This window comes from Nuphar pumila, chromosome 13 (assembly GCF_984573655.1).
Source record: "Nuphar pumila chromosome 13, dmNupPumi1.hap1.1, whole genome shotgun sequence".
In the NCBI taxonomy this organism is placed as follows: domain Eukaryota; kingdom Viridiplantae; phylum Streptophyta; class Magnoliopsida; order Nymphaeales; family Nymphaeaceae; genus Nuphar; species Nuphar pumila.
This window is the reverse complement of record NC_143261.1, coordinates 93,690,879-93,755,305: the sequence shown is the minus strand read 5'-3', so window position 1 is coordinate 93,755,305 and position 64,427 is coordinate 93,690,879. Positions and strand designations below refer to the sequence as shown.

At 36.9% G+C, this 64,427-nt stretch overlaps 2 protein-coding genes, 2 long non-coding RNA genes, 1 other non-coding gene and 1 pseudogene across 5 annotated transcripts; 3 read left to right on the top strand and 3 right to left on the bottom strand.

Annotated features, from left to right (window-relative positions):
* Positions 1 to 3,794: 3,794 nt before the first annotated feature.
* TRNAQ-UUG (transfer RNA glutamine (anticodon UUG)) lies at positions 3,795 to 3,866 on the bottom strand. The gene has a single exon. It is a non-coding gene; the product is annotated as a tRNA-Gln (tRNA).
* Positions 3,867 to 14,414: 10,548 nt separating this feature from the next.
* LOC149819243 (uncharacterized) lies at positions 14,415 to 23,743 on the top strand. Its single transcript, XR_016427161.1, has 5 exons — positions 14,415 to 14,598; positions 15,797 to 15,941; positions 23,015 to 23,087; positions 23,528 to 23,575; positions 23,709 to 23,743. It is a non-coding gene; the product is annotated as an uncharacterized LOC149819243 (long non-coding RNA).
* Positions 23,744 to 24,392: 649 nt separating this feature from the next.
* LOC149819242 (uncharacterized) lies at positions 24,393 to 26,072 on the top strand. The gene is made up of 4 exons (XR_016427160.1): positions 24,393 to 24,463; positions 24,703 to 24,854; positions 25,618 to 25,721; positions 25,826 to 26,072. It is a non-coding gene; the product is annotated as an uncharacterized LOC149819242 (long non-coding RNA).
* A 3,223-nt stretch (positions 26,073 to 29,295) lies between these two features.
* Positions 29,296 to 30,163, bottom strand: LOC149819241 (abscisic acid receptor PYR1 pseudogene; annotated as a pseudogene).
* Positions 30,164 to 40,563: 10,400 nt separating this feature from the next.
* Positions 40,564 to 43,576, bottom strand: LOC149819240 (mitochondrial carnitine/acylcarnitine carrier-like protein). The gene is made up of 2 exons (XM_089984302.1): positions 43,185 to 43,576; positions 40,564 to 41,229 (listed from the first exon to the last, which is right to left on the bottom strand). Exons 1-2 carry the CDS (start codon positions 43,574 to 43,576, stop codon positions 40,731 to 40,733), a joined length of 891 nt encoding a protein of 296 aa, XP_089840428.1. The 3' UTR covers positions 40,564 to 40,730.
* An 8,292-nt stretch (positions 43,577 to 51,868) lies between these two features.
* On the top strand, positions 51,869 to 63,898 carry LOC149819239 (uncharacterized). The gene is made up of 5 exons (XM_089985216.1): positions 51,869 to 52,003; positions 53,012 to 53,156; positions 61,393 to 61,486; positions 63,126 to 63,206; positions 63,656 to 63,898. Exons 1-5 carry the CDS (start codon positions 51,970 to 51,972, stop codon positions 63,791 to 63,793), a joined length of 492 nt encoding a protein of 163 aa, XP_089841342.1. The 5' UTR covers positions 51,869 to 51,969; the 3' UTR covers positions 63,794 to 63,898.
* The last annotated feature ends 529 nt before the right edge of the window (positions 63,899 to 64,427 follow it).

The window sequence follows — 64,427 nt, the reverse complement described above, 5'->3', positions numbered from 1 at the left end:
ACGATATTTTGAAAATATCACAAGAAATTGCCTTTTTTAATTTTCATGTAATTTCTTGCTATATTTTCATAAATCGCGTGATATTTGTCACTAGGGATGGCAGTGGGGTGGGGCGGGGGACAAGGTCTCCACCCCCGCCCCGCCTCAAGATTTTATCCTCCACCCTCGCCTCCATCCTCGGCGGGGAATGGATTTTATCCTCCATCCCCGCCTTCATCCCCGTTTCATGTCCTCCATCCCCGGTTCAAACGGGGATGAGGCGGGGCGGGGCGGGGATATTGCTGGGAAAAGTGGTCGGGGCGGGGACGGGGCGGGGCGGGGAAAAGTGCACGTCCATCCCCGCCTCCACTCCCGGACGGGGATGGATTTTAACCTTCGTCCCCGCCTCCATCCCCGTTTCATACCCTTCATCCCCAGTCCAAGCGGGGCGGGGCCCCGCTTTCCCCCGGTCCACTGCCATCCCTATTTGTCACTATGATCTGGTGTAAAGCAGGGAAAATACCAAACGGCAAAAAATACCTAAAATATTTTCTAGAGACAGAATGACCCATTGTAGTGCTTAGAAAACAAGCCCTCATTGTTGTGCTGATGATGCTTCCACAGCACACAGGGGCGACATTGGTTTGTCACTTAGAAGGTAAATGACCACAGCTCGAAACTGCAGGTGACTGTTTCTTGCTGTAAGGTCGAAACTGGGTGTACTCTCAGATGAATAGAGGAAATGTCGAGTATTTTACCAACTGAAAGCTTGCCAATACGCAGTTGATGATGGGGTTATGCTTCAGTAATCAGAAAGATTGTGATGAAGAACTTTGACATTTTTTTTATTGAAAGAAAGAAGTTTGATATTAGCCAATCTTTCATGTCTCGGATGTTTCAGTAAATTGTGAAGGCTTAACTTCCATATTCACCAACTAAGACATGCGATCATTTACTTCTGGACAAAGCCACATACGTGAAATAACTCAAAGATGCCACTTAGTTTTTCTATTATTTACGTTTAACTGCCTCTGTTTTCATCTTGTTTAAAAAACATTGTCAGTTTTCAAGAAATTATTGACCACAAACAAAATAACTAAAATTCCCTCTCAATATTATTTATTTATTTACCAGTATAAGAAAAAAAAGTGATTGTACACGTCGATGGATATTTGAAATGGAATAAGAAAGGAAGACATTAAGGCCTTGTTTGGAAACTAGGCATCGGAGGCTGAAGTGGGGAATACCTAGCGCCAAAAGTTGTTTGGGATGGATGCAGTTGTTGAAAATAATAGAATTGGAGTGACAAGTTATGACTTCAGTTCCATGTTTCACTTTCCACCTGGATGAGGCAGCAGTTACCAAGTGCTACTCCAGTTCCTACATTGATGATTTCTCCAACAACTTTTCCAATGCTTTTTCAGTTATAATTTCAGCTTTTTCCAAATTACTGTACAAGTGAAAGTGGTAAATTCACAGCTGAACTGTTCCACTTATCCCAAACAGTCATGTGGATTTGCTAAAACTACAAATTTTTGGAGATTCTGTAAATGAATCCTTAGCTATGGCTCTTTGGGAATAACTCATTAGTTGGGTGGTTTTTTGTAAATTACTAAAAACTACTCTCTCTCTCTCATTCAGTATAAGAAAGGTCATTAGATATGGAATTTTAAGTCTTTCCATTACTCTACCATTCGGTCAATTCTCTTCCACTTAGTGTCAGCTGCCATAGATCTTTCCAACCAAGGAATGGGAATCCATTGTGAAGCTTTTATATGTGATTTTTTTCACCCTAGAGGTAGAGAAAATTTTCATATGATTTTTTTTTTTTTGAAAAAAAAGATCATAGGAGAAGCTATCTCTCAATTGAAATGGAAACATTTTGTTTTCTGACAGGATTTTTGTGCCACTTTTAACCCCTCCCCCCCCTTGGAAACTTTGTTTTTGTGTACAAATTGCATATATGATGGATATTGTGGTAAAAGAATAAAAAAATGCATGTAAGCAAATGCATATGATTTATCTACCACTTGCTAACTGCTTTGGCTGTCACTTATTATTTGTGAGTAATTGGTCCATCCTAAAGGTAGGAGTGTGCGGATGGTTTCAAATTTTCATTTTGGATACTTGGTTGAGTCTGACCTTGCACAGATGTGATTGCTTTTAAATAATCCAATTATGACATGTGAGCATGCATTGTAAGGATTAAAAAATCAATAGCTTAGAATTTTTATAAATCTTAAAGCTCATAAAATCATACTTTTTCATCACAAAATTATGATTCAACAATCGACTCATAGCAAATGAATTATATTGAATACATCTATAAGTTCTGATTTATCAAACACAGTTTTAGACATTGAAAATCAATACTGCCCACACCATATGGATGGTTAGTAGGAACCAGTTCCTCTATTACTTGTTTTGTCTTGTGCTTCATGAATGTTTCACACTTCACACATCAATGCATCTTTTAAATATTACTGCTTGCAATGCTTCACACTTCACACATCAATGCATTTTTTAAATATTACTGCTTGCAATGCTTCTCACTTATTCTACTAACCAAGAGAGAGAGAGAGAGAGAGGTCAATACTTTAAACCTGCTTATATAATATTAAAAATCAACAAAATCATTTTCTACTCCCACGTTCGAATAAGAGGGAGACAAAATCGGATCTGGTAAGCTTGAATCTAGTTTTGGGCATATAGGACCTTGTTTTAACTAGAAGAAGTTAAATTTTCTCTGGTTTTAATGATTGTGTTGTTTTGGTTCGATCTGGCTTGGTTAGATATAGACTGAACCCTTGGTCCAACTATAATGGTAACCTAAAGTTAAATTGGTAAATAAATAAATCCTATATAAGGCATCAAATCTAAATGTGCTTATGTTGGGTGCCTTTGCATTTACTCTTAGCAAAATATGACATGATGAGGGACTGTTATTTTGTTTTTCCTCGAGAAAAAACCTGCATATCCCGAATCGATCATAACTTTTAGTGTTTATAAATCAGGATCTTGCTCAACTTTTTTTTTTAACGAATGAAGAAACATTTACTTTCTTTTTTTAATTTTGTTCTTTTTCCTTTCTGCCTGCTCAAACTCATTATGCAAGATAGTATTGACTTGACTACCAATTTATCTAAAATAGAATACAAGGTTGTCATATTATTTTATGACTTTTTGTTCAATAATTTTTTTTATTGAAATAATTATTTTTAAGATTCGGAACCAGGAGATACCTAAGAAGGTAGGCGTTGCACCCATTGAAAATAAGATGAGAGAGAATCATTTACGGTGGTTTGGACATATTCGGCGAAGGCCTAATGATGCTCCAGTTAGAAGGATGAAGAAATGGGAAAATATATTAGTTAAAAGAGGTCAGGGTAGGCCTAAGAAGACATGAATAGAGATGATAAGAAAGGATATGAATGCTTTGAAATAGAACATGTAGAAGACCCAAAATGATTTTTTTTTTATTAGTTAAAATAGGTCACTGAGGACATGGCATTGGATAGAAATGATTGGAGGAGAAGGATTCATGTGGAAGACCCAGAATGATTTTTTTTTTTGTTCATATATATCATCGACCCCAATTGTTTTTGGATGAAGGCGTAGTTGTAGTTGTTGTTGTTTGAAATAATTATTTTTATGACTTCTAAACTGGTAATTGCCATTGTTGATTTTTAGGAATTTCTGGGCTTTTGTGTTGGACTTTGAAAACAATGATGTAGGCGTGAAAAAAAAAAGCCATGAAGAAACTTTGGAGGGAAAAAGAACAAATAGAAATACCAACATAAACTATAATATGACAAAGGTCCCACCGAGAGTCGAACTCGGGCTATTGGATTCAAAGTCCAATGTCCTGACCACTAGACCATGGAACCATTTACATTAATTGGTATCACTTTTAATTATTGAAAGGTAGATAAAATAAGATCCTATAAACGCTACTGTTCCAAAGTGTCGTCTTTTCCAATTTCGTTCTTTTTTGTCAATCTCATGTGGTAACCCTCACAGCTCTTGTTAGGAAATAACATTCATCAGGAGTTCAACTTTTAAATGGTGACCAGTTTTCCAACTTGTGAAATTTAACCAAAAGCGTACATTTATTTGGCTTCCCAGTGTGTTGTCATGTTTATAACCAAGTTTGTCAGATTAGGAAGCTAGAAATAAGGCATTTTAAAATTTATAGGAAGCAAGAAGCCAAATATCAATTTGAAAGGGACATAAATAAAAAAAGTAATATAAGAGCTGAATAGGAATCAAACAAAATAAAATCATTTATTCTTATTTTTCATTATTTTTAATAAAAATTTAGTATTTTGTTAAAATCTAACAATAATGGTTATTAATTTAAAGAAAGCACATGGGAAGTGCGGAAGCACATAAAAAACATGAAAATAAATTTGAGAAAAGAATAAAGAAAACATGTAGAAAAGCATGAACAATGCATGCAGGAAACACAGAAGAAGGGCCAAGGAATCAAGATTCTCATGAAGTTTAGAAAGTGAGAAGTATTGTGCTTCTCAAGCGAGTTTCTGAAAAGTGTGCTTCTCAAGCTTTTGATAACTCTGTGTATAACACATACATATGATGAAAATTTAATTCCTTGGTTTTTTTTTCTTGCACATGGTGGAATCCAATGCATGCCACATTTCAGAACTTTCACAATAAAACGAAAAAAAAGGATAGTTTTTCTTATCATGCTTAGTCCATAGGATTTGCTTGTTCTTCCACAATACCATTCATCTCTTTAGGGAGTGCTAGGACGAAAATGTGACATTTTTTCATGAAACAAATGGTCCTTAGGGGGTGTTTGTGACACTTCCAATCAAGAGAAGCCCCCTTTGTTTGGAAGGAGGGCCACTTTGGAGGAAAAGTGATACATCATGAGGAGAGAGGTATGAGCCCATTTTGACAGAAAAACTAGTTGTTTATTTTATTATATGTCCCACCACTTTTTTATTATGAACACTTTTGTTTCACCCCTTTAGTAAAGAGACTCTATTCCCTATATACCAAAGAGAGTCTTTCATAAGAAAAGGACATGAAAGAGCACATTTGTTGAACGACAAAGGTTGACTGTTGTTTCACACAAGTTTCCCCGACATGGAAGAAAGTTTCCCTAGAGTGGATGTGTCACATGTGACAACTTTCATGGGAAACAAGATGTTTTGTATGGAAGCTAATGGGCGCCATCACTTGTTTCCAACAAGGCCATTGTCTCATTACTCATGGGAAATGGATGTTTCTTACGGGTGTGTGTTACACACTCACCAACCGGAAGTTGTTTTCCTGTGAAAGGATGGTCATGTAGGAAGGAAAGTGTTTTCTCATGGTGAGAGGTGTGATCATGTTTTCATAAAAAAAAGGCAGGTGTTTGCATTTACTTTGCAGGATCCAATACATCTTTCTAATGGGTTGCTCATTTCATCCCTCGTACCTGGAAAATACACTCTTTTCTAATGAAGGGTCTTATGTAGGACTGTCAATCGGTGTCCTTTGACCCCAATTCGACTTGTACAAAGCCACATGGGTCAGAGATTTTTATTTTTAAGGCAAGCTGGGGTTAGGCAGACCCCTACCAGATATCTCTTAAGCCCTATGGGTCAGAGATTGGTGATAAGGAAGGAGGTCCAATCAGAATTCCATTAGGACTAGGGATGTCAACGAGCCTGATTTACCCGGACCTGACCCGAACCAAATCCTACAGGGTCTGGGTACAACAACAACAACAACAACAACAACTACGCCTTCATCCCAAAACAATTGGGGTCAGCGATATGAACCAAAAAAGAAATTCATTTTGGGTCTTCCACATGAATCCTTTTCCTCCAATCATTTCTATCCAACGCCATGTCCTCGGTGAGGTTCAAAGCATTCATATCCTTTCCTATCATCTCCATCCAAGTCTTTCTAGGCCTACCCCGACCTCTTTTAACTAATATATTTTCCCATTTCTCCAACCTTCTAACTGGAGCATCATTAGACCTTCGCCGAATATGTCTAAACCACCGTAAACGATTCTCTCGCATCTTATTTTCAATGGGTGCAACACCTACCTTCTTACGTATCTCTTCGTTCCGAATCTTATCTTTTATTGTATTTCCACACATCCATCTAAGCATCCGCATCTCAGCTACACTCATTTTTTGAATATGATGTCTCTTGGCAGCCCAACATTCCGTACCATATAGTAAAGCGGGTCTAATAGTCGTCCTATAAAACTTTCCCTTCAACCGCAATGGCATTCTACGATCGCACAGCACTCCAGTAGCACTTTTCCATTTCATCCACCCAACCTTTATCCTATGATTTACATCTCCATCAATTTCTCCATACTTTTGAATGATGGATCCCAAATATTTGAAATAATCATTCACCGGTATATCTTGCTCACCAAGCTTCACTACACTCCCATCCCTACTTCGTTGCTTACTAAACCGACATTCCTACAGGGTCTGGTTATGGTGATAAATAAGAAGACCTGATTAAGACCCCGGTTCAGACTCAAAGGTCTGATTAATACATGGACCAGGGTATAGTTTATGAAATTTTATACTAGAACCGGACCTGACCCGAGTTCCGAAATTTTTCAATATGAAAATGATTAAAAGATATGGTTTTACCGGGTATGGACTGTGTTTGGTTCATGTCATTCTTATTGTGTCCGGCTACGTCCTTGCTTACGCGTAGCTGATTTTTTTGGATCTTTGTCATCATATCGATCATCCGCATCATGGGGTCTTCGTTGATGGAACCCGATCCCTCACACTTCTTCCCGCTCGGAGGATTGTCCCTCGCCTCTTGCACCATACTGTCGACTAAGGAGGAAGGGGTTGTGCTCTGATACCACTTTGATGCAGCGTGGGAAAGGGGTTTAACCATGTGTGGGTGCCATCGCGAAAGAGCCTCTCGCAACACACGAACAGTCGTGCAGGAAATCAATGTTGCATAGAAGGAACATGTTGTTCACTGGGGATCTGAACCTTCAATCCACCTTAATGATTTATTGAAAGAAATAACTACACTTGAATGATAATTGAATACTGAGAACAAATTCTAGGAAACTGAAAAGTAACAATTGGAAACAAAATAAAATAAATGTAGATATCCAAAAGGTTGTTGTAGGCTGAACGTGGCAGGAAGAAAACACAGAGAAAATATTCCAGAACCCCCTTCATAACCCTAAGGCTCGGCCTATATAGGTTGCGCACCGGGTTTGGGTCTCGGGTCCAGAACCCGGGATCGAGACCCGATGCTCTCAACTTCTACTGAGGTTGTTGATGTGTGTTGCACTGCTTCCATTCTTCGCTTGTCGAGAGTATGTACGCAAGGGTGTATCACTGCATTGTGGCACCATGTTCGATGCCAGATCCAGTACCTTGGTTTGATCATCGATCCCATCGTGTGGGTCTAGTCCCATGCCTGGGTCATGTTGTATGGATCTAGGTCGGTTCTGCTCTGCATCAAAATCTCAGAAAATTCTTTAATCTGAGAAAATTTTTGCACTTTACAAAATCTAGTTTATAATTATGTCAAAACAGGGTTCAGTAGAAGAAAGGAATTTTTATTATTTTTATGCTTATGATTTTAAAGATCGATTTGTTGAGTTATGTTCCTCACAGGTAAAGGCAACCTCAGTAAAAATATGATGGTTACATATGCAATCAACATTTTTTTGTGGATTTTGTAAACACGGATAATTAGGGATTCGAATTTCCCTAATGACTTGTACATGTGATTAGGCAGTAATGTATATGGATTTTGTTGTTTTATTAATTTTCTTTCATATCCTGCATATTATCACTATTAAGAGATCTTACTGAATCATGAACATAGACTCAGGCACCGGAGAAGATCCAAATCTGAATTTGTGTAGGTTGTGTTTGGAAAGTACAAGAAAAGTTTGGTTGTTATGCAACTTAACTATTTTAGTTAATTCCAAAGAATTGTATTTCCACACATATGATTGTGCTCATCATGTGTGGCTTGTTAAATAACTAAAATCATGCTTGATTGAATGAGAATCAAATGGTTTGTATTTAGATAATCAAAACTCTGATTTCTCATAATTCAGTTTAGGGTTTTGGGTTCTTTCTTGGAATTCGATTCCTATAAACTCAGATGTTGTTGGGGATTGATCTTTTTTAGTTATTTACAACATGAACTGAATTAAATTATGTGAATTTACCTTGTGTAAGCTTAACTACAACTGAACATAATTAAAAACATATGAGTCTTCCGACTTGGGCTTATAAGAGCCTTGACCACAAAACCGACTTATGTATTTTTGGTAATGAGTTAGTTGTAATAAACTCATTGATTCAATCTGGTATCATTAATGTTTTAATTAGGTCTGATATAATTTAATGTACTAAAAATCAATACAGTGATTTGAGTCATGTAGATTTGTTCGATAAGGGTTTGTGGGAGTTTTTATCGGGAAAGTTGGGTTTCATAACTCTAATTATGTCTTGATATTTTCTTCAAAGTTTTCATAAATTCAGTCTTGAATTATATAAGATCTAATGTAAATATTTATGATTGAGATGAAGATGAGTTAAATTATGATTGGTAAGTTATGGTTTTGGTGTAAGGATGCCCTATTTCAGATAAATAAGCTCCTACACAAATTGTGATTGATAATGATTAAATCCACTTATGACAGTGTAAAACCCCCCTCTTACGAAATAGTCAGAGGGGATAGAGTTAAAAAAAAGGGGGAAACCGACTCTCCCGTAACGATTTAGGGGATGAGGATAAACCTCACCCCCCACGATTGATGGGGGGCAGAGTGAGGTTATCCTCACGCCACTGTAAGGGCTATAAATAGCCCTCACAATGCGTCTCCCCTCCAGGTATGTTATTCTTTTCCCTTGTTTTTTGGGGTCAAGCAAAGGGTCGGCAGTCATGGCTGCTGATGAGTTACAAAGAAGAAAAAAAAAGATTGAGATTGAGAGAGAGAAAGGGAGGGGGGGTGCGGTCGATCGACGCCGACGATCAACCCTGCTGTCACAAGGAGAAAGGAGGGAGAGGGCCGACTCCTCTGTGTCTAATACGACAGAAGGGTAGAGCCCCCTTTCGCGTGTCTTCTTTATATAAAAAAAAAACAGACAGGATCATCCCGGGTGCGACCTAGAGCAAACCATGTGAGATATATAAAAAAAAAAAACTGAATTGAACTGGTTCAAACCCAAATTTGTTCAGACTGAACTGGTTCAACTCAAATCGGTTCAGAAATGAATCGGTCTGGACCAAGCCAGTCCAGATCGAACCGGTTTGAACTGATTCAGATATATCGAACCGGTCTAGGTGTGAACCAGACTAAGTCTGGTCTTACTGGATCTTGGTTTTTAACTCAGATCCGGTTTGATCTGGATCAGACTGATTCTGGATCTAGTAAGCCTGGATCGATCCAAATAGAACTAGATCCAGAGAGATCTGGGTCTGAATCTTTTCTAACTATTCTGGATCCAGAACAGAACTGGATCTGGTTCAGATCAGTATTGGATCCAGAACAGAATTGGATTTGGTTCATATCAATACTGGATCAGTTTTGAATCTGGATTCAAAATTGGGTTTGGATCCAATTTGACAATTCTGGATCCAGATCAGTAACAGGTCTAGATCTAGTCACACAATTTAGGATCCAGATCAGAAATGGATCTAGATTCAGTTTGTGATATATTTTCAAAATTTGAAAATAATTGTCAAAATGACCAAAGTACCCTTGTGTGTACCCAAGATCTTTTTTGGTAAAATGGGCATAACTTTGCACACCGAACTCAAAATTGAATGAAGTTTGGTGCGTTAGACTTGTATTGTAGTGAAAAATCTACTTGTTTTTTGGTTTTGGTCAAATCAAGGGTATAAAAATTGAGGTTTGACAAGTCAAGTCAAGAGGGGTATTTTGGTATTTTTGTTAAAATATAAGAGATACATTGTATTAATACAAATATGCTTGTGCAATGATCAGATCCTACTGTTAGAGCATCTTGAGACTCGATTATGACTATAGCATAATATTTATATTCGAGGTAAAGGATATTATAAGTAATTTTAGATGTGAATAACCCTTTTTACGTTGCACGTTATTGTAATGTTGTGAATTAGCATGATTAACATGATAACTTTTGAGTGTGATCATGATGTGCATAAAATGACAATGCATGATATTATGAGATGATTGCGTACACATGTTAGTTGTGGTATGTCACGCATATTAGAAATATATTATTTTGTGATAGCATATCTGTGTGATACATTGATAATAACATGCATTATGATGAGATTGTGTTTAGACTTGAGTCTCCTTTATTCTATTCATGTTATGCGAATGAATATAATAAGATTAGCATGCATAACCCCTTAAATCTCGGAAGTGATGACCTGGTTCGCGGCTAGAGTGCAACTACCATGGAGAGTGGGCTGTCAGTGATTTAACAATGTGGAGACCATGCATCATTGAGTGCTTAGTATGAGATAAGTGTGAAACAGAATGTCATCCTAAAATTAAAAAGTGAGATTTATCGTGATCATTTCACGATATCACTCATGAGAGAATGAGTGAAATATGAGTTTAAGAATGTGGTTTAATGTCTTGAACTTAACTTATGACTTAGTGTTACACTTACACAGTGTTTGAGACTCTAGATGACCACAGATTGTTGATAACCATCATGGTTAGAATGTAGCATGAACCATATCGAGATTGAGAATGAGCTTGACCTTCCGGCTAACTACTAGTGGGGTCTCAATTTTGCTTCACTGCAGTGCCTAGTGGTCTGGAGATCATTGGGAGTGTGTGGTTCATTGTTTGACTAACATGTAGAATTGGAGTGTTCTATGCGGGTTGTTATATCCTATAGACGACTATAACTGGTATAGCTGACTTAGGATTAGTTTGGTATAATCGAGTGTTTAAGAGAGTAATGGGGGGATAATTGAAACATACAAACTTTAGTGGTATGTCAAAAACTAAACTCAGACTAGGGGCTTAGAGCCCACTACAGTTGTAAATTAAATTGTTTATTTGCTTATAATTATTTCTTACTTAGTTAGACTCACCCTCTTCTTTAATTACAACTGTAAGTTTCAAACACACTAGTACAGGCATGACGCGATCAATTATTTTTTCGGCAGATCACTTGGTAGTTTTTATTTTTATTGTCATTGAACATTTATGTATTTGTTATTTCTTATGTTATGAATGGTGAATATTGTGAAAGAAAGTAAATTATTGGAAAAAAAATAAAAAAAAAATTAGCCATGTTTTCTCTGTGTGAACTCTGTATACTTTCCCTCTGGATAGTAATACCAACCGAACTCGAACTCGAATTCTCGAGGTCTCATATTGGGGTGTTATAGACAGCTTGATTGAATTCATTTTCACGATAAATTGAGCATAATTATATTCTTAATTGCAATGAATGTAAATATGAATTTGGGCATGTTTTAATGCAATGTGGTTGGCAAAACATGATTTGGTTGTTGCGGTTTCAGGCTACTAGCAATGATTTAAACTGTGATTTATAGAATGATATATATTTGTGATGATGCGTGCTAGTTTTTATTTATTGAAATTATGTGATACTGCATAAATAACTGTTAAATAACATGTTTACATGATTAATTTGTTATGGAAATGCATGTTGTGCTATGTGATGCAATATTTATGAAATGCATGCAGGGTGACAGAAACCCCACGGGTTGTATGGGCACATGGGTGTTCAATAAAATGCTGAATTAAGGTTTCAAAATAAGAACCATGTGATAACAATGCACTAACCTAAAATTAATAAGATAACCTCGAGCAGGATTCTGGGTATACCTTTACCGAGGTGTACTTAACCAGGATGGTCCTTAGTCTACCTTAGAGAGGGTAGGTGACCAAATTTTGTCTTAGGTCAGCATGTCCATGAGTTTTCTACAAAAGTAGTGATTGATCCGTTATGGCTGGAAGCCATGCCCAGACAGTGTTTCTCGGTGTAATGCTGCTTATGGAGAACAACTCAGTTAACTACTCAAAAAATAAAAATACATAGTATAATAAACACCCAAGAAGTCTAGTCTATTTCGTAGATGGCCTACGTATACCCGATAGGCTTTTTAGTAATCAAGTAAAAAATTAAAATAACAGCTCACTTTATATTTCTGCAATTTTATATTTGTTCTATGATTAAATGTCTTGAATTTGAAATATATTGTTGTTATGTATGTTTGAAATAAAATATTATGATTGTGCATATCTTGGAAATATGAATTCTTGAACTTTATTGTTTAGTAATTCAATTGCATATTTAATATTGAATTTTGTATAATGTAAATGACATATGTTTATGCAAGCTCACTGTATTGTATATTTGCATTATGTGTGTAATCTTATTGAGACTCTTTAAAGTCTCATGTTTTCAAAATAAAATAATTTTCAGATAACATATGATTTAATGCAGCAGATGCAGGTTGCTGCAGGGTGCTAAAATCTTGGGGGTTATCTATCAAATTTTAATTAAATATTATTTGATTATTTTAATTATCAACACTTGAACAGATGGAGGAATGGTTTGATAATTAGATAGACTATTCAATGTTTCAATTAATTTCTTTTATGAATGATTAAATGTGTGTGCTTCAGAATGTAATGCGTCCGAGAGGTTTAACTAAAAATCCTAAATGTTTAATTGATTTCAAATCAATATTTTTTGTGTATTTTTTGAACATAAAAAAAGAATTTTTAGCATTTGGATGTATTTTTCTTAAATTTTGTTCTATGGAACAAATTAAACGTCGGTGAATGCCCAGGTTGACTCTTTAGAACTTAATTCGGTTAAGGCAATGCCAATGATGAATAATTTAAATTAATGATTCTTTTATATAATGTGTTCAATCAGTTTGTTAATGGTAATTCCATACTGGATCTGGTACTAGGAGGCTAAAACACGCTCGCGCTTGAGCTCAGGCATGTCGTCTAGTGCTTGGTACGGTTGGAATGTGTTCGTTGGTGAAACCATTGCATTATTAAATATTTGAAAAAAAAAATACTTGTACTTTTGGGTTAAAATCTGTTGGACATTTACAATAAATACCTGTATTAGTCTTGTTCTTCTGTCTAACATTGATGTACTTACCAGACTTTCATGAGTTTGACCCATTTTATGGGATCTAGGTGATGAGTAGACTGATGTTGCAGGCGATGACATGCCATTATCAAGGATCCTTTCTCTTTGTTGTTCGCTCCTGAGTACATTTTGACATTTATTGTATAAGGACTTTTCGTATAACTCTGTTTCTGTATAAAACTTTGTTTTGAATCTTCATTACTTTAATGGATGTGTAGAAATGTGAGCCTAAACCCAAGACATTTGAGGACTCAATTAATTTTTAGATTTGTTTCCCATAATCCGCTCAAGGTTTGTTGATTTGGTCTTTCAAACTAGGGTTACCGGAAGCTCCATAGTGCATGGAGAAGCGCGCTTCCCTGGAGCACATTTCGAAAGTGCGAAATGTGGCACTTTCAAAATGTGGTAGGAGGTGCCAAAAAATTTTGAGAAACACGCTTTCCATTTAAGGGAAGCACACTTTCCTCTGGCTTCCTTTTTTTTATTATTTTTTTTTGTGTTTTCATTTTTATTTTTCATTTTTCGTTCTCTTTTTTCGTTTCCTAGGTCATTTTCGGTTCACTTCTTAGGTCGCTTCCAATTTTCTTTATAGGTCGCTTTCGAGACGATTTTGTATTCAATTGTAAGTCGTCTTGTGCTTCTCGCTTTTTAAAATTTTGGAAGTGCTTCGTTTCTTGCTTTCGCTTTTTGAGTCGCTTTTCGTTCTCGCTTTTTCAACTGACAACTTTGTTTCAAACTACTATTTTTGTTGAACTATTGTTTTAACTTTGAAAAAAGATTGACTACCAAATTTTTTAATTTTTCTTAATTTTTACAAGTTAGAAATTCTAGGGCATTATAATTTGCATAATTTGAGACACTAAATATGACACTTCTTTTTGGCCATTTACATAGGTTATGTATTATTATTGATAGTCCACTGCAAGGATGAGGGTCAATAGCAACTATTCTTTTTGAATGATTTTTTTTTGTCGTTATTAATAAAGCAATAACAGTGAGATTTTTGTGCCTACTAATTGATAGGTAATAGTGGAGGTATAAATATCTCGCCATTAGTATTTTATTATGTCACTGTTAGCCCCTATGCACAATTATCTGTTAGATCAATAACGGTGAGAACTGAGTCTTGCATTTATAGGCATTATAACAATAACAGTTATGTCTGACGTATATAAAAAGGGCTCAAATGGGTTTGGGGTAACCCTAACCCTTACAAAGAAAAAGGAAAGGGTGATCGACACCCCCCTCTCTTTCGTGCATTTTACACACACACACACACACAGAGAGAGAGAGAGAGAGGTTTATCCTCTCTTCCCTCTTCTCCTTCACTGCCGCACGATATCTCCCCCCTTTCTTCCCTGTGTTCGAGACCCACCGTCGATGACAGCACCAGCCGACGCCACCTCCCTATCTCCTTCTTCCTCATTGCAGTCGTTTGCAGCACCCGCCGGTGCCTCACAGCCAACGACCACCCACCTCCCCTTGCGCAGTTCAGGTGAGGCCACCCTGCACCCACCTCTCTTCTTCCTTCCTCTTGTTTCTCTGCTGCACAACACCACCCGATGCCCTCTTCGATTGTGTTTATCTGGTGAGAACCAAAAAAATCTTGTTGAAACGCTGAAACTATAGAGTGTTTTGATCTTTTGTTTTTTGACTTTGTTTTCTTTGTGTTTGTTTTGTAGAATACGAAGAAAAGAGGCTCAAACAATCAATCTCTCATTAGATATCTAAGTTTTTGGTTGATTTTTAGGACCTAAGTTCATCAGAAATATCTCCTTTAGTTTTAAGTATTTTTCTCCAATTTTATTTTATTTTTCCTTTTTTTCTCAATAAGTTGGTAATTTCAAGGGCAGATCACTCTCTGGATACCTATTCTACATGCATCCTTATGAGATCCTCTTCTCTTCTTCTGGTTCAGAAATTAGGGTTTCTTCTTCTCTTTTATGAAGCTTTGGGCTTGATGGTGGTGACCTTTTGAAGAGGAGGGAACGATCCTCTTGTCCATTGAGAGAGCACTATGGCATTGAAAAGTTATAGGACATCGTTCTTCCCATTTTAGTAAATTGATTGCAACGAAGGAATAGCATCATTCATGAATGAGTATTAAATGGTTAACCTTGAAACTCTTAACTTTTTACTAAAAAAACATAGGAAGTTTTCCAAAGAATAACTTCCTGTTCCAATGTTTGGAGGAATTTCATGGCTATAATTCATTAAGGAATATCTCGTCAGATAGCTTGAATCATATCTCTATGTGTTTGATTAGCAGTTAAACATTGGTGTTCCTGTTCATAATCGTATTATTCACAACAAAAACTATGTGATTTTGCTAGATAATATCTATAGGTTAATCTATATAGTTGAGTGTTGGAATGGTGAATGTTGGTTGTTCCTCTTAACATTGTTACTGAAGTCTTTTTACTATCATCATTTCAAAGCTTGTGTATATTTCATTGATGCTCTTTTGTGCAAAAGCTTTACACCTTGGCTATGTGTTTGGGTACTGAATTGTGGTTTCTATAAGCACATGTTTTCAGTGAAGAGAATAAAGAAAAAAAATTGAACACTGAAACCTATGGTTCTGATGTCTTTCAGTAAACAAAGTTTAAATGCTAATTGGTGTGCTCGTGTTTTTTCTGCTATAAGAGGGATTCCGATCAGAGTTCATGTACTAATCTACATGCTCTTTATAGGAGGCTCTAAAAAGACACTTAAATGCGAGGATCGAGTATGCGAAGTTCTTGCAGGACACAATTAAAGAGATGACAAAGGAAGTTCAAATATCCCATAGTGGAGAAAATAAAGACTGCAAAAGATCTTGATGAATTTTTAAACAAGGTGAATGCTGGAGCTGTATGGTATAGTACCAATTTTATGTTACCTTGTTTTCCCATTGCAATGTTGTACATATGTTTAATAGTCCTACTTCTCAACTAGTGACAGGTTTTCCTGTATTTGGTGTTACTCCCATTCTTATCTTCTACTTGAGTAAGTCTCTGGGATTCAGTGATTTAATTACATAGAGCCTGAAAACTTTGCATGCTTGAATAGGTTAGGACTGGTGGCCGTGTTTCAAATGAGGAAATCTTGGGATTTGCAGACATATTCAATATTCATATTATAGCAATGTCATCTTGCACAAATTTTTAGTTATATATATATATATATATATATATATATATAATTTCTCCTGATTGGGTCTCCAATTTGTGGCTTTTCTTTGCTAGTGATATTTTTAGTTTCAAAGCTCTATGTGATTTCGTTATCATCATTTGGTGTTTGTTGTTTATGCTGATGAGGTGAAATCTGTATATGTTCCAACTCAGCAGTCACTAACATCTGAGTTTTGTGCCCCATTGATTGTAACCCTTCCTTGTTAGTTAATTTTTATTGATTGATGGTTTAGGCTCACATTATATAGGAACACCATGCTTAAGAAAATTGTTCGTTGACAGGATGCAAGATATATTTGTGTATAACCTTTAACGAGCTTAGCCTTACACTGATGTTTACCTATTTTCTGCATTGCATTGACATTGTTGAGAGTGTTCTAGTTTCTTTTTATAACTTAGTAGTTGACAGCCAGAATGTAAATTGTGACAGTTCCTCAAAATTGTGTTAAGTGTTAGAATTTGAACATATAGTTATGAGAATCAAGATTCTGTCACAATTCTATTTCTAAAGATTATGAGAATCAAGATTCATCAGAACATATATTTCCCTGCATTATGGCATAGGGAAATATATTTCTTTTCCACTTTTCTGTACGTGCAGTTGTAGCCGAGTGGTATTTTTATTGCCCTCGATTAGGAAATACTCAAATGGGCCTAGAACAAGGTGACATCCGTTAATTTTTTGCTTTTTTTGCAGCTTTATGGCCTATAACGGTAAGATAGGGATCTCGTCGCTATATCGGCGAGCCTGGGATCTCACCGTTATGTCCTATCTCGCCGATAAAACAACCTCGCTGTTAAAGATTGCCACGCCGCTATTGGTGTTCCCAGTTTCGGTGAGATTCGTCATTGGTTTTGGTTCACCCTTTAACGACGAGCTATAAATGTTGCTGTTATTACTCAACAAAGACCATTTTTTTTTCGGCAACTTGTTGGCGAGAAGTTTCGCCGTTATAGGCCTATAGCGGCGAGATATCTCGCTGCTATTGACCTGCATCCTTGTAGTTGTTAAAATGTATCATTCAACCTTTGTAATATTATATATATTTTATATATATGTATTATCCTAATTATATATATAAAATATATATTTCTCTATTTATAGGCATAGGGGTAGTTTAGACATTTCACAATTTTACGCATATTCCATTTGGAATATGTTTTGTAATTTTACCTTTTATTTTTCTTTTTATTTTTCTCTTTTTGTGGTTTGCGCCACCTAGGGAGGCTCCCTAAAGAGTCGTTGGGGAGCCCCCAACGGTCACAAATGTGACCGTTGGGGAGCCCCCAACGGTCACAAATGTGACCATTGGGGGCTCTCAACGACTCCTTTGGGAGCCCCCTATGTGGCTCCTCTCTTGTGTTATAAATAGGGGTCTCCCCCTTGTAATTCCTTTACTCCTTGGAGGAGCTTATGCTCCATTGTATAGGGTTTTTATCCTCTTCTTCCTATTTCTTCAATAATATTCAACTTATGACTTTAAGTCATATTTATCCCTTTTATGGGTTTATGTATTAGCACTTGATGTGCTTGTGTTGTTCCCTTAAGTGGGTATATTCGCAGTGCATGTGTATGGGTTCATTATCGAACCTAAAATATTCAAAGTCACTTTCTAACATGGTATCAGAGCCCGGTTACGATGGGGTTGTCTCTTGGTGCAACAAAAAGCGTGGTGCTCAAGAAATGGTGAAGTATTCATTGTTCCTTCTTTTTTTTAGAAGTTTTCGGTATGTATCTCTTTTCTTAACATATTATGCATTATGAAACTATTTTTCTTGCACATTTAATGTTTTTTGATAGTTGAATCATTTCCTTTCACATTTCGTGTGTTCGTATATTTTAAAATATCTATTTTTAAATTTGGTGAACCTGTTTATTGTTCAAATATATAATTCTTGGCTATCGATTCCTCATCACATATAATAGTAATTTATGTTAAAATTGTCTTCAATTATGTGGGATTTATGATGTTTACATAAGTATTTCATGATTGACCTATAAATTATCTTTAAAAAAAATTATTTATGATGTCTTGATTAATGATCGTTGTTTAAAACTCTTTTCTCTCATATAAAGTCTAATTTGTTTTGAGTTCCTCTCTTGTTTATGGATTTTAGTGCATATTTTTTTTGAAAAATCTTGATATAATTCTTATATAAGAATCTCTCACATCTTTATCTTTGTTATGAACTATGTCACACGGACTCGGCTAAGGAGGTGCCGCACTCGAGTCGACACGCCCTGACACGGGTGCGGACTCGGGTGCGGCTTCAGACTCGGCCCGGACTCGGTCAACGCCGAGTCGGACTCGGTCAACGAGTCCAGGCCGAGTCCATCCACATTTTGGACTCGGTCAACTTTGACCGAGTCCAAAAATGTCCCTAAAAACAAATTTTTTATATTTTTTATTTAAAAATATATATATATATATATATATATATATATATATATATATATATATATATATATATATATATATATATATATATATATTGCCGAGTCCCCGTGTCCAAAAAATTTAAAATTGTGCCGCACCCGTGTCGCACCTGCACCCGCACCCATGTGACATAGGTTATCATAAGTAGTTCTTGTTAATGATAACTATTTATGAGAACTAAAGATGTTTCAATGTTTTTGGTTTATTTAAAGGATTTTTGAAAAATTGTTTGTGATAAATAGGTTGTTCGAACCATTGTAAAAGATCTTTTAAAAGAATTTCCCACACTATATAGAATGCATAGTGTATCTATTGCATCCTTTGGTATAAAAGATTTCATTTATTTTTTTGATTTTCTTCTAATAATGCAAACGTATTTGTTTGTATTTTTCACATAAGGTTTCAAAAACCTCTTGATTGTATCTCTAAGGATGCCTACATTGGCCATAATATGGTCTTCTTTGTCTTAAATTGCATTAAAGCTTGAGAGTCTCAAGCATTTGCATCTTTTATGAAATACATGCATTATTGTATGTTTGATATTATTACGTTTTTTTCGTATTTTGTTCAAGTATTGTGAGAGTGTCTTCGTACACTTTTTTTATAAAATATTTATGCTTGTATGTGTATTGTCTATTCATAGACATTTTCACATAGTACTCTCCTTTTAATAAAGAGATGTTCTTATTGCCTTCTTTAGGGCTTGTGTTTCTTTTTATCCCTTAATGGACTTGTAAGATTGTTTCTTTTAAAATGCTTCCGTAATATCTTAGTACATGTTGTCCTAAATTTGCACGTTTAAGATTATTGCTATTTTGCATCTTGGTATACATATAATTGCAAATTATAAAGGCTTGATTTGTTTCTTGGATTATTCCAAATCCTTTCTCACACATGACATAACTTAAATATTTCATGTTGTATTTATTAAAGTTTTTTTGTATAATGATCACGATTGAACATAATTTCGTATATATGCATCATTATTGTTATATGACATATTGTTGTGATTAATTATGTTGGACCTTTGAATCAACCCTCTTTGTAAAAATCACATATTTGGAAAATGTTTTCCCTAAGAATTCATTGCCTTTTTATGACATTTTATCTTCTATCCATCACATGTTATATGATGCATCAAATTCTTTTTTTATCGCCTTATTGTTATATTAGAGGTGGTTGAGGTGAGTTATGGGCACCTTGGGACTCTAGAATGATTTGGTATATGATCTCTAATTATGAATGTGTCACTCTTTGTTATGTCATTTTAGATTGTTCACTTGCCATATTATAGATGGTGGTTGAGGTGAGTTATGGGCACCTTGGGACTCTGGAATGATTTGGTATATGAGTTTGTCATTAGTTTAATGTTGGCCATTGATCTTATGGATGCTCTTATTTATATATAAATGTGATGGATATATGATGTTTGAAACCTTAAAATGTCTTAAGGTATATTAAAATCAAGGTTTTTGAGATTATTGCCCAACCTTTTATTGTTTATGGATCTTATGAGTGCATTTGCACATGTGTGTTTTGTGCACAAGTGTTCTTAGTGTGTGTATATTCACACATTTATTTCAAAATATTGTTGTTATGGGTATTCTTTTTGAAGGATATCGTTCTTTTGATTCAAGGCTTTATTTATATGTTTGTCATTACAAGTTTTATTGCCTCAATAGTTTTCTCCTTTTATAACCCTTATCTAAGTGTCATCATATGTAAACAACGATTTTATTACACCTTTGTGTGTTGGTAGCCCTTTGTTGGCTTTGTTTCTCTTGTTCTAGTAGCTAAACACACTTGTCTTGAGTGTTATCATATGTAGACAAGGCACATTGATTCACACCATGGTGTGTGATCTTTAGTCCATGTTGGCATTTGTGTCTTTGTTCTAGTCGCTGAGTTGTATGCCCATGGTTGACTTCTTTCACTCAATTCAAGTGCCATTTTATGTAGACAAGAGATTTATTGTATTTTTAGCCCATGGTTGGCTTAATACTCTTGTTCTAGTAGCTGAACATACTTGATCTTGAGTGTATTTTTACGTAGACAAGAGATGCTTTTTGTCCATGTTGGCGTGTATTCTCTTGTTCTTGTCGTTGATGCACTCATTTCAAGTATTATTATATGTAGACAAGAGATATTTTTACACACCTTAGTGTGTGTCATTTGGCCTTTTATGGCATTTTATTTATATTCTTGATCTAGTATCTTATACACTTGATTTATGGGTTTTGAAGGACTAATGAGGTAGTTGCTTGTAGTGGATGAACTACTATTGAAAATTGCAAAATTTCATTCATAACTTGTGTTTTTAGATACAAGTGAATCATATCCATGATATGTTTTTTATCAAATTGATATTTTAGCATTTAATCTATATATGAAGTGCTTACAGTTTTTCGGCATCTTTTGTATTTGATATGCAAAATGAGTCTTTTGTCTCAAATGATATTCATTTTTGAATCTTGGGTGGATGCTTTAATATATTTAGTCAAATCATGCTTCTTATATATGACATTTGTTTGACATAGATCTTTTCCCTAAAGATGTGAAAAACTCTATTGTTGATCTATGCGTGTTAAAATTATAAAGCCCCTTGAAGTTCATATTCATCATGCTTTTGAACATTTGCATCCGTGTTCATTTTGACTAAAGTATGTTTGGAGCATGTTCATTAATGATTTTATTTAAGTGTTAATTCATTTCATGATAGTATATGCATATATGCTCATTATGGCCTTTTAGACCCTCGTTCAATAAAGATATGTAGCTTATGCCTCTTCGTAGGCTTATTGTGGTGTCCCTTAGTGTACCATTTTGTTATTTCCCATTATGGGGTTGTGTTTGTCCAATATTGGACCTTATGAATGCATTATGCATTCTTGCAATTCGTTTTCGCTCACTCTTTAACATGATATTTGATTTTTGAAACTTTGGTTTTCTAAATTTTTCTTTTCATGCTAAAGTAATTATCCTATTATGCATAAATTTTTGCACCTTGTTAGGAATGTTCCATTTGAGTAAAGTGCAAAGATATTTTTTACTTGTTCTTTGTTGTTGTTCCTCAGGATCTTGAAGATAAGAGGAAAAGAAGTACCTTGGATAGATCATGGAATGTGCTCATCGTTAAAAACGTTGGAGGAAGACATTTGCAATGGCATTCGTACGGAAGGCTCTTGAAGCCTTGAGAGTCTTCCTCCTGCTTTCTTCAATCTTTTCGTTCCCCCACGCAAAGTTTAAGGGGGGGTGTTAAAATATATCATTCAACCTTTGTAATATTATATATATATAAAGGATAATACATATTCATATATGGTATATATGCATATGTATTATCCTAATTATATATATAAAATATATATTTCTCTATTTATAGGCATAGGGGTAGTTTAGACATTTCACAGTTTTACGCATATACCATTTGGAATATGTTTTGTATTTTTTTTTCTTTTTTGTGGTTTGCGCCACCTAGGGAGGCTCCCCAAAGAGTCGTTGGGGAGCCCCCAACGGTCACAAATGTGACCGTTGGGGGCTCTCAACGACTCCTTTGGGAGCCCCCTATGTGGCTCCTCTCTTGTGTTATAAATAGGGGTCTCCCCCTTGTAATTCCTTTACTCCTTGGAGGAGCTTATGCTCCATTGTATAGGGTTTTTACCCTCTTCTTCCTATTTCTTCAATAATATTCAACTTATGACTTTAAGTCATATTTATCCCTTTTATGGGTTTATGTCTTAGCACTTGATGTGCTTGTGTTGTTCCCTTAAGTGGGTATATTCGCACTTAATGTGCATGTGTATGGATTCATTATCGAACCTAAAATATTCAAAGTCACTTTCTAACAGTAGTGGTTAGTGTTTTCTTGGATTGTCTGACATCAAAATCTGCTATTTATCATTTGCACTAGTGAACTTTTGTCCAGTTATCCACTTGAAAAAGTAAGCCTGATTTAGATGATCAACAATTTTGTCATCATAAGATCCTTTCTTTCATGAAGTTGTCACCTTCATGCATGAAACCTGTGCTAAGCATTTTCCGTCATTTTTACCAATGTGTTTGTGCACAATTCCTTCTCTGAGAACAAGGCAACTGTCCCTCTGATAATAATGAGGTCCTATTCAATGTTGCATTTTGATTTTATCTGTTACATTTTATGGCTATCATACTTGAAGTTGGCAAGATTCAGACTGTATTCATTTCCATGTCTACATGATGTAGATTATTAATATTAGAAATTTTTTTGTAGCTAGGTTTATGATTTGTAACAACGAATTCCTAATTAGCTCCTCTTTTGTAGTGATTACTTGTTCAAGCTTTTGCTTATTGGAGACTCTGGTGTTGGAAAATCATGCCTTTTTTTTAGATTTGTGGTAAGGGTTCTATCTTTTTCTTCTAATTAAATTCAAATTATAGAACTGAGATATAAATCTCCAGGTCTCATTGTAGGTGTATAAAGATATAATAAGAAAAATAGGCTAAACCTATCAAATACCAAAATGTGCGTTCCTTTATATTTGTGCTGCTTTAAATAATTTTAATAAATTTTCAGAATAAACTTGTGACTGTGTGAGGCATGAAGGTTTCTTTCTTGGAGTGGAAATCTGAATATGCGTTGGTGCTTTATTTGTTTTACATGGGCTTTCTGTACTCATATCTAAGTGAATTTTGTGCTTGCATGCTCATGCATTTTCGTGTGGCTGTAACATATAGAAAATAATTTATTTGATATGTCAATTTTGGGACATGGCTGCTTTGAGTAGGCTTTGGTCCAATTCACACACTGAACTGGTTAATTTCTTATTTGATATAGGAAGACTCATATCTGGAGAGCTACATCAGCACCATCGGGGTTGATTTTGTATGTTTTTGTTTCCTTTCTGCCAAGTGTTAATTTGTTTAGCTCAGCTTCATATACTCTTCTGAGGCGCATTCTTTTTTAATCTTGTGGGGCCTGATCACGTGTAATGGCAATGGTGGTATTAACATTGCAGAAAATCCGCACAGTGGAGCAAGATGGGAAGACTATTAAACTTCAAATTGTAAGTTACTATCTATTTATTTTTATTCAAAAAAATATTAAAAAAAAGGTTACTGTCTATTTACTTAAGTTTTTGTGAAGGCATGTTCTACGGAAGGTGTATAACTGCCTAGATGTTTCTAAAATCTGTTTTAGTTTAATTGATTGTTCAACAACTTGACAAGGACTGGAAAACTGGGACATCATTGTGCTCAACTGCATGGGCCTCAAAGATGAAAAGATCCCTCTATATATTGCCTCATTTTCACCGTTTATATAGTGTTAGCAATTGTTGATCAGTGCAACCCCTGTAAGTAGGACATAGCAGATAAATATGTCTGCATTTTGTCTGAATTGAAATAAGGAAATGATATACTGCCTAAATGTAAGGTGACACATGCACACGTACTAAAAAACAATATGCTTCAGTTGGCTTTATGAGATCACTGTCTCATGCATAGTTGCATCTTGGAGGTCTAAAGGCCACTTGGAAATGTCACGAGAAAATTAATTGTTTAGAATACTATTGTGATATTCCAGCTTGTTTATTTCTAGGGCACCATCTAAACTTGTTTAATATGGAAATTTGAACTGGAAGTCATTTGCTAGATGTCTACTCATTTCTTTTGACTTTCCTGGTTTTGGTTTTATTGTGCAGTGGTATACTCTGGGCAAGAACGATTCAGGACCATCACTAGTAGTTACTACCGTGGTGCTCATGGGATTATTGTAAGTGTTGCTGCTTCAAGTTTTTGGCTTCTTCTGCTTATGTTTTATGGGATTGGTCACGTTTAAGAAGTAGACGGCTTGGCTTAATTTTGTGTGTTTGTCTGTGTTCCTGAGTTCCAGTCATTGTGGAGTTGCATGGAATCAATGCAGCTTCAACCTTATGTTGTCCTGTTCGTTTGCTAGTCATTCCCCAAAGTTTGGTTTTGACAAAAGTTATTCCATGTCTCTGCTTTTGGAAGGTGGTATATGATGTCACAGATCAGTAGAGTTTTAGCAATGTGAAGCAATGGTTGAATGAAATTGACTGCTATGCTAGTGAGAATGTGAACACGCTTCTAGTTGGGAGCAATTGTGATATGACAGACAAGTGGTTCCTTATGAGACAGCTAAGGTATGTTTTTCTTTCTTTTTTTCAGAATCTCTTTGAACATTTGTTTTTTTTTTTTCAGATGCTTTACCGAGGGATGAGAGCTTCATATCTTTTTACTTGGTTTGGGTTTTTAAGAATTGAACATAGGACATCTTTTTAACTAGAGTAATTTTGTGTTGAGATTTTCTGGATGGGCCTGAATTTTCTTCCAGAATCTTTTCCGTTTTCTTTTTTTTTTCCTCCTATTTATTTGATATCTAGCAACTGTAAGAGAGGGAAACTTCAAGAATTAGGATCTGTGGAATGATCTGTCCTCTGGTGAGAAGGAACACCAGCTATGTTACCGTGACACGGCACTTAGGATGCTGTGTTATATATTCAATATATAATATATATTTTAGATATATAATATATATTTTTCAGTATATATTTAGTCGTGTATCCGTACCCACATTATTTGGAATTGCCGTGTCGGATCCTCTGTACCCATATCCGTACCCAGGTGACATAAAACACCAGTTTCACTTTGGTTCAGTTTTTGGTTTGTGTTTCCCAAGTATCTATTTCACCTCGTCCTCAACCCTCAATAAACCACAAGAAAAAACAAAAAAGAGAACTTTGACTTTTTTAAACGCTGGATTAATAGGAATCAAGCGTTCAATATGCCTCACTTGCTAAGTATATTAACTTTAACTGGAAAGACGTGGCATGTGGACATTCTCATTGTTTTTTCCTGGATATTAGTTATGAATTTGATATTGGTTTGTGTTGTCTTTCTCACAAGGCATTTGCCGATGAGATTGGGATTCCATTCATGGAAACAAGTGCGAAGAATGCAACCAACGTCCAAGAAGCTTTCATGGCCATGTCAGCTGCCATAAAGAACAGGTTTGAAACCTTTTGGTCTTGAGATCCTATACTTCTTCGAGTTCATGAGGTCACCTGTGTTTCATGCCCCTTGATCCAAATTATTTCTTCTTTTGAAATTGCAGAATATGGCGAGTCAACCAGCCATGAGTAATGCAAGGCCGCCAACAGTGCAAATCCGAGGGCAACCAGTTGCCCAGAAGAACAGTTGCTGCTCGTAAATTTGCTATTTTATCTTTAGCACTTGTATGCTATGTAAAAGTTTGGTTATTTCTTAGAAGAGACTGCCTGTTGATTTCTCTCTATTGATTGTCGAAATGCGATTCTTTCAAACTATTTGTTTGGATCTGTATGCCTCAGCGATCAGTGAGTAGTAATGTTCTTTACTCATCCGCATCTCTTATCAGTTAAAATTTCTGAATATGGTAGTCATTGCTGTATCTGGTTTAAAGTGTCTATCAAAAAGACAATCGAGCCATGGTTCTTTTTGTTATAGCTGGTATATTTATATACAATTTGGCTTGGAATCCGTCGAAACCAGAGCACTAAAAAAAGGCTAAAAACCTTCAATATTTGAGGGTAAATTTGTGGCCAAGTTGACCCTGTTTTTCAAACTCTTTCAGGTGTCGAATGTGTCAGCGAGTGAATTTTGATTCAAAGGGATCGCATAGGCTCCTGAGGTATGGACAAAGCACACTTAACGGCTTCCAGTTTCAAAATTTTAGGACGCCTGCCTAGGATTTCAAAAAATTGCTCAAATTGCCGCTGCTGGCAGTATTCATCTACAGTCTTAAATCTTTTTGGATAATCAGAAAAAAATACTGTTTTAGCCTTCCACTTTTTTAAAAAAATTATTAAATGACATAAAAATGACATTTTGTTCTTATACATGCGATGATGTGCACAGACAACTTCATAAGAAACTAGTGTGAAAACGGAACTTTTGTGGTAGGGTTGTTTAAACCAGTAACTGCCCTCTCTCTCTCTCTCTCATTACCATAACATGAAACTTCTTCCTTTCTCTCTCTTTAAAACGTCCCTCTCCCTCCTTAATAGGCATAAAATGAGGACTCTCTCTCTCTCTCATTGGCCATAAAAAGAAAAACATTTGTGCATGGGGTTGATCATTCTCGTGCACAATTGTCAAGGCCTTTGATTATTAGCAATTTAAGGGTGTAACCAGGTCGGGTTCAGGTTAGGTCTTATCAAACCCAATTCCAAATCAGGTCTAAAAGTTAGATTAGAATTAAACTAAATTTAATTCAAGTTCGGTCCGTTCCGGGTGCAGCTGGAAATTGTGGATTCATATAGGTTAATAGGTTCAAGTATGTGTTAGGTCGGGTCTAAGAATTAGACCCAAATCCAACCTATCTTGATCGGGCCGGGTTCAATATGTTTATGATCTTGTTAAATGTATTTGATATAGACTTTTTTTACCATTTGATTTTATAAGGCCCGGCCATATGGGCAGGCTATTATCTAGTGTTCAATAAAAGCCATCCTTATACTTCCTTCCTGTTATGAGAGAGAGAGAGAGAGAGAGAGAGAGAGAGAGAGAGAGAGAGAGAGAGAGAGAGAGAGAGAGAGAGAGAGAGAGAGAGAGTTAACAATTGGGTTTTTGGAGGCTGTGTTTGCACCTTTTGTCTCAATGGCGAATAAACTTTAGTGGCTCTATATGCTTAATGACCAATTAAAGGAACTTCTAGGCTCTAGTTCTAGCTTTTTTATGCATTCTTTGTCTTTGATAAACATTAAATTAAGGTATCCTGAGATTCTCGGCCCATCATGGCTTGATTTTGAAGAATAACTTATGGCATAATACATTTTCTATTCTTTGATTTGCGAGGAAAAGTTATTCTTCAACGTGCTATGCATGTCAATTGGAGAAGCCAGCATCCTCAATCTAGTTGAAAAGTTCAATGATGATATGCCTTAGAAATCTTGAGTATCTCGTAAGCGTCGCTAATAGTAAAAGGCTAAAATTGCACCAAGGGAGCCAGTTAGATACTCAAGCATGTCTGCGTGAGAACTAATGCAAATTATTAATGAGAGCATTTAATCAAGAGCGTCCAACAACAAAAGGAACAATTCAATGATAATGAGTGCATACATGTGCATGCAGATGACCAATGCATTCACCATTATGTAATTGGTTAGTAGTCACCACCAATGTTCAGTATCGGAATCGGGCCTGTATCGTTTGGCAACAATTCAGGTGAATTGGCCGCACCCGATTTTTAAGTGAATCTGAATGGGCCAAAAAATAATTAGAAAATATTACATCATTCAAAACGCGACACGTGTTAAAGCTATTAAAATAATATTAACAATTTATTTTCAAGTTATTTTTAATATTTATTAAAAAATAGCCGAATCAGATCAGTATCGTATCGATTTTCTGGCGATATGACACCGATACTGACAACACTGGTCACCGCAACCTTTTTTATGTACATGCGTCGCATGCTGCTCTACTACGGCTGATCATCCACATCAACATTTCTCGAGATGAACAACACAGCCTTCTCTAAAAATGTCAAGATGGATGGTTGTCAGGCACGTCACTGCATACCCACCGTGCAGCAATGCTGCATATAATGTGAAGACTTCAAAATATGAAAGCATGCTGCAAATATGAATAAGTTCACTATTCATTGGATTGGTTGGCAGTGTCTTGTACAAAGTATAAGGACACTTTTGCCCGGTCCCCAAATAAGAATTATTGGCTCACAAATCACAATGGTAAAAGATGGATGATTCTCATTTTGCCCCAAAGCAAATGTGAAAACAGTGGGGCAGTGGGATTTGAAATCAAATGTAGAGCTACTTTTTACTCACTTTTTCATGTAATTCCAAATCTCATTGTATGCCCTGTGATTTGGAATCGTATGGTTTCAAAGCACGTCATTTTGAATTTACATGAAATGATAGCAAACATGGCCTAAATGATAAGAAAATGTGTTCACAACATCAAAATGAAGCAATCTTTCCTAAAAAAAAAAGAAAATGAAGTAACCTTTATTATTCTTTAGATTTATTCCAAACTGGTACTTTAGAAATCTGGCTTCAATCAGGCACCGATCATGGAACTCATTCTAGCAAAAACCAAATTAGGGAAATTTGGATTTATGATACGGCCAATGTTGGTTTAACAGCAGAAATCAGGCCACTGGTCGACGCTAATTGCCTCAATATTTTAAAACTAATGAAGAGATCAAAAGTGCTGTTACCAATGGGTTGTGTCAGCAGCAAGATATCCGATGCATGGTTTTGAAACCGAAAAGATAATCACCAAGGGGATGTTTGTTTTGGTTGCAGGTGGGGTCGATGAACAATCAGAGCTGAGAAAGTAGAAGCTGTGATTGTTGGTTGGTGGCAAGATCAATCTTGTGACCAACTTTCACAAGATTTAAGGCAAAAAATAATCACAGCTGACAATCACAATCACAACTTATACTTTTCTCATGTTTCGCTGAATCTTGAGAAAGTGTTGCGACTGTGATTTACATTCTCAAGTTCTTAAAAGAAAAAAGAACCACAGGGCATTGCAAACATGCCAACATCAAATGCATGTTCGTCGTAGCTAAGCCAAACACCAAAAATCATTCACTCCAAACATCAATAGAAGGCAATGGGCAATCTCGTCATACAGAAAATCAAAGACCAATCTCATCCGAAATCAACGTTGACCAAGAAAAGCCAACCAGACGGTGGCGATCATCTTCCAAAATCGTGAAATAAAGGAAAAAGAAAAATGCCTCGTTTCATTCACCATCTTTCTTTCCCAACTTGGCGATGGTGTGGGACACGGAGGCCAGCTTCTGAAGGTTCAACCTGACCACCGTGTCCGCGAACATGCGCGTGTCCTCCTCCGTGTTCCCCTCGGGTACTTCCACAGCGTACGATTCCATAACGATGGTCAGGATCTCCCCTCCCCCCGACGGCCCCACCTCGCTCACCGTCGTCAACGACCGGTAGTTCCGCAGCCGGTGCTCCCCGCCGACGATGCTGAACCCGAACACCCGCCGCCCCTCGTCCAGCACGTCCAGCCTCTCGGTGCTCGTGCTCGCCGGCAGCCCCGATACGACCGTGACCTCCCGCAAGCACCCCACCGTCAAGCCCCCGCCGGGTTCCAGCAGCCGGCAGCTCTTGATGAAGTGCTTGTACGCCTGCGGCCTGTCGAACCTACGGACTGCAGACCAGACCGCATCTGCGGGGCCGTCTATACGCTGAGCTATCAGGGAGGAGCATTGGCCCGGGGTTGGGTCGTATCTGTGGTACGCCTCGATTGTCTCCTTCAACTGCTCGTATTCCTCCTCTGTGAGGCCGAGGCCGGGGCCGATTCCTGCCGGTGTCGTCTCCTTTTCTTTTGTAGATGACGCCGAAGATGGTGATGACGGTGGCGATAGTGGTGGTGGTGATGACGGTGGCGATAGTGGTTGTTCTTCCTCTTTCATGGCCATCTCACCTCTCTTCTTCACTCCTTTCTTTTTTTTCCCACTTAGGCGAGAGGGAGAGGGACAGAAGAAATATATATAGAGTTTGTTAAAGGAAATACATAAGAAAATAATTTGTGAGGTTTTTTCTTATATGAATTAGACGGAAACACCCCCTCTACGTTTGTACAAATATCTACGCGTTTATGATCGGCTTGCATGGATTACGGGCTTCTCCTGAGGATGAAATGACCTTGTTGTCCTGCTGTTTTGCTTTAAGGGATTTTTGTCCATGTTGTCCTGAACCTGTTCAGAAATGAGACGAGCTGTTCTTGCTCAGCTCATAATCAGACTCATGAAATAAGTTGGACAAGCTGAACATCAATAGGAGGTATTTGGCTTGGCTCAGTTGTATAGACTCGTTTAGCAGTATTAGATGAATTTTATATGTTTTATATTGTACAATACAATGCAGAGCAAATAATTAATCAAAGCTATTGACTTACAACAAATAGGTTTAAGGATCAGATATTTCTTTCAGCTTAGAAACAATGTGGTAAGCAGTTTGAGCTTGGCTCTGTACATCTAAAGTTTAAATCTTACTCGCCACAAAAAGCTTGAACACCTACCTCATGTTGGATTCATTTGGCATGTTTACTAACCCTACTTTTGGCTTCCCTTAATAGATTGCGATTTGAAAACCAGGTGGTTCGGACCAACTTGGTCTTGCCCCAACTCAATGGCTTCGTAAACAATGGGCTGAGCTGGGTACATTGTAGCATACATGATCATTTGCTTGAGCTGCACTTGGTCGTAACGCGACCACTATCGGCCTCGCCTTTTGTCTTTGCCATTGTAGCACGTGTGTCATCCAGGGCATTATGAAGTTAACTCATCCTCACCTTCCACCATCCAAACCACACCCTCAAATGGCTAAAAGGACGTCAGTCGTGTCGAGATGATGGAATTTGAAGGGTAAAATGGTTATTTTATGATAATGATAACAAGGAAAGGCGAAGTATGTACTCTCTGGGGTTATGATTTTCGGGTTAGGGTTGGCAGTGGACCGGGTCTCCACCCCCTCCTTTCCTGCCTCAATCCCCCACGGGTTTTGATTTTAAGTTTCGTCCTCGTCTTCATCTTTGATTTTAAGTTTTCGGGCCGTGTTTGGAATCAAAGGGGGCGTGACTCTCAAGCGCGAATCTACCCTCATTCTTTATCAAATAAGACAGACATGTCCTCGTTTGTTCATTCTAGTCTGAACGATTTGACAAAAGTACCCTTCACGTTGTTACTTTAATCTCTCTTTTCTATTAATTTGATGTTGCCTTTTTCTTGATCTCAAAAGGAACAACAGTAATGAAAGACTTCATGAATGGAAGTGTTAGGTGACAAAATTGCCCCCCTTGTAATCGTTTTATGATCTTCCAATAAGGAAGATAGTAAAAACCCTTAGCCTTAAAGGTTGTCATTTTGTGCCTTTCAAAAAAAAAAAAAAAAGGTTATCATTTTGTGCCTTTCAAGAAAAAAAAAAAAAAGGTTGTCATTTTGTGAAAGATGGAGGACATATCACTCAATATTGCAAAACATTACTACTGTTCGATTCTGGGGCGGCAGCAGGCGAGATTTTACCCTCCACTTTTTCTTAAATGACGGAACAGGAAAGAATCATTACCTTTCGGTCCAAGGTATAATGGTATATACGTTATTTTTATAGTATGCAAGGTCAGATGTTATATCTCACGACCAAAGCGATGAAAAGTACCAAAACAAGGGCCAGAATTTCCGGATTCAAGAACAAAAGAGTTCCTGAACTCTGGAGATCCCAGATGTACTTTCACAGTTTTGTTCAGCCCCACGGAAATCGAGAAAATTTATTATGATGGCTGGTTACCAATTTTAGTTCGTGACGTAGAATCCAAGTTGTTTTCTTTCCAAGGTGGCGTTTTTCTGGCAATGAAGCCAAAATATAACCAAGTTCATGAATTCTGTGGTTTGCTGTAGTATTAGACGTGTTTGGGATTCGTGAACTTGGTCATGTCTCTTGCTGCCAACAAGTCATAGCAGCAGGTTGAAACATTGTCCAAATTCCTGAATTTGGTTGGGTTTCACGTGTTTCCAGAATGAAATCTAAGGTAAGATTCGTGTTTGTTTTGCAAGGTCAAGTTCATGAAGTTGGTCTTGTTTTTTAAAGGCACGAGGCGTTTATGAATATATGAATGAGGCTTAAGCCTAATTTTTTTTTCAAGGCGTGCATCTAAAATATATAAAAAATCTATAGCTACAATAAAATGATTCATTAATTATAAATCATAAAGAAATAACTGTTATTACAAATAATAATTAAAAAAATGTATATTGAAAGTTATGACTAAATGAAAGAATATAACGGCCCATATAATCATTCTAGTGTCTCTTTATTTTCATTTCATTTTCAATTTTTTTTCATAGTCATTCTGTGAACACCTCAAATTTTTCAAAAATCTTTTAAATATTCTCTTTTTTGCCCCTGATATCATTTTCTGAGCAATTGAATCACTTTTAAATCTAAATTCCAGTTCATTTCTCAAGTCTTACTGAAATTAAATCCATTTTATATGTCTGACTTGATTTCGAATCCGGATCTATTGTCCAGATCCAAATCTGAGTCTCGTTGTCCAACTTTTTAATTAAAATTACAGAAAATACCAAAAATAGTTTTTAAATAGCTCGGACATTCCATCCAGCATCCATTTGGATCCATCGTGCTGTATTTCTCAATTCGAGTTTCAAAACTCGAACATTTTTTCTCAAAACATGGATCCAAACCTATTTTTTTGAAGAAATTTCCCCAAAATAACCCCGACTTTTCAGAAAAACCCTTCTTTTGTAAATATTTTGAAATTTTGTAAAATTAGTTTAAATTCCTTAGTTTTAGAGCTTTTGTCTTCAAAAAATACAAAAAAATATTGAAAATTTTGAAAAGAACAAAAAAATAAAAATATAGAAAAGAAAGAAAAACAGTTTTTAGAACCTCCTTTTTGAAAATACCTCTTTTTCTAAAAAAACCTTTTTTATAAATCACCTTTTAGAAAAATCCTGAAAAGAAGCTCCTCTTTGGAATTTAAAAGAAATTGCAACGGCCATCGCCTTCTTCCCACCTGGGTGGCCCTCCATCTCCAACGACTCCCCTCTCTCGAACTCTCCTTTTGCTCTTTAAAAGAGGAGCACGCAGGAGGGAGGGGGCATCCAGCATCATCACTCCACCTGAGTCCTTGTTCCTCTCGATTCTTCTCTCCTCCAGTGTTTCTCCTCCCCACTGAAGGAAGATCTCTCCAGAAACCCCACAGCTTTAGGGGCAAAAAGCCAATCGTGATTCAAAAGCCACAGGTAAGCCACTGCCTCCCTCCTCTTTGATCCTCTATAGAATTTTCCTCTTTTTTTTTTTTTAAGTTTTCATCCTCCTAAGGCAAAAGGGTGAGATCCTTCTGCACATAGCAGGATCGGCTCACCTATTGCAACAACAAATGGAATTTCTATATTCCAACATCCCTTTCTTGGTCCCTCTGGCAATTCCTTATGATTTTTTTTTCTGTAGCCTATTTTGAATGCTTGTTTACAGTAGGTCTTTTGTTTTGTTTTCCTTATTCATTTCTCATCTGTATTTCGATCTCTTACGCTTAGTTCAATTTTAGATTTGCATTAGATCTTCAGTTTCCTTTTATAAGATACGACCTTATATGTGGATAATCGGTGATGCCTCACAATGGCATCACCGATCCACTTGGGCTTGGATTTGCGTTTGAGTTCTTTTTTTTTTCCTTTGCAAGTCTGATTTTCCCTCAGGTTTTCAATCTTCTGTTTGATTTTAATTCCTCTTTTCTGTTCTGATTTCTTGAACGATTGTCGATTCCCTGCTTAGCACTCTAAGAAATGCAATTTCCTCCAAAATAAATACAAAAACCCGTGGTGGAGCGATGAGTACGAGAGCACCCTGCCCAATCAGAGTCCGAAAATCCATAGAGAGAGAATCGGTTGGGAGCAAGAAGACATATGCCATAATGAATGGTGCCTTTGATATATCTAAGTATGTGTTTAAGCAACTGAAAGTAGGGGTGGCAATTTCTGACACGACCCGCCAACCCGACCGGCCAACCCGCCTCTTAGGCGGGTTCGGGTTGGGCTTAAGCCAACCCGTTTAATAAACGGGTCGACCCGTGTAACCCGTTTATTAAACAGGTCGGGTTCGGGTTGGGGGTATGCCAACCTGCCAACCCGCCAACCCGTTTAATAAACGGGTTAGGCGGGCGGGGCGACCCGCCAACCCGGCTCCTGACCCGCCAACCCGACCCGCCAACCTGCCTACCTGCCAACCCGATCCATCAACCCGCCAACCCGACCCGATTGCCACCCGTAACTGGAAGTGATGCATAGTGGGAGCATGCATGAACTGACAGATGTAGTTGACGCTGAAGGAGAGATCAGGCCGGGTAAAAGTTAGATACTGAAGGCTGCCAGCGAGACTCTGATAATATTGAATATCGGCAAAAAGTTGATCCGAGGCAGACGCATGGGGATGAGCCACCATCGGTGTGGAGACCGATTCGCATGCAACCATTTGAGCTCATTCTAAGATTTCATAAGCATAGCGAGCTTGATTAAAAAAGAGGCCACTTGTAAGAGCTTGAACCTGGATGCTGAGAAAATGGTGTAAAGAGCCAAGATCTTTCATGGCAAATTCGTTGTGAAGGAGATTCAACACCCGACTAAGCTGTGATAGATTACTCCCAGTAATAATGATGACATCGACATAGAGAAGCAAATAGATAGTTCCTTCAGAAGCTTTCTGCCACACTACAGTGGAATCCAAGACCAAGAAGAAAATTGCTGAATCTGTCAAACCAAGTGCGAGAGGATTGCCATAATCCGTAAAAAGCTCATTTCAGTTTACAGACGTGATGAGGGTTAAGAGGATCTTCGAAGCCAGGAGGCTGTTGCATAAAAACAAGTTCATCATGAAAGCCATGTAAGAATGCATTTTTGATGTCTAACTGTCTGATAGTCCATCCAAGGTGTAAGGCCATAGAAAGAACAATCCGGATGGTGGTAGGTTTAATGACGGGAGAAAAAGTCTCGACAAAATCCACACCTGGAAGTTGTGAAAATCCCTTTGCGACGAGATGAGCTTTGAGCCGATCGAGGGAGCCATCGGATTTTAGTTTGGTCTTGAAGACCCATTTGCAACCGATGATGTTCTGGGAGGATGAGCGAGGAACAAGATCCAAGTTTGCATGGCGTGAAGGGCGTCCATTTCCTCTTTCATAGCCTTTACCCAGAGAGGATCCTTAAGGGCCGATTTAACAGTCTTAGGTTCAGAGGGAACATCAAGATGGGCGAAAAAATATTTTGGATTGGGCCAAATAATCCCATCTTTAGCACGCGTGATCATGTCGTGAGAGTTAGCAGGTTGGGAAGGTTCAGAATGGCGGCTGAGTCAAGATCATGTGTGACGAGTTCATGGTTTTCCTGAAGGGAAGGTGTAACAACTGGTTGTAGTGGTGCGTCAGCTGATTCTAAGATGGAGGGACTACTGCGGAGCCTTGGATCAGCCTGTTCTGGGAGTGGTGCATTTGATGGTATTATCGGTGGAGCTGCTGATTCAGAATCAGGAAACCAGTCGCTAAAAACAACAAGTTCGACATTCTTGGTAGACAAAGGAACTTGATTTCTAAAAGGCATGCAATCTTCATTGAATATGACATGTCGGCTAATATAGACCCCTCCTGTAGGAACGTGAAGACAACGATATCCTTTGTATGTATCACTGTATCCAATGAAGACACATGACAACGCTCGAGGCACAAATTTGTGTTTGGTATAATCAAGTAAGTGAGGAAAACACTGAACTCCAAAAGTTCAAAGATATGAGTATTCAGGCACCCTTAAATTTTTTTTTCACACGGAGTTTTCACATCTAAAACCGAACTTCTTGAAAGTCGATTAAGCAACCAGGCGGCAGTAAAAAAGGCATCTAACCAATGTTCAATAGGCATGCCTGCACAAAACAGCATACTCAAGTCGAGTTCCACGATACTTCTGTGCTTGCATTCTACGTGACCGTTCTGTTCAGGAGTTTTGGGACATGACATGTTGTGAATGATGTTGTGATCCTGAGATAATTTTGAAACTCTGTCAAAATAAATTCTCCACCCCCATTGCAGAGTTTTCTTGAACCGGTTTGCAACCATTTTATGAAAATCTTTGAACTTGATAAAAAAATCTGATTTAGGCCGTAATGCATAGATCCAAGTGTAACGAGAGTGATCGTCGACAAAAGCTACATAATATCTGAATCCTTGCTTAGAGGTGACGGGAGCAGGCCCTCATAAGTCACAATGCAATTTTTCTAAAGGCATACTAGAATTAAAAAAGGATTCCTTAAAAAGTAATCGGGTAGACTTGGCAATAGCACAGCTAGAGCAAAAATGATTGCTCATTTTATTTAAACTGAAAATCAATTTTTGTTTAGACAAGAAGTCAATTGTTCGCATATTTGGATGACCGAGTCGTCTATGCCATGTGTCGAGGTCGACTATCCGCTGCCGGTTGGAAAATAATGTCTGATTGTGCTTTTGAGAGTCTGGCTGGAATGCGTAGAGATCCCCCGATCTATGACCTGACGCTATCACTTTCCGAGATATTTTGTCCTTAATTAGAAAATAATTGTCATAAAACTCAAGCATCAGATCGCTGTGAGTAGTAGGCTGACTTACAGATATCAAGTTCTTCTTTATTGAAGGAACAACTAACACATTGTTCAAGAAGATATTGCCCACAGTCGTATTTTCGACGTGGGAGATGGGCAACCTAGCCCCATCACCACCCGTGATCTTATCGTTTCCGATATAAGAAAAAATGGTTTTGAGGTTACCTGCATTATTGGTAATATGGGAGCATGCTCCTGTGTCGGGAAACCATGTTGAATCCTGGCTGTCTGACACATTCAATGCAGCCAGTGCTTGAGGGATGTCTGAAGCTTAGTATGAATGGTTGAAGCGGTGATAGCATTTGATGGCGTTGTGATTCAGCTTAAAGCAACTTTGGCAAATTATTTTCTCTTTACGCTCATTTGAATTCTTGGACTGAGAACTATTGTTGGGATCTGGATTCAGAGGAGTATTCTGTTGTCCAATTTGGACAAAGCCGCGTCCACGTGAAGAGAAGGAAGAGTTTCTTCTTTTTCCTTGTCCGTAATAATGCCCTTGTTTTTTAGAATAAAATGCTGCATTTTGGTTCATAGCAGGTTGATTGGTATTCGAATTAAGAGATTTCCTTGTCTCATGTCCTTGAAGAAGGGTGACCAGGCGAACATAAGACGGTATGGGTGGTTTCAACATGGCGGTAACAAAGGACTCGTAATCATGTCCTAAGCCATTTAATAAAGAGAAAACCTTGTGTTCATCAGTTTGAGGATTACCGATTGCTGCGAGTTTATCACATATTCCTTTAAACAGAGCAATGTATTCGGCCATAGTCATGCTGCCCTTCCGACAAGTTTGCATATTCTGTATAAGAAAGCATTCTCTCTCTTGAGAGTCGAGAGCAAAATTGTCTTCCAGAGTTTTTCAAAGTTGTTGGGTGGATTCTATCCCAACGGCAAAACCCAGAACTTCTTCTGACAGAGTCCCGGTGATCCAACCTCTCAACAGTCTATCTGATTTGCGCCACGCAGCATATTCAGGATTTTCGACACGAGAATCGTTGTCATCGGCTGTGAAGCGAGGAGGTAAATCCTGATTGCCCTCAATGAAACTTTGCAAGTCTTGCGACTCAATGAGTCTCATCATTTGAGTTTGCTATAGAAGGTAGTTGGTATGGGATAGTTTTATAGAAACGAAGTTGGCTACGTTCAAGGTAGAAGGGTACAAGAATTTGGTCTGGCTTGCCATAGAGAACAAACACCGAACTTTCGCAATTCGGTTTTATGGCTTTGATACCATAAACGAAATAAGAAGATAATGGGACGAATGTACGTGGTTCGGCGTATTGCTTACATCCACGGTAGAAGATAAACTTAAACTTTATTGAGCCTTTTGTTTGCATTTTATATTGCTATCATTGCCCTATTGGCCGCTGTCAATCTCCACCAAATGTGGATCTGCAACAGATTTAGGATCAATATTAAGACGGTTGCTGGGATCTTTCTTATGAGGATGGATTTGCATATCAGAACTGGATATGGCAAGTTTATCTTCAACTGTATCACTATGCATATACAGTGCGAGATTATCGCTGATGATATGCCTAACTCATCTTTCTTCTTAAAAAAAAAAACATGAACACCCGAAGAGGGCCACGGTCAATGTGACACCTTTTAGCTTATAGCTAGACGTTGGAACCATAACATTGGTTTCTTCTAATTATAAAAGAAAAAAAAAATGACAATGACATAGATGGCACCAGAGTGGTCCAGTGCCCATGCACCCCTCCCCGAATGTTGTGCCCTTCCTGCCCCAATCCACCCACCCCCACCATCTCTCTCTTTATATATATATATATATACCATAACTTGGATTTCTAGCTCTGGCCTGAATGAAATTCACTAGGAACACTCATTTTGGTTAGTACAGGCTGAGTGAGAGAATTTTGGTTAGTATATGCTGTGAGAGAGAGAGAGAGAGAGAGAGAGAGAGAGAGAGAGAGAGCGAGAGAGAGAGAGAGAGAGAGAGAGAGAGAGAGAGAGAGAGAGAGAGAGAGAGAGAGAGAGATTACTCTAGAACATTTTTGAATTGATGTTTGAGTGGTAAGCTGGATGGCATCACTTCCTACTGTCTGTCTTGTAGCCGTGTGCTAAGGTTGCAATTTTTAAGCTTGGCTCATTCTTGTGGGGGCGCCGAGCCAAGTTCAAACTTACAATGAGCGAGCTAAAACGAGCCAAGCTGGGGCTGGCTTGTTTATAGAGAGAATACATTGTCTCAAAGTTATAGGTTTTAGGATTATATAAAAATAATTCTTTTTAAAACTGAAAGCACTAAGATTTTATCTCTAAACCTAAAACTAATACTACAACAGTTTGTTTTGCACTATATTACATGATGCAAAATATATTTATTTACTACTTAATGCGCTATATGAGCAGAGGCAAGCTAAACACATACTATTCATATTCAGTTTATCAAGCATCCTCTACGAGTTCAGATGAGCTCCGCATGAGCTGAGCCACGAACTTCACATCTTGTTTCCCAACCCTGACGCAAGAAATACTGAAAATAAAAAAAAATTGTTTCACCTAAAATATGAGAAAGCCTTGAGAGCCCTTCGCTTTACATTCTAATTTTTAATTATTTTAATGCCGAAGAACTCTTGTCGGAGTGAGAAATTGAAATTTTTTCATAAATCTTGTGTTTTTTCAGCAAAATCTTGGCAATAAAAAATAATTTTAAAAATATAAAAAATATTTTTATAAGAAAATATTAATAAAAATTATTTAAAAATAAAAATACACGGTTTTTCATGATAAATAGTTGTTTAAAATGTAAATATCATGTTTAAATCATGGTATTTATGTTTTTTCATAAATCTCATGATATTTTGAAAATCTCACGAGAAATTACCGTTTTCAACTTTCAGGCAATTTCTCGCTAGGGTCCAATGACCAATTTGGTGATTCACGCCTGGATCCAACAAGCGAACTTCTTAACAAAAATTGGACCTACCTGATTGGATAGCTGGATCAGGATCCAGTAAAGGCTGTCAAAGGCTAGACCCTTGCCCAACACAATTTGCCAGACTTTCCTGGGATCACTATATTCAGTAGCAGGATATCTCAAAGGCATGTGACCATTGAATTAAAGATTTCATCATGAATCTAAGTTAAAAGTAAGTGAGATACTGCAACAATTGTGTAAAAGCCACAAAGCAAACATCCAGGTTCTGCAAGTGTGAAGGGTCAAGGAGCAAGCAAGAAGAAAAGGCTGAGGTGACAGAATTCTAAGGCCAATCCATGTAGTTGGTATAAAGCTTGATTGATGATGATGATGAATCTTTATATTTCAATATGGTTTTGTTCACTATATATTCTTAACATTTTCATTTGTTGTAATTTTGCGAGAAGCCCGTAACAGTGGACGAGCAAATCATCTAATGTTATCAGACAAAGGTCCGCCACTGATTAGCCGCTGTCATGACAGCTGCTAATTGTCTGATATTTAACGCTGGATGCGCGTCCAGCGTTGAACTCGTTCACTCTTATAGGTTTTACGTACTTTTGCTGAAACTATCAGCACATAAACACTCTTTATCCACCATTTGCTTCAGAAGTTGGCCTAAGACCTGACCTGGAGCAAACATCTAGTTACATGAGAGGGATTGTACCAACTACCAAACTATCTTTTGAATGTGATCTTCAGGAACTTCACCAAAATGACTATCATGCACATCACTGAATAAAATGATTTGAATCATATATAATATCATCAGAAAAGTGTCTATGATGGAAAGGTACAAATACCAATTAGAATCAGAGCAACAAGAAAAATACCTTGAGAAAAGCATGCAAAGAAAATCATCCAGATGATTCACTGGGGAGCTTTGCCAAGAATATTGGACAAATATTTCAACCCAGGCTGGATCTTGTTACTTCGTATGCAAGAAAAATAGCAGCATTTGCTGGAACACTGCGTACCATTGCAGGTCCAAACCCTCTGTATAGCCCTTTCAACCCCTCTGCCCGAAGGATCTGCTTAAAGGCGTTCATGGCACCAGAATACTTGGGATTTTTATAGTCATCAACTTGAATCACACTCTTGACAACATCAGTTGGGTAAATTGATAGCCAGAAAGAAGCCCCAGCCAAACCTCCAGCAACCATCAAAGATCCTCTGCCAATGTTGGATGTGTCCTTCCCACCAGCAAGATATTGCTTAACCAATTCATACACACCAAACATGACAGCATTGCCAGGAAGCTCACGAACCAAGGTTGGAACAAGTCCTTTGAACAGACCCCTTGTACCTCCTTCAGATTTGAACACATGCTTGGCGACATCCATTGGTCCGTTGTACTTGGTGGCAACAGAAGCTCCGGCAGCACCCAACGCACTTTGTGCTTGCAACCTAAATTTTGTTGGCATTAAGAACTCCAGCAGTTCAGTAACATGCCGGACAACATATAAAAATTGAAGCAAATCGGGGAGTTGGATGATTAAAAATTATTATTTTTCTCGAGTTTATGCATTATTTTTCTTGTTTTTTCATTGTTGCTGTTTTGGTAGCATAATTTCGGTAGGAGTAACATAGTGTTTTTTCAGGAATCGAGGATTCTATTTACATCAAAGTGGTATCAGAGCGTTCCTTCGATTCACAAAAAAAAACTATGTTACACTACTTGTTAAAAGACCTGCTGATCCGAATTCCATGGTCAGAATTCCAGAATGATCTATATGATCTGTTCAGATAAGGATGATCCAAATGACAGTCATGCCAACTGTCGTGATTATCCAAATTAAGGGGATGCAAGTTGTTGTAACACAGAGATAGTAAGAAATGATCCAAATGACAGCCATGCCAAATTGTCGTGATTATCTAAGTGAAACCGAGCTCAAATGACAAATTGCAAGGGAATGTCGACACCCATGGTTTAAGAATGACTAAAGGGAAGAACCATTTGAAGACCCTACACTGAGTACACTCTATAGGAGTCTTGTAGGAGGTTTGCAGTATTTAACTATGATCCGACCAAATATTTCATTCTCTGTTAATTATGTAAGCCAATTTATGCAAATCCCTACTAAATTTAATTTCCAGTTGGTCAAGTGGATATTAAGATATATTCATGAGACTATTGAATATGGAATTCGGTTTCTTTCAAAGGCATCCTTAAATCTTTATGGATTTTCAGATGCTCACTAGGCTGGATGTCCCGTTACTCGAAGATCTACATCTGGGTTCTATAATTTTCTTAGAGCAAATTGTATCTCCTGGAGTGTAAAGAAACAATCAACCGTTGCTCGATTCAGTTGAGAGGCAGAGTATAGAGTTATGGCTTCTGCTACTGCAGAACTAACTTGGTTCACATTTATTTTTAAGGATATTTGATGCTATCTCAAAGATCCTCCTATCTTATTTTGTGATAATGTCCCAGCTCTCCAGAGTTCTATAAGTCGGCTTTCCACTCAAGAATGAAGCATGTAAAGATCATTTTGTTAGAGAGAAGGTGGCGATAGAAACTCTTATTACCAAATATATGGCATCATCCAATCAAGTTGCTGATATTTTTACTAAGCCACTCCCCCGACAATCTTTTAAGTAAATGAGAGTCAAACTTGGTCTCTGTTTAAAACCTGAGATCAGTTTGAGGGAGGTTGTTGAAAGACCTGCTGATCCCAATTCCAGACCTGCTGATCTGAATTCCAAAATGATCTGTATGATCTGTTCAGATAAGGATGATCCAAATGACAGCCATGCCAATTGTCGTGATTATCCAAATGAAGGGGATGCAAACTGCTGTATCACATGGATAGTAAGAAATGATCCAAATGACAGCCATGCCAACTGTCCTGATTATCCAAATGAAGGGGATGCAAGCTGCTGTAATACAGGGATAATAAGAAAAAGATTTACCAAGAGTAAACAAAAATAAGAATATACTTGTTAGTTACGTAAGCTACTTTTCCTTTTTTCTTGGAGATTTCTTAGGAAACTATTGTGTAAATATCTTCACATTTTATGCCTTGTAAATCTATTTATAAATTGTTCTCTCTGGACTCTATTAGAGAGAGTTTTAGCCGTGGATGTAGGATATTATTCTGAATCACGTAAATCTTGTTTTTTGTGTGTGATCAGTGTTGCTGTGAGAAAGAAAGAGAGTCTGAGAGGGTCGGATCTACATCGAGGTCCTTTGTTTATACTCCTACTCACGAAAACTAAGAAAAACAAGAAATGCGGAAAGAAATTGCATAAATTCAAGAAAAATAGCAAGTTTAATCATCCAACTCACCGATTTGCATAAAAAATAAATTTACTAAAGCCAGAGATCAAGGAAAGATTGAAGCATATGGAAGAGGAGTTGCCTGCATTTGATCAACTCAGTTGGACATGCCAGGAAGGAGACTGCAATACCGGCAGCAGCACCACATACCATCTGCTGCTGAACAGACAATGGCATGCCAGGTTCAGATCTGAGAAGTCCCTCCATCTGACCCCTTGCCGTAAAGAGAACTGCATTGAATGCAGCAACTGTAGCAAGTGGAGCACCCATGCCTTTGTACAGCCCCCTAGGCCCTTCTGCAGCTATAGTTTGCTTGACAGCATCAATAGCACCAGAATACTTGGGACGTTGACCAGGAAGTGGGGCTGGCTGGCTCTGGAGCTTCACCTTTATGGTGTCAAATGGGTGTCCAACGATAAGCTGTGCTGCCCCGCCCACGGTCCCAGCAGTCAAGTCCTTTGCAACGTCACCCATGGATAGGTTGATTGATGACAAAGTGTACTGATGCTATGATAATTCCCTAATTTATAAAGGAAAACCACTTATCATTCTTGAATCTTGATATAGGATAGTATAATGCTTTCTAAGTTCATTACAAGTATCAATAATGGCTTTACAATATTTTCCGTATGAAAATATTCATTCAGCCAAAATAAACTCTATCCACACCAGATTCAGAAACCAGCAATAGATCCCCCCAAAAAAGAAAAGGGTTGACATGGCAAAGCAAGAAAAATCACGTTCCACTGAAGCTGCAGAAGGAAAACATTTATTATTTTAAGACATCCCCACCAACTTACCAAGAGGAAATCAGAATCCAATATCTTCAGATTATGTTTGGATCAGTAAATCAGAATCTACTGAGGTGGTATCCCATGTGGTAAGCGGGGTCCTGTGCCAAGCTGAAGGCCCAGGTTCGAATCCCTATGCCACATGGGGCTTAAGAGATATCTGGTAGGGGTCTGCCTAACCCAAGTTTGCCTATAAAAAAAAAAGTAAACTATGTTTTCAAAATAAAGTAAAAGGAATGCATTGCATACAACAGGATACCAGCAGATGTTTAAAGTTTCTGCATTGTGAGAGATTGCATTTCCTATCAGCATGCTGGTCTATTGGGAAAAAGAGGAAGAAAGACAATGACATGACAAGCAAGTAGGTTGCAGACTCTTTTTGGTTGAGAACTCTCATAGCTACCTATAAATACGGCCTTGTACATAGAATAAGACTCACAAGGTGCCATCCCACAGAGGACTGGACCAGGAAACGTAACTATAATGAAAGGGATGGAAGAAGATGATGAAAAAAAATCATAGAAAAAAAACTTCACAGCTGAGAGATTCTTCGTCAGGGTGGCCACAAAAATTCTTGAGGTTTACACTCATCATTGTAAAACTTATCATTAATGGAGGAAAGGGATGGGAGAAGAAGATGAAAAAAATCACAGAATAAAGACTTCACAGCTGAGAGATTCTTCGTCAGGGAAGCCATAAAAATTCTTGAGGTTTAATTACACCCATCGTTGTGCAACTTATGTATCATTAATGGAGGAAAGGGATGGAAAAAGAAGATGAAAAAAATCACAGAAGCAAAACTTCACAGCTGAGAGATTCTTCGTTAGGGAAGCCATAAAAATTCTTGAGGTTTACACCCATCATTGTGCAACTTACACCCATCATTGTGCAACTTATGTTTCTCCAAGAGGTGTACAACTCTTGGTTATTATGAATAGGCCAAATGAACATATATCGGTGTGCTGCTTTTTCTTGTTTTTTCTTTTTCTCAATCCCTTCCAACCAAAAGTAAAGGTTAAAGTTTCTACTTAATATGGAATATCTCATACTTGTTCTTAAACATGAATAGCTGTTTACATTGTGCCTATAACACTCCTGTAGAATTCAATTCAAGTTGCCGGATGGTTGTTTCATAATGATGAGGAATTCTGTTCTTCTAGTGGCCCAACTCTGCAAATAATATTTGGGGCATATATATCATTTAGCATCTAGCTTTCCTTGCACACTCATGACAGTGTAAAATACCTTGCTTTTGTTGGGACCCACAATGGTGGTGGACATTACAGGATTTAAAATTCATTCCTCAAACAGAACCATTAGGGATGGCAGTGGACCGGGGATGGAGACAAGGTCCCTCGCTCCGCCCCGTCTCAAAATCCTGCCCTCCATCTTAGCTTTCATCCCTGCACGGGTTTTGATTTTAACTTTCATCCCTACTTCTATCCCCGTTTCATGCCTTCCGTCCCCAGTCCAAACTGGGCGAGGCGAGGTGGGGCCGGGCCCCATTTCCCCTTGGTCCACTGCCATCCTTGATGGGACGGGGACGAGGCGGGACGGGGGAAAGTGTAAGCCCATGCCTGTCTCCATCCCTGCACGGGTTTTGATTTTAACAGCCATCCCCGTTTTATGTCCTCCGTCCTCTATCCAAACAGGGTGAGGCGGGGCGGGCCCCTTTTCCCCCGGTCCACTGCCATCCGCACCACCTATGCTCTCATAATGTACAAAAGAAAAGAACAAAAGGAAACTTATCCATGTTATTCAATATCCCTCCTCCCCAACTCTGTTCAACTCCAGCAAACCAAATGCAAAAATGCTCCTAAAAAACATAATTGTAGAAGAGCTCTGCCTTTCCTTCTCAAAAGTAACGATGTCTTTGGAACTTAAAACCATTTTCTTCTTGCGTATAAAGTGAACAGAAATGATTTCGTCGCTAAATATAACGAAATACATATTGTTGTTCATCCAATGTAGCGGTAGTAGTAGTAGTAGTAGCAGTAGTAGTAGAAGAGACCAGAGGGAGAAGCAGCAGATATACCAAATATAATCATCCTCAAACTGCACCAACTACACAGCATCAACAGTTTAGTAGGAGCAAAAGAAAGGACAATACCGGGAAATCGGAAAATTCAAGCCGACAAATTCGCGTAGCTTTCTTCCATCTTCGAACATGATGAGAAATGGAAAAAGGAGAAAAACTTGAGTGCTTCCTCGTCCCTTACTCTTTGTATAAACAGAACAGAAAGAAATTACAAGTAGCTATTCCCGCCTGATATCAGTTTCCTATGAAACCCATTGTTTCGTGAGAAAACAGGTGGGCCCCAATATCAGTTTCGACTATCAACCCATGCCCAAAAGAGCACAACTTTCATGTGAAAGAGAACTTTTGCATGAAACAAAGTAACATGTGATAGAGGGAACTATCGGACAGGAACTTACATGTAGCATTATTTTGGCCAACCATGAGAAAAATGAGTTACATGTTTTAGAAATGAGTTACATGTTTCAAAAATGAGTTACATGTATGAACTTGAATTATGCAAAAAAAAAATGATGTTTTTGCAGACAACCGTAATTCAAATTGATAAATCGACAGATGGGTGCAACCAATTTTATAACCCCACTTGAGGTCAAATGAAATAGCTGAATGGTCAAGTTACACTAGGATATAAACAAGTGGGACTCGGGTTACTGAGTCAGACCTAACCACAGACAGATGGGATCAGCTAAAACCGAATTTGAACCCGACTAACTTAAAATCCAACATTTACATGTATTTGGATTTGGATTCTAGTTGGATTTGAATCTTAGTTAGACTCGGATTTGAATGCAGATGCAATATCTAATACCAATTCTGGATCCTACTTTGGCTACCGGATCCAGATCCGGGTCAGATGTCAGATAATTTCCTACCCATTGACATCCCTAACTCTATGGATAAGTGTTTGAATAAAAAATGTGGTGTTTTTTCATGAAAAAGTGCCAAAAGACGTGATATTTTGTCAGCCATCTAAAATGATAAACATTACCAACAGGGGCTCTCCCTTGTCTGGTAGGAGCAATTAGTGCACATGTTGCAAGTTCGAATCCCAATGGTATGGTTGTATAACTGGTAGGGGTCTACCTAACCCTAGCTTGCATAATAGGAGAAAAAATGATAAATATTGTGTGAAATTAATTTTTTGTTTTATTTTTGCAAATTTTTGTTTTTACTTTCTAGCTTAAGTTTAAACAAGTATTTTTCAATTAAAACTTGAAAAGATAAAAAATAAAAATAAAAACCGCAGCCTGAGGTACGAGGACTTGGTTGTCGTCCTCGAAGGTGTAAAATGCCATGGCTAGAACCCTCATGTTATGGGTAGGGTGGGCACGAGCTCATCTTGACCTAGAAAAATACCCAAAGGGGGTAATGGGTCAAAGTGGGTAGTGCCCACCCTGACCTGGAGTGGTGGGAGCTCGAGTGGCGAGTACCCTCCCTCTCTCTTGACTTTTTTGTGTGCCCCTCCTCCAACCCCACAGGCCATAGCACAAGCCCATCAGCCATCGGCCCATCGCCCACCTCACTTGAAGTCTTGAAGGGCTCCAGAGGCAGCCTCCGGAGCATGTTGCTACCGCTGCATACACAAGACTAAGTCCTCTCTCTCTCTCCTGCTTATGTTGGTGCCATGCATCCAGCCACCCACTACTTGTCAGTCTCTCCGACAGACGATAGAATTTCTTCTTTTCACATCTCTCTTTTTGGAATTAAGGTTTTTGGTGATTTTTTAATTAATAATTAATTAGTTTTTATTATGATTTTTTTTAAATTAACAAATGAAATTACGAAACTTGTTTGTTATGATTAGGATTTAAGTTTTCTATTTACTTTTTCTTAAATAATTGTATTTCACTAACTAGGGTTTAGGGTTTTGTGTTTTTTTCTCTCAATTAACATTTAGGTTTTTGGTAAGATAAATATTAATTAGTTATTTTTGTATTTTTTATTCAGCTTTAGACATGATCTGCATACTTGATTTTAGTTAGAAATTTGGGGTTTTATTATTATTTTTTGTTTCAATTAGCTTATGTATGAAAACTATGAATGATGTTTGCTAGGATTGAGGTTTTTATTTAGTTTTTTTTAAATAACATGAATACTTAATTAGGTTTTAGAGTTTTTTTTATTTTTCAAATAGCATTTATATTTATATTTTATTTTTAAATAAGATAAATATTTAATTTAGATATTTTTATATTTTTTAATTAACATTAAATATGATTTTACATGCTTGATCAATATAAATGCATAATTGATGATGTCAGAATTAGGGTTAAGATTTTATATTTGTTTAAATGACATGAATTTCAGATTATGCTTTTAGGGTGTTATGCATTTTTTCTTTTTAAGTAGCATTCAATATGAATAATGAATACGTGACTTTGGTTAGAACATAGAATTTTAGGGTTTATTTTTTTTCAATTAGCATAGATGAGAATTTCAGTTTTTTTTTTGTTTTAATTAGAATATATTTGTTTTTCAAATAGCAACAATCATAATTCCATCTTTGATTTTGATTATGGTTTGATGTTTTTTTATGCTTTTTTAATTTATTTTAGTATTCAATATACGTATATTCTATGGAGGTAGTTTGACCATTCAAATATTTTTGCAATATGGACATTGGATTGATATTTCATACTTTAGACTTCATTTATCAAAAGGCTCTAGGAGATTATATCAACAGGTCATTAACCCCATCGGTATGTTTACAAACTTGATTGTTTTCACTTTGCATATATTGAATATTTGAATTAATTTAATTCTTATTCACTTATTAAATACTTGTTACTTATTAACAAACATTAGTATGTTATTTTTTAGAAGTTTTATAAAAAAACTAGTTGGTTAGTGATTTGATTAGATAAATAATTAAATAGGTTTTATTTAATTATGTTAATATATAAATACACATTAATATTTTTATCATAAAATAAAATGAGTGTAATTTATGATAAATGATCTTTATTTTTATTCTTATTTAGTCTATTAATGTATAAAGATGGATAAATTTATTATAAGAAACCTATCTCTCATCAATCTTCTTTAATTAATAAAGACATAAGATATGACGAAGGAAAATCACATGAAAAATGAAGCCGAACAGAAATTCATCTAGCAAAATTATTTACAGATTCATGACTTCATATTCTTATTTCTGATTATCATCCCAATGAACAAGATAATGTTTATATAGAGTATCTTCATAAGGGTTCGTGACAACCTTGTAATCACAACTTTCAACAAAAGAGGATTTTAGATAAATTATGATGGTTTAGCAATGTTTAATTTGATAAGTATAAAGATTGGTTAAAGTATAACAAATATAAAGATATAACATTTTGCTTGTATTGTTAGCTTTTCAAGTCAAAAATGCACATATCAATGTAGTGGAGAAACATTTATTTTTTAAGGGTTTGATAATTAAAAAGAGAACAAGAAACTTGATGTACATGTTTGAGGGTTTTGACCGTCATCATAGTGGTGGATGAACTAAGTGAGAACTTAATGAAGCAAACACAACATATTCAAACTGTGTTTTACAAGCAATTTGATCATCAAATAAATGAATATTAAGTTCTCCTCAATGCAACAATTACCACAACCAGGTATTTGTTGAGGTAAAGATTGTTATTCTGTAAAGTACGATGAATATGAAGAATTTGTTAATAAAGAAAACTTTCTTAAGTTGAAGGTTTTTATAGATATTAATGATGATATAAAAAAATATTGTACTGCATGAAGCTTTAAAAAAATCTCAAGTTTGTATCACTTAACATACAAAAGGATGTTACTGGAGTCGTTGGTGTGAAAATAATTAAGAAACTTGAAGATGTATTCTTTTCTATTTTAATTGATGAATCTCAAGATATATGAGTTAAATAACACTTTATTATTGTTTTGTGATTTGTTAATCAATTAAGTAGTCGAGCAATTTTTAGAGTTTGTACATGTTTGTGACATAAGTGCTATATTTTTTAAAGCATTAGTTGATGATGTATTCTCTAAACATAGGTTAAGCCTAACAAAATTATGTGAACAAGGTTACAATGGAACAAGTAATATGTGAGAAGAGTTTATTGAACTCAAAACAATTATATTGAAAGAAAATGAATCAATTATTTATATTCATTGTTTTTTACATAAACTTTAATTAGCATTAGTTGCTCTCGCAAGAAATCACTTGCAAATTGACTCATTTTTTAAATGTAGTTTATAGTATATTAAATGTTTTTTTAGCATCATGCAAACAACTTGATTGTCGCACAAGTGATTCAAATTGTGAAGCAATTGAGTTAGATGAACTTAAAAGTGGGAGAAGATTAAATCAAGAGAAGACTCTCAGATGACTTGGTGATACATGTTGGAGTTTTCATTATGGTGCATTGATCAATTTAATCAACATGTATTTTACCGTGATTGACAGTTATTAAAATAACTTAAAGTTAAAAAATAAGGGGAAAACACTTACTTATCTGGATAGAATCCTTATTTTTTATATACCTTATGGATGATCAAGACTTAGTGTTGAAGATACTACAATATACAATTATTGATATTCAACTTCATGGGTTGAACAATTGTTTTACATAAGTAAATACATAAATACTTCTTTTTGTGGCTTGTTTAAGTCCAAAGAATTCATTTTTTGCATTTGATAGATATAAATTAATAAGTCTTGCTAAATTTTATCATGATGACTTCTCTACATTAGATTTATTGATGATTAACAATTAACTACAAACATATATCATTGATGTAAGACACAATATGAAGTTTTTAAATTTGAAATGCCTAATTGAGCTTGCAAAAATAATGATAAATAGCAAAAATTATAAAGTGTTTTCATATGGTTTATTTGTTTATCACATTAGCTTTGGCTCTACTACTTGCGATAGCAAGTGTTTTTTTTAGAAGCAATAGCATGTATTGAGATGACATTTTTAGATATAAATATTATCAAGATTTGATTGCGTACTTGAATGTGAGATGATTTTGACTACCTATATCAAGAATGACATATTTGATACCATTAGTAATGAATCAATTATAAAGGGATTTTAAAATACGAAAAATTGACAAAGTCAATTGTAAAAGGTATGTGTTAGAGTAACTATTTGATTTTTTTTACGTGTTAGTATATTTTAATTTTCTATTAGTTTTATTATCTTTTGTTCATTTGATTGGTGCTTTCATTTATTGGCCTTTTGATAAAGATAAATTGGTGAAAGACATAAAATTTATTAAATATGTTTTATGTTCATTTTCATTTTAAGTGGTTTGTACTTTTTAAAATTATTTATAAAATATTTATAATATCTTTTGTAGATTTTTTTGAAAGATTAACTAATTAATTGACTATTTCTTTGTAAGATGTTTGTGTTTCTTTGTCACGTCTTGTTGAATGCATTTCAAGATCTAAACTTGAGTTTAGTCACGAAAGGTATTTTTTTTTGTTTTTATATCAAAGAAAGCTAAATTTTTTAAATATATAAGCATTTTATTACTATACAATGCAAACCTTAAATAAAAATTTTTATTACTGAAAATATGTTTAGTTTCAACCAACAACGTTCCTAATTATAAATATGATCATTTTTTTTTTTGCAGTTGTTATTATAGTTTGTCATAGAAATTATTTTTATTTTTTTACTGTGCATTTGTACCATCCTAATTTAAATTCCTGGCTCTACCCCTGATTAGGATGTAGACATCACTAAATAAAATATAATCAGAATTGCTTGATTATAGTCGGAATCGAACTCAAAATCCAATACAAAACCCCAATCGATAGCTTAAATTAGCTAACTTCCCGCATTTTTTACATGTAATGGGGTTCGGATATCTGTCAGATTCGGATCCGATTTAGATTTGGGTTCGGACGTAAAACTCTACCAGTCTATCTTGTCTTGAGTCCTCATCCTCGCGAGCACTACCTCCATGTCACCAATGGCATTTCTGCAAATTCAGGGACGTATTTTATCCGCACCTCGCTGGTTCCCCGTCTCCCATCCCGACGGGTCCAACAATATCGGGAGTTCATGGCGGCCTCTTCTTCCTCCCTCACCCTCTTCGGTAACCCCTCTCTCTCCGATCTCTCCGATGTCTTACTGGTTGGATAAACGAAGATAAATGAACGAACAGATCTATAGAGTTTTTGATCGGATTCGTAGTTCTTGATAGCGATTTTCGATCGATTTTATCGAATTTGTGGTTTCTCGACGGCGTGGATCGATCGAGAGTGATTCTCGTTCGCTCGATCGATTTTGTATCGTTGTTGCGGTCTCCTCTTTTGTAAATTCTGGGGGTTCTGATCGTAGAATTTCCTGTTGTTTTCATCTCTTTTTATCGGATGAATTTTTGAGCAATTTTTCTTTAATTTTTGTCGTCGTTTGCGAATTCTGTCGGTTTTGAGGGATCTTGAGAATCTTCGATAAAGAAATTGGGTTAATGGAAGTAGGGAGATTTTAGGGTTTCCAAGCGCGGAGAACGATTTTATCTTTTTCTTTTGGGCATTTTTTTGTTATTCTTAGGTTTGTTGTTCGTTTAGATAGCGATCATAATGCAGTTTCTTTTCTTTTCTTTTTGTATGAATTGCTTGGTTCTGGGGTTATTGATGGTAGTGTAGCAGTTTGAGTGCGGGAAGTGGAAGGCTTGACTAAAGTTTTTCTTGCCTCTTTTTTTCATTTTCTCTTCCATTTTATGTGAAATAATTGAAGCGTGTCCATGTCATTCGATGGAATCCGGAATTCTTGTTATAGACAAAATTTTTGGTATGTTGTGTTCATACGTTCCTGAATCGTTAGTTTGTTTACCGTGGAAATGCATATTTGTTCATATCCATTATGAGAAAATTACCATAATTTTCATTCTAATTTGTACTTATCTTTGGGAAAAATGACATGAGTCTTCATGTATCTTATAAAGTAACCTGGTCAAAGTAATGTAATTGGCGGCCTCTTTTTATATATGTGATTTTCCTCTTTCTGAATTGCGCTTTTTGATTGGTTCACTATTTATTTGTCTTAAGTGTTTCAAGTTTTCAGTCCTCATAAACTATGTCACGATTTCTGTGGTTGTTAGGTGGATCCCATTTGAAAGATTTTAGTTTTAGTGCTGCTGCAGCAAAACTCAACCCGCAATTTTCCCATCCACGGAGATTTGCATTTCGGAAAAGGGAAAATCATGTGCACCTAAACAGGACATTAGCTGTTCGTGCAGAGTACAAGTAAGAGAAGTATTTTATCATGTGTCCTAATGAGGCTTTCTTATTTATCGTATTTGTGGTTTGCAATGCCAATCAATAGTACATGAAACTTAGAATATGTTGATTTATTGAGTATGTTCTGGTTTCCTTTTATATCTTTGTTTAACTGTCTCAGCTGTCACCATCTTCTTGCATGCTTTGTGCGTGGAGTGAAGTTCCTTTATGGTGGATCATATTTCGATTACTGATGTTGTTTTCTATGGCCATAGGACTTTGTTAAATGAAATATGTGCCCAAATTGGTATAATAAGCGACTGAGATCAGCATTGAGCACTACAGATGTGTGTAGATGCTTTTATATTTCATAATTCACATAAAGGTCAATATTATTGACACATAGATTGATGCTGCTAATCATTAGGGCCTTGATAATAAAATCCTACCTAATATGAGTTATGTATTTTTCTTTTTTTTGACAGTTGATGCCTGCATTTCTTGTTCATTAGATTTTTGTCTTTCAATTGCAACTATTCTTGTCCATTTGTTTTTGTTTTCTTGCAGTATTTTAGCTCATAACAGAAAAAAATATTTCTGGAAAATGACTTAAATACCCTAACAAAATTAATAAATTCCAAACATATAGAGAACGTTTAGAAATGACCCACATACCAGAAATTGCTTATGTGTGTCCTCAGTTTTTACCCCGCTTGTTTTATGTGATGGCAATAGGAATTGGTGCTTGCATGCTCTTTTTTATGAGGCACCCCTTCTCCTGAAGTTATGGGGCTATGTTGCCAAGTTCCATAGAGAGAGTTGTTCAAGCTTTTCCTAGGAGTATGTCATGGGTTACTTCAGCGCCGTAGCGCCTGGTACTCGGGCATTGGCTCGAGGCATTTTCTCTACCTCTTCTTACCCTGAAAAAAAGCAAGGTCACCTTGCATCCTTGAACCGATAACCATCTTTCGGCTAACCTAGCCTCCTTCGTCCCTCAGGACTAACAAGGGGTAACTTGTCCATCTCTTTAAAATGCTTATCTTTTTATCTCCCAATTGTCATCAAGGACTGGGTTTAACCTTACCTTCTCTGTCGGGATGTTCGACAATTGTGCTTTCTGCGTGTAGTTGAGCAGAGGGATCTAAGAGAGGGACAAAATCACTTCGATATGTCCATTGCCCCTTGCCCACCTGTCAGGAGCACAGAAAAGGGGCATATATAAGCAGTTGTGTTACTCCACCTTCCCTTTTGGGCAGCCCTTGAAGGATGGATCAGCAGTCGTGGATCCACTTAATTGATCCTTTGTTTCTTCGATAGTGGAATCCGAGGTCCTTGAGTAAATGTGCTATTGCAATTTCTTTCTACTTCACTTTGTAGGAGTCTCGTAGTTATGTTGTTCAACTTGTCATTGTGCCTCTTTGGATCAATATTGAAGAATTGAGATTTAGTGTGCCTCTTTCAACGTGGTGAGATCCACCATTACTTTTAGAGACTAACATTTGAGATTTAGTTGCATGTCTTGCACCTTCCTAACACGGGTGTTTCTTTTCACTGTATATACACCAGCTTGGGTATGGTCTAGTTTGAAACATAGTCACAAATATTGGTATCGGCTATATCTCAGTGAGGTATAACATCGGGATATTATTGATTTTCTAATAACTCTTAGGAAAATCTCATAATTTTAAAATAAAATAATAAAATAATAAAAAATAAAAAATAAAAAATAAATGTAAAGCCCCCTTTCCCTCTTCCTTCCTCCTTCCCTTTTTTTCTTTCTTTTTATATTCCTTCCCTTCCTCTTTCTTCTTTCCTTCCTTCCTTTCTTCCTTCACTTCCTCTTTCTTTCCTTTCTTCCCTCCCTTCCTCCCTTCTTTTCTTCCTTCCCTTCTTCTTTCTTTCCTTCCTTCCTTCTTTTCTTTCTTCCTTCCCTTCCTCTTTCTCTTCTTTCTTTATTTCCCTGTTCACGTTGACTGGAACTCAAGGAGATGAAGCAGCCTGGAACTCGTGGAGACGAAGCAACTTCTTTTTCTTTTTTAAAAGCTGACACTTAACCCTAACAAAAGTCAAAAAGGTATAAACTTTATACCCTAACCAACCTATTAAAAAATTAGTAAAGACCAATGTTGTGAAAAGCATTGAGGCGTAGCGAGGCGCTCCACCAAAAACTAAAGTGAGGCATAAAGCGTAAGCCTCAAAAAAAAATTTAAAACTTTAAAAAAACTTTAAAAAAATATCTAAAACTATAAATAAACAAAAGAAATGCTTTATTGATGAAGCAACATCTAATAAAAAATAAAAAATATCAAATAAATACCGAATAATATGAGATTAATATGTAAAAGTTATATTAATGCAACAACTTGATTTATGCAAATATCTAAGAAATAAAACACGAGCATTCAATATTCAATAAAAAACTTAGTAACAAAATCTCTAACAATCAATAAAATCTATTATTTCTTTTCTTCATTATTATTTGTATTCTTTTTCAAATTTTAATATTATTGCTGACTAGGGTATAAATATAAAGAATATGAGGCAAACCAATTCATTTTTCGTGTACCACCATAGTTTAACTTGAAAAATTTTAGAATTCGATGCATTTAAACAAAAAAAAGTGATAAAGAAAGCACCAACTTATTTATATGCAAAGAAATACACATCAATTTCATCATAACACTCGTATAAGCTTACATTTAGGGAAAGAACAAAAAAGAAAAGATCACCCATTTGGGTTCCGAACTTCCTCTTAAGGTTTTAACTAAAGATTTTGTTTTTCATCCATATAACTTTTAGAAAACAACAATGAGATGGGTGCTAATGTTGTGCAGAAAAAAACAGGAAGAGAAGAAGAAAAAATTAAAGGGTTATAAAAAATAATCTACTCACAGGAAGTAGAAGAAAGCAGTAGGGGGCTTCTTGGGCTTCCGGGAGTCCACCTGCTGCTTCTTCTTCACCTTCTTGCTCTTCTTGCTCATGGGTGACCTGTGTTTGAACTCACACACACCTAAAATCGCTACAATGCCCTCGATTCCTGCTGGTTTAGGAAAGGCAACAATAGGGGACATCTTATCCCAAGGAGACTTAGAGAGACAGTGAGAGACAACGAGAGGAAGAGGCAGAGAGAGAGATAGGGGAGAGCGAGAGATGAGAGAGAGAGAGAGAGAAGAAGAAGAAGAAGAAGAAGAAGAAGAAGAAGAAGAAGAAGAAGAAGAAATAGCCGAAAAAGAAAGAGAGAGAGAGAGGGTGCACTTGGTCACTCCTCTCTTCTTCTTCTTCTTTGACAGTGAAGGGGAGGGGGGAGAGGAGATAAAAGGGAGTGCCCTAACATCGGCCCCCCTTTTGTTTTTAGTTTTTTTTTTAAATGGATTTTGGTCAAATGAGGGCTTGACCTCATTTGACCCTGCAAAAATGAGGCATGCGCCTCACCTTGAGGCGCGCTTTAGCCATAGTTGCGCCTTGGGCTTGCACCTCAAGGCAAACAGGCCCTTGCCTTGAGGCAAGGTGCAAAAAGGCGAGGCACGTTTTTAACAACACTGGCAACGACATACATATCCTCTTTTTTTTTTAAATCCTAAAATACCCTTACACCAACTGTTTTAAGAAAACACTATTGATGTGCTGCGTTCGCGATAATATCGCAATATATATAAATTTCTGATATTTTGAAAATATCATGATATTTTACCTTTAATGTCATTTTCCAATTTACAGCATTAATATCACGGTATTTTGAAAATATCGGCGATATATGTGACTATGGTTTGAAATGAAAGGTATTCCCTTATATTGACAAGTGAGATAGTTCTCATTTTTTTCCTGTGAGTTGCATTTATACAACAACAACAACAACAACTACGCCTTCATCCCAAAACAATTGGGGTCAGCGATATGAACCAAAAAAGAAATTCATTTTGGGTCTTCCACATGAATCCTTTTCCTCCAATCATTTCTATCCAACGCCATGTCCTCGGTGAGGTTCAAAGCATTCATATCCTTTCCTATCATCTCCATCCAAGTCTTCCTAGGCCTACCCCGACCTCTTTTAACTAATATATTTTCCCATTTCTCCAACCTTCTAACTGGAGCATCATTAGGCCTTCGCCGAATATGTCCAAACCACCGTAAACGATTCTCTCACATCTTATTTTCAATGGGTGCAACACCTACCTTCTTACGTATCTCTTCGTTCCGAATCTTATCTTTTATTGTATTTCCACACATCCATCTAAGCATCCGCATCTCAGCTACACTCATTTTTTGAATATGATGTCTCTTGGCAGCCCAACATTCCGTACCATAAAGTAAAGCGGGTCTAATAGTCGTCCTATAAAACTTTCCCTTCAACCGCAATGGCATTCTACGATCGCACAACACTCCAGTAGCACTTTTCCATTTCATCCACCCAACCTTTATCCTATGATTTACATCTCCATCAATTTCTCCATACTTTTGAATGATGGATCCCAAATATTTGAAATAATCATTCACCGGTATATCTTGCTCACCAAGCTTCACTACACTCCCATCACTACTTCGTTGCTTACTAAACCGACATTCCATATATTCAGTCTTACTCTTACCCAACTTAAAACCTCTAGCTTCCAATGTCTGTCTCCATAATTCTAACTTAGCATTAACCTCAGCTCTAGACTCATCAATCAAAACAATATCATCAGCAAACAACATACACCACGGTACATTTTCTTGAATTGATCTCGTAAGCTCATCCATCACTATCGCAAATAGGAAAGGGCTTAAAGCAGATCCTTGATGTAACCCAACCGTTATCGGAAAATTGGTTGTCACCCCTCCACAAGTGCGGACATTGGTTACTACTCCTTCATACATATCTTTAATTATACTAATGTACTTGAGAGAAACACTTTTCTTCATCATTGTCCACCAGAGAACGTCCCTAGGTACTCTATCGTATGCCTTCTCTAAATCAATAAAAACCATATGCAAATCTTTGTTCCTCTCTCTATATCTTTCAATAAGTTGTCTAAGAAGATGTATAGCTTCCATAGTTGATCTTCCAGGCATAAAACCAAATTGATTCTCCGATATCATGACAACCTTCCTCAACCTAGACTCAATCACCCTCTCCCAAAGTTTCATAGTATGACTCATGAGTTTTATACCACGATAGTTTGTGCAATCTTGTATATCACCCTTATTCTTATATAAAGGCACCAAAGTACTCTTCCTCCACTCATTAGGCATCTTATTTGTTCGCCAAATCAAGTTAAAAAGATTTGTCAACCATTCTAAACCTTTCTCTCCCAAGCATTTCCAAGCCTCGATAGGTATACCATCTGGGCCAACTGCCCTTCTTGATTTCATTTTCTTCAAAGCCTCTGCAATTTCTTTCTTTTGAATCTTGCGCATGAAGTCACGATTTATCTCATGAAAAGGAATGGAGAAGTCTCCAAGATCTTGAGCATGACTATCATTAAATAGCTTATCAAAATAATCTTTCCATCTCTCCTTAATCTCCTCATCTTTGACTAAAACCCTTTGTGTTTCATCTTTGATACATCTAACCATACCCAAATCCTTCGATTTCCTATCTCTCATCTTTGCAAGCCTATAAATATCCTTCTCGCCTTCTTTGGTATCCAACTTGTCATAAACCTCCTTATATACCTTAGCCCTCGCGTTTCGAACAACTTTTTTAGCTTCCTTCTTTGCTATCATATACTTCTCCAAATTCTCATTATCACGACTCTTACTTAGATTTCTATAACACTCTCTTTTAACCTTAATAGCTAATTTGACATCCTCGTTCCACCATAATGTATCCTTACCTAGTGGTGCACCGCCTTTAGACTCACCCAATACCTCCTTAGCTACTTTTCTCATACCACCCGCTATCTTATTCCACATTGATTCTGAATCCTCCTCGAGACACCAATCAACTTCCTTAACTACCTGCTCTACAAACATTCCTTGTTTAGCTCCTTTCAGTGCCCACCACTTAATTCTAGGATCTATCCTATGTCTATCCCTTTTGCAGCATTGTCTAATTCTAAGATCTAAAATTAAGACTCTATGTTGTGTAGCTACACTTTCTCCTGGTATAACCTTACAATCGATGCAACAACCCCTATCTCTCTTTCTAAGTAGGAAAAAATCTATCTGACTCGTATTAACCCCACTTTTAAATGTTACTAGGTGAGACTCCCTCTTCCTAAACCAAGTGTTTGCTAAGATCATATCATAGGACAAACAAAAATCTAAAATCCTTTCTCCACTTTCATTTCTTTTTCCTATACCATAGCCTCCATGGATATTCTCAAATCCATCCCTACTAATGCCTACATGTCCATTAAGGTCACCGCCGATGAAAAGCTTTTCTCCATAAGATGTCTCTTGTACTACTCCATCTAAATCTTCCCAAAATTGATGCTTAATGGAATCATCTAAACCTACTTGAGGTGCATAAACACTAATAATATTAATAATATCCGTACCTAATACTAATTTAATAAGTAAAATTCTATCACCCTTCCTACGGACCTCAACTACATTATCTATAAACTGACGACTCATAACAATCCCTACTCCATTCCTATTCCTATTTATTCCTGTATACAAAATCTTATATCCCCAAGGTTCTATCACTTTAGCTTTCTCACCTACCCATTTGGTCTCTTGAAGACATAAAATATCAATCTTTCTCCTACACATAACATCTACTAACTCTACCAACTTACCAGTTAAAGACCCTATGTTCCAAGTGGCTAACCTAATTTTATGGTATTGGACTAACTTCTTTACCCCCACCCGTCCAACAAAGCGAGGGAACCCTTGCCTATTTGACACCACACCCGGGCGCCGGTGTGACGCGTCGCTTCTGGGCGACGACCTAGCAACCCTTGCACATTTATCACTGCCTCCGGGCCTAGAGAGTACAGCGCGTCGCTCAGTAGGGAACGCCCCAACGAAATTCTCATATTGGTTCATTTTCATAGGATATGACAAAGTTTTTATGCTGGCTGTCACAGGCCTACCGCAACCCTCCTCCTTTATCCGGGCTTGGGACCGGCAGTGTATAACTACACAGGCGGAGTTAAATGAAAAAGAGAAATGAATGTGGTGGAATGAGTATTATGTACATTTAAAACATTTGTGTAACTATTAAATGTTGTGGAGTGACAAAGAACTAAAACATAAGGAAAATAACGTCATAATATGTGAGATAGTAGAAGGAAAATTCATGCAGATTTCCTGATTTTTTTGTTGGATGCATCTTATTAGGAGAAAATTGAATTTCTTCTTATCTCTTTCCATGATTATCATGCCTCTACAAGTTGCAACAGTATGCATCTTTAGAAGGATTTCTTGGATGAAGCAACTATTAGTTCCACGGTTGTACTATGGCTGGATCTTTAGCTCCTTGAAACTATGCATGCACAAAGTTAAGGGCATGCTGAATTACATGACATATAGCACCATCATAAAGCCCATGTCTAGTCCCTGATATTGTTGGTGACATTGTAATGAATGAAAAGAGGTTTATACTCTGGATTTAGAACCAGGCAGTTAAATTATTGTTCATTAGCATTGAAGATCCTGTTTTAGAATAATACAACTCATGCAATGAAACCATGCTCGCTCAGTAGCTATCCTCGGCCATATTTGGTTATACAAAGTGTAATCTAATACATATAAATTGGACCTTTCAAAGTCCATTTTAGGAATAAAAACTTGCTTCTTTTTCTTTCAATGGGATCACTTACCTCATTATGAATGATAATGCTGGCCAACATTTTATTAGCTTCAAGAAAGCTGCTTTGGAAATAATTGGTAACCTTTATCATCAGAACCATAATTTTTAAGGAAAATATCTTGCAATGGTCTTAAAGAGCTTTATGCTAGGCAAATTGACTTATGATCATTCACATCAAGGTTCCAAACATCTTGACAATATGAGCCGGTAGTTTTTTTTAGTTTCTGTTCAATGAGAATAGACATCTTGAATTCCAAATTTGTGACATTTTTTTCTTCTATATTCAAGAATCATTTTTTAGAACTGGTAGGGTATAGAGTCTATAGACTATCTGCAGGATCTCTTCTCCTTTGAGAAGTCCTATATTCTGCTATAAATTGTAGGATATCCATGATTTTTTATTCATGAAGTGCCAGTTTTTTGTGTACTTGCTGCTGATATACTTTTGTATTTGATTAATAAAGTGTCGCTCTTTTAGTGTGCACGGTTTTATGTTTTAACTTTTGTGTGTTATCGCTTATACAGCAATGGCACTCGGGGTGGTGGTGGAGAATTTCTTGCTGGTTTTCTTATAGGTGGTGCAGTTTTTGGGACACTTGCATATGTTTTTGCTTCCCAGGTGATGTAATTCTTTCCTCTTCCTGTTCAAAGTTTCTTATTAATGTTAAATTGTTTGGTGTTGGTACTCCTCTGAGAACATATTTTGGATGAAATTTACTATTCTCTGCCGTCCTTGACACAGTATCTATTCTGTGTGCGTGCTGCATTTTTTCTTGGTAGTGATATTAGTTCTTTGGGAGACAAAGCTCAAACACATATCAGAGGGTAATTTGGAATAGTTTGAATGACCTACCTCAATGGAATTTACATGCAGAAACATGCTTCAAATTTTCTGAACCAGTTAGTTTATCTTTTTCCTTGTTCAGTATTTAGCTTTTACAGGTGCAATTCCCTTCAAGTAATAAACATCTTAAAGAATTGTAAAAAGGTATTCACATATGCACAAATACACATGCATCAAATGCAAATCAATTACAACACTCCACAAAGATCATCAAAATGTCAAATATGGGACTTCTCCTTCAATAGTTCTCAGTCTATATGATTTGTTGATGTCCATGTCTCATTCTTGAAAAACTGTGAGCTTTTCTGTCTTTCGAGTGCTCTAGCTTTTGAATGTGTTTGACAACACTAAAGCAAGCAGTGTAATGGGTCGCTGCATTGGAAGTTTTTTGCATTTCAATGTGCATAGGCACAATATTTACCTCTGATATACTTTTCAACTTTTGAACTAAGTTTGTATATTTATTTTTAGATTGAATGCCGTTCATTCAGTTATCTGTTAAAGAAACAAATAATGGCTCTTTTATATAGTGGATCTGTAATACCATGCGTAGAAGGGGATCTAAGAGACCGTGGTTTCTAGTATTGAAACAGTTAATAGCTGAATGTTGTTACTCATGTATTGGCCCTTTTTTTCCCCTGAGCACATGTTATATGACATCCTTTCTTGCGTTGTTCTCTTGAATTGTGGCATACAATGGGAACTTTTAGATTGGAACAAACAGCACTCTCGCTCTAAGGCATACACCTTTGAGTGAATTGTCAACCTAAACTGCCCAGCTCCTTAGGATATTTGATGATAGAAGATTTTGTTGAATACTCTCGAAAAGGTTACCTAGAAAACAAGTTTTTTAAGGATGGCAGTTGCCTTATTTTTGTCAATGCATATGTGAGTTGCAAGACACGTCCAGTCCTTTTAGCATACAAAAATTTAACTTTGTGGAAACGGTTTCTTGAGAGTTCATTCTAAAGACCGTTTAGGACAGAGATTCCCTTGAGACTAAATGGTTTAGGGTGGTGAAAATTGAGGAAACTGGAAATTTCATTAATCATGTTTAGGAATCTAACTCTATGTTGGAGGGTTTATTTTCCATTTCCCCAAATGGGGTGGTGGTCTTTGTCTCTCTATGTTCAAATCTTATTGTGCATAACTTTTTTCTGTTTGAATTCTTCTTTTGTTTCCCAGGATGATCTCTTGCAATGTTCTTAAGGAAGCCTTTCAATATAGAAAGAGAAAATACTGAATGCTGGGACGGAACTTTTTTGTTTTACATTGTTGTTTCGCTTGTTTGCTATAAAAACTCGGGGTTCAAGTTTTGTTTGGTGCAGTCATCTTCTAATATTTTTTCTTTATCCTTTTCAAATTGATTATTGGATCAAAATCTAAAACTCTCGGTTGCATTCCTTTTTAATAGATTAGGAGATCTCTTTTGAACGAGGATGAATATGGGTTTAGAAGGGCCAGGGGACCGATATATTATGACGAAGGCTTAGAGGTAAGCTCTGTGTTTGTATGCGCGCCAAGGGGATTTTACCTGACTTACGGGGTGTTATGGTTCCAACAACACAGGCATCGGTTGGAGTGAAAAGATCAGGTGCAATATGATTGCACAGATATTTGTGCATTAAGCACCTGATCACCCTCCATCTTGGGGACAGGGCCTGTCAGTTGTGGGGCCCAAGGCCTGATGGAGGGCAATCAGGTGCTTAATGCACAAATTTTGTGCCATGTGATTGCACCTGATCCAGACTCTCGGTTGGACCTCGTCCTATCTAAGCCAGTTGTAATAGAGCCCAGACCAATTCTGTCACCTCAAAACTTGATTCTGGTTCAGACCTAAATGGGCCTGACTAGACCTGATCTTGACAACCGCACCCTGAGATGCACCACCCTGCTTGTGTACACGCCATTTATGCCCTTCAGTATTTCTGTGTTTGAAAACAGAGAACAAGGCTGACTTTGAACGCAAAGATAAGCCAACTGAATTCAGCCATCGACAATGTCTCATCGCTGTTGAGAGGCGGGAAGAACGAACCCAAGGAGGCCATTGAAGCTGACCCAGAGATCGAAGCCACAATCTAAATTTTGTTAAGTTCATGTGTTTGATTACGGAGGCCTGTGGACGGTGGTGATATCATGTAAAATTTGGTAACTCCATAACAAGTGATTCATTTTATGCTGCTTAAATCTCTCTCTCTCTCTCTCTGCGTCTTCCCTACGGTGGTACCTTTGTTGCGTTCTAATTAGTAGCAAAGAATTATTTCGTCAGTTCATTGTCACTGAATGACAAAAGCTTCAAGAACAAGTAGTTACATGACGAATATAAAATAAGAAAAAACATCTAAATGGGGAAGTTTTTTTCCATTTTATTTTTATTCTTTCCTTTGACGAAGGAAACCATCCGTGCAGTGCAGTTGGGGGAAGGATTTACGGCCTCAACCATCTCTTTCCCAAGGACAGGTTTTTTCTTAAATTATTAAAAAAAAATCGACGGAGATAATGTGTTGCTAACGCCCACTGAAGACTATAGAGAGGAAGACCTTACCCCATAATGGCTGGGCGTGATATTGGCGTAGTGAACATCGTAGACTATATTTTGGAGATGATGCGTATCATGGAAACCATGGTTCAAGGGTTGTGATAGACTTGTACAATAAGGTCGCCACTTATCCCCAGGAGGTGTACGTTACAGGACCTTACAGAATTCAAAGCTTGT

Excerpts from the sequence above, each read along its gene's own strand:
- LOC149819240 (XM_089984302.1), bottom strand. The coding sequence starts at position 43,576 with ATGGGTGACGTTGCAAAGGACTTGACTGCTGGGACCGTGGGCGGGGCA. Across the intron at positions 41,230-43,184 it reads ACTGAGTTGATCAAATGCAG|GTTGCAAGCACAAAGTGCGT; the intron begins GCAACTCCTCTT and ends AACAAAATTTAG.
- LOC149819239 (XM_089985216.1), top strand. The coding sequence starts at position 51,970 with ATGGCGGCCTCTTCTTCCTCCCTCACCCTCTTCG. Across the intron at positions 53,157-61,392 it reads GCTGTTCGTGCAGAGTACAA|CAATGGCACTCGGGGTGGTG; the intron begins GTAAGAGAAGTA and ends TCGCTTATACAG. Across the intron at positions 63,207-63,655 it reads ATTATGACGAAGGCTTAGAG|AGAACAAGGCTGACTTTGAA; the intron begins GTAAGCTCTGTG and ends GTTTGAAAACAG.